Source organism: Suncus etruscus, chromosome 12 (genome assembly GCF_024139225.1).
Source record: "Suncus etruscus isolate mSunEtr1 chromosome 12, mSunEtr1.pri.cur, whole genome shotgun sequence".
Taxonomy (NCBI): Eukaryota; Metazoa; Chordata; class Mammalia; order Eulipotyphla; family Soricidae; genus Suncus; species Suncus etruscus.
In genome coordinates, this window is record NC_064859.1 from 35,824,478 (window position 1) to 35,896,566 (window position 72,089).

The following is a 72,089-nucleotide window of genomic DNA, read 5'->3' on the forward strand; positions in this document are numbered from 1 at the left end:
ACTTACTATGTGTTGTATTCATTTAGGTACAGAGAAAGTCCTAAATGAGAAACTAAAATAGCAGAATTTATTGAACATATACAGGGCTCTGCATCTCCCCAAATAATAGTACATATTATTCTTTCTTTTACTGGGTAGGTTATTAAGGAGCTAAATTATTAAATTATTTGCTCTAGAAGTATATAAAATTTTACCATATATAAGTAAATCATTATGCTCCCAAAGTAGAGAATATTAGAATAAAGTTGTTTATATATGTATGCATATGTATGCAGAGGAACAGATTTTCTATTAATTTACTTATATAAATATGAAATACAAACATACTTTGTATAAAGGAATGAAAATTTGTCTCTGGGTTATAATGCAGCAATTAAGGCACATTCATAGCAAATCCCCAACTCATTCAATTCTCCACCGTATATAAACCCTGGAGCATTTCTAAATGCAGCACTAGAAACCCTAACACTGCCCAGGGTGGGAGGGTGGGGTTCTGACATGCCCTGTACTGAAGGTATGAACATCATTGCATCCTTGGACCCTGGTATTGAAAAGACAGATGTTCAAGAATTGCAGTTGGAGTACCCACAGTCCTGACCACTGATTGGAGCTGTTTTTCCTCCAAAAGAAAGGATGGATATCTGGACTTGCAATTGTCTTGAGTTGAGTTGTAAAACAAAGTACAGAGAACATATATGGGGAATCAGAAAAATTCCTTGATCTATTTAGATAAAATAGCTCAAGAACAAAAGAGGTTGTACAATGACTCAAACATATTTAATAATGACTTGCCTCATATGGAGACTGAGTTCTCAAAGAACTTAGTACAATCACATTGGAAAAAACAAGGCAATTTTTGAACCACAATGATAAGGCATTCCCCTGCTAGATAATAGCCTAGAATCAACCATTGCCACAAAAATAAAAAAATAAAGAGTAACTGGTGTCAGAGCTAATGGTCCTCATTTATATTCAATCAATTCTGACTTCTGTTTTTCTGTGACTAATAGGAAGGGGCACCAGTAAGAGTATCTTTCTCTTAATCTTCACAATCGAGAACCTTCAATTATTTATATAGTAATCAACTCTGAATTGAGAACAACTCTACTTAATAAGTAAACAGAGACTAAAATGGGTCTTATGGCAACAAGTCACAATAACAATTAAGGAGCTGCTAATTTGGGGTTTCCACCTCTATGTCTATAAAAGGGAACATTTGCCGTGTACTTATTTGGTATGCTTTTCTCCAAGGCTTGCCTTTGTTCTTTTTTTTTTTTTTTGGTTTTGGGGGTACATCTGTGAGTTCTTGGGGTTGGGGGAGGGGGTTATCATCTGCTCATTGTTCAAGGATTGCTCCTGGCAGTTTCCAGGGACCCATCCAGAACCAGAAATGAAAACTAGTGCTCCTACATTGAAAAAATGTGCTCCACTCATTAAAAATATCTCCTTAGTTCAAATCTCCCTTCTTTAGAAGTGAGCCCATATATAGCTTCTATTACTGGAGTTTGGACAAAAAATTCTCGGCTTTTTTCTTTTGCCAAGTGTACAGTCCTCCCAGATGTCTTTGTTTTTCCTTGATTCAGGTTATGCATTCAACTCCTTTGGTGACTAATGGTCTAACATTTTTTATTTAAATGCTGAATCTTTCAATAAATGTACAGTTTGACCTTGAAACTAGATATCACGCAGAAACAAATATGTATTCCATTTTTTGGTAGCAAAAATAAGTTTTAAGAGTAATGTTGGATGAGTCCAAGGACACAACTGCTTATTGGCACCAGATGTGTAATCCCCAGTTGATTTCAACATATTTATTAAAACAGTATGGCTTGTCAATCAGAAATGGATTGACCTCATTATAAAGTAATTTCCTATTCACATTTTTTTATTTTTCACAGCTTAGTATCAGAAATTCTGACAAATGAAATTTAAAAAAATTCTGTTTTCTGTTTTATGTATTCAAGTAGACAAACAACACTTTTTAAAATAATATCTAACACCATGACTTAATCTATTTCCTGCAACACAGGTTATAAAAATATGACCTAATGTCATAGTAATAGTATAAAATAAAGTATCTCTCATCTGTTACCACTTATTTTAGTGAATCAAGAATGGCTTTAATAATCATGAATGCTTTTTAGAAGATGTTCCAGATATCCTGAGTTCACTCCAGGTAATGCTTACCTGAGGAGTATGAGCTTAATGATATAGTGCAGAGCAGGGTCATACTCAGGGACATTATGACTATACTCACTGATGCTTAGGGTCCTTGCAGTATTATAACTTAATTAGAAATTAATTAAGTATCTGAACATGTTAGAAATGTGTTCTAATTCTTGAGCTTCAAATTTTTTATTTTTTAAAAATTAATCATAAGTTAGATTTTGTCTTAAGTTGCTTCTGAAACTTCTAAGAATTATGTATGATAACTGCTTGAAGAAAGTTTCCAGAATGATTGCATTAAATCTGTACAATGCCTTGGGGAATATTGCCATTTAAATGATGTTAATCCTCCCAATCCATGTGAAGGGTATATGCCTCTATTTTTGCATATCCAGATTTAATACAATTCCTCTAAAGATACCCATAACATTCTTCAAAGAAGTGAGACAAACACTCTTAAAATTCATCTGCAATAATAAACACCCAAGAGTAGCTAGAGCAACCCTCAGGAAAGAAATATGGGAGGCATCACTTTTCCCAACTTTAAGTTGTATTATAAAGCAATAGTCATTAAAACAGCATGGCATTGAAATAAAGACAGACCCTTAGATCACTGGAATAGACTAGAGTATTCAGATATTGCTCTCCAGATATACAATCAATTAATCTTTGATAAAGGGGCAAGAAATGTAAAATGAATTAAGGAAAGCCTCTTCAAAAAAAGGTGTTGCCACAATTTGTCAGCCACTTGCAAAAAAGCAAACTCAGACTTCCAGCTAACACCATGCACAAAAGTCAAATGCAAATGGATTAAAGACCTTGATATCAAACCTGAAACCATAAGATATGTAGAACAACATGTAGGTGAAACACTCCAGGACATTGAAATTAAAGGCATCTTCAAGGAAGAAACAGCACTATCTAAACAAGTCAAAGCAGAGATACACAAATGGAACTATATTAAGCTGAGAAGCTGCTGCACCTCAAAGGAAATAATAACTAGGATACAAATTCACCCACAGAACGGGAGAAGCTATTCACCCCAATACCCATCAGATTAGGGGCTGATATCTAAGATATACAAGGTTACTGATAGAACTTAACAAGAAAACATATAATCCCATCAAAAAATGGGGAGAAGAAATGAACAGACACTTTCTCAAAGAAGAAATTGAAATGGCCAAAAGCACATAAAAAAAATGCTCCACATCCCTAATCATCAGGTAGATGCAAATCAAAACAACTATGAGGTACCATCTCACACTACAGAGACTGGTACACATCACAAAGAACAAGAACAATCAGTGCTGGTGGGGATGTGGGGAGAAATGAACTCTCATTCATTGCTGTGTAAATGCCATCTAGTCCAGACTTTATAGAAAACAATGTGGAGATTCCTCCAAAAACTGGAAATTGAGCCTCCATTTGATCCAGCAATACCACTCCTAGGGTTAAACACTAAGAACATAAAAATACAACACAAAAATCTCTTCTTCACTCCTATATTCCTTGCAACACTACTTACAATAGCCAGACTCTGGAAACAACAAAGATGCCCTTCAACAGATAAATGGCTAAAGAATGTGATACATATACACAATGAAACATTGTGCAGCCATCAGAAGAAATGAAGTCTTGAAATGTTCCTATACACGGATGTACATGGAATCTATTATGCTTAGTAAAATTAGTCAGAGGGAGAGAGACACACACACAGAATAGTCTCACTCATCTATGGATTTTAAGAAAAATTAGAGACATTAAAATAATTCCCAGAGATGAGGGCGAGGAGGACTGGCTCAAGATATGAAGCTCACCACAAAGAGTGGTGAGTGCAGTTACAGAAATAACTACACTGAGAACTATCATAACAATATCAGTGAGTGAGGGATGTAGAAAGCCTGTCTGGAATACAGGCGGGTAGTCAGGAGGAAAGAGATGGGGGCTTTGGTAATGGGAAGGTTGCATGGTGAAGGGGGGTGTTCTTCTTCTGACTGAAACCCAACTACAATTATGTTTGTAATCATGGTGCTTAAATAAATTATTAAAAAATGAAAGTTTCTAGAATGAACCCCAACCCCACTCATTTGTTCTTGTTGTTAACATACTGTACTCCTACCCACTAAAATATCTCTCCAGCTCCAACTTCACTTTTATAATGTCATTTTAATTTCTTCTAATCTCAAAATTATCAAAAGAATTCTGAAAGCTTTATATTTTTTATAAATTCACTAAAATTTATGTCCCATAAATTCACTTACACTGAATACTATAGAATTTAGATGTGCTAGTCTGGTTTTACCAAATGATAATACCACTTATAAAAATGCCACATTTCTCCTAAAAGAAGCATTACATAGGTATCTTGTTATCCATCATATCAATCTCAAATTACTTTGAAATATGAAATCTTCCTTAAATTATATTTTCTTACCTCTCTAGCAATTCCATTATTTTTAAAGTTCTTTCACAGTTCTGTTTTTATTTCTATAATTATTTTCTTGATATTTTGTCTCTTCCTATACCACACAAAATGTACTAAGCCCCCTTTTTGTCTAAATAATAATCTTTATTATTTTTTCCTCTATGAAGTTATTACTTGCTAATCATACCCTAAACTGATCCATTACTTCCACTACTGATTAGTCACCTAGTGTGTGGTTCAATAAGCTCTAATTGTTTTATCTGGAAGGTTCATTTTCTCAGTTACATAGTAAAAGTCTCAAAATATCTTTGCTTTGCCTCCTTGAATATGGGATCAAGTACATTTTGCATTTGTATAATAACTTAATTGGTGTATAAAAAATGACATAAGCCAAAAAATCTGAATATGAAACATATCAGGATTCCTAAATATTTTATAAATAACTGCATGTTGAACACACATAAATATACTTGACTGCATTGTCAATTTTTATCAGTATTTTATATCACATAGAGTTATTTTCATAACCCATGTTGTCTTTTCTTTGTCCTACAATGTGAAAACTTCTCCTGGGACTTCTAATGAACACTTAAATTCTAAAAGTCATATTACGTAGGAGTATAAGTACTATAACGTCCAATAATTGTCTCAAAAATCAATACATTCTTACAGTTTTTTGAAATGCAAACATAAAAAGGTAATAGAAATATTTTTCACTTGGGTATTCAAGACCACTGAGTATACTTAAAAATAACATATATGTGTAGTCTGGTATAGTGTGTTTGTCCAAAGAACTATTAATATAGAACAGAAATTTGGCCTCAATGAACCATGTTGATTAAAGTATGATAACTACAAACATATCTAGTCAAAATAATCCCCTCCAGGCCTCCCTGGGTGCCAGCTCAGATGGCCAGAAGTGGGTTTAGGTGGACTCTTAGGGGTCCTCAGACTTCCCTCCTCCCTCAGTACTCCAGGGGGGAGCTGCATGGGGAGGAGGTTGGGCAGAAATCTGGCTTCTGATTTCCTCTTTGATTCTAGAGGCCAGCTCTTGCCAGGTATAGGGTTTGGGGAGGCCCCATGCCAGATGCACTCTCCCTAACCTGGGAGTGCTGGCAGGCTTGGCAGGCCCCAGCCATCCTTGTCTTTTTCCCCTGACTCCAGGCCTTCCCTGGGTGCCAACTCAGATGGCTAGAAGTGGGTTTAGGTGGACTCTTAGGAATCCTCAGGCTCCCTCCCCCTCCGTACTCCAGGGATGAGGTGCATAGGGAGGAGGTTGGGCAGATATCTGGCTTCTGATTTTCTCTTTGATTCTGGAGGCCAACTCTTGCCAGGTGTGGGGTTTGGGGAGGCCCCATGCAGAAGGTCCTTTTCCTAGCCTGGGGAGAGCTGGGAGGCTTGGCAGGCCCCCAGCCATCCTTGTCTTTTTCCCCTTGGACTCCAGGCCCTCCCTGGGTGTGACTCAGATGGCCAGAGGTGGGTCCAGGTGGATTCTTAGGGGTCCTCAGGCTTCCCCCCTTCCTGTGTACTCCAGGGGTGAGGTACATGGGGAGGAGGTTGGGCAGATATCTGGCTTCCGGTTTTCTCTTTGATTCTAAAGGCTAGCTCTTGCCAGGTATAGGGTTTGGGGAGGCCCCATGCCGGAGGCCCTCTCCCTAGGCTGCGGAGTGCTGGGAGGCTTGGCAGGCCCCCAGCCATCCTTGTCTTTTCCCCCTGGACTCCAGGCCCTCCCTGGGTGCCAACTCAGATGGCCAGAAGTGAGTTCAGGTGGATTCTTAGGGGATCTCAGGCTTCCCCACTCCCTTTGTACTTCAGGGGGGAGGTGCATGGGGAGGAGGTTGGGCAGATATCTGGCTTCCGGTTTCCCTTTTGATTTTGAAGGCCAGCTTTTCCCAATATGGGGTTTGAGAATCCCCATGCCGGAGGCCTTCTCCCTAGTTTGGGGAGTGCTGGGATGCTTGGCAGGCCCCATCCATCCCTATCTTTTCCCCTGGTCTACAGGGCTTCCCTGGTCGCTGTTCCGGTGGGCTGTGTAGGGGTCATCAGGCTTTCCCCCTACCTCTCCCTACAGTAATGAGAATGCGCTTTGGAAGGAGGGCGGGTCGTTCTAGCACTGATTTATGTTGGAACAGTCACTGGAAATTTTTTCTCCTTGGTCTCCTATTGATAGTATTGTATGCATATAGTTTATATATGCATAATATCAATCTTGCATTGTTACCTTGATACTGCCCTTACAAAGTTCATTTCTAATCTTTTACTGCCTCAGTCACAATACTTATTTTCCCCTCATCTTCCCATGTAGGTGCAGCTCATGACATTAAGCTCACCACATAGAGTGATGAGTGCAGTTAGAGAAATAACTAGACTGAAAAGTATCATAACAATGTGAATGAATGAGGGAAATAAAAAGCCTGTCTTGAGTACAGGTGTGGGTGGGGTGGGGAGGAGGGAGATCTGGGAAATTGGTGGTGGGAATCTTGCACTGGTGAAGGGGGGTTTCTTTACATGACTGTTATCATACATCTATAATCATATTTGTAATCACAGTGTTTAAATAAAGATAATTAAAAATAATAATTCCAAATTATTTAAAATGTCTCACCACAGAAAGATTAGAGTAAAAGTAATAGTATTTTCCTTCTTGCACAATGCAGTTACAGGTGAGGATATGAGGTGACAGAAAAAAAAATACAGAAGGTGGCTGATAATATCATTAAGTAACTTTAGAAAGGGAACAATTATAAATAGATAATACAAATTCTAGAAAACATAAAAAAATCAGTGATAATAATCAGAAAAAGGCAGAAAAGCTCCTAGAAAATATTTAAGTCTGATTTTTCAATGTATTCAGCATCTTGGCTTCACTGACTGCCTTTAGTAAATGTAGTAGATGCCTTTAGGAACTTAAATGCATGCAATACTGATGACCTCATTTATCTGTAGTGTATAGAGGAAGAAAAGATCTGAATAGATAGTATGAAATGATGACAAGCCTTGAGTTTAGATTATAAAATTCAGATTAATAAATATGCCAGGGAATTTCTGAATGATCAGCTGGACTAGAAGTGATATTAAGTCATTGGTAAAAGCTTTAGGGGTTTCAGGTAGGAAGGTGTGATACCTGAGTACACCAAGATAGAGATAGCATCACAGTTGTAAACATGTTATCTAAGTTTGAATAATAAAAAGAAAATTGTGAATCTATGAATTAGATAAAATTGCTTAAATAAATCATGGGTGTACATTTTAATGGAGATATTTGTTTTCTGTAGTAAATTTCTAAACACTACATAGATGTAAAAAGTGTTGGTCTACTCCTTAATATTTTCATACAGCATATTGATAGTTGCTTTTTTATTATATTAGTTATTCAAGGACAAGATTAAATTTTATTTTGTGTTATAAACTGGAGAATTTAACCTTAGTTTAAATCATATTTGAAAAACCTACAATAGTTTAACACATTCAATCTTTTTCGTCTTCTAAAGTGTTTTCTTTCTTTCTGAAAATTTGCTTAATGTTTCACTGCTAAATATTATATTTAGTAGTTGAATAGAAAGAGTTATGCTGTGTTCATATTGAATCAAGTAAGATAAGGATTGCAAATAGAAAATCCCATAGCATATCCAACATTCATTCCCATGGCAAATGAGATTTTTTTAAAAAATTCAAGTCATAAAAAGGAAACAATAGAGACTAGAGAGAGACTAAAGAAATAATAAAGAGGTTAGTGTACATGGCTGACCTATTCCTTTTTTAAAAAAATTATTTAACAAAAGAACTGTAGTCTTTGGTTTACAAAGCTATCAGTAGATGAATTTTAGGTATAAAATACTCCAACACTAATTCTGTCACCAGTGTAAACTATCAACAGTGCTCCCTTACTTTCATACAACAGTTCCCAACCAACCTCTATGACCACCAGCCTTCGACACTGGTAGGCTGTTTAAAGTTTAGAGACTTCAGGTTACATATTATGTTTTCAGTGTTGCTGAGTCTGTGCTTTGGCTATTTAGCTGTACTTTTCTCCTACATCTCCAATATAACCAAAACCCAGACCCCTGTTCCCACATGACTTTCCTTTTTTATCTTCTTCTTACCTTCATTTCTTTTTTTCTCAGTCTCTTTTTCTTCCTTGATTCTGGGAGATCTGAGTATCTGTCTTTTACTATATTATATTTCCTAATACAAGTATTTTATATACCACAGGTGAGAGAGATCATTTTATCTTAGTCTTTCTTTTTCTGGCTTAACATGATAACTTTAAGTTAACTCAACATGATAACTTCAAGTTCCAAACAGATTGTAGCAAATAGTATAATTTCACCATTCCTTAAAGATGCATAGTATTTTGTTGTTTATACATACCGCCTATTTTTAATACATTGAACTATAATTGCAAACCTAGATTGATTCTAAATCTTAGTTTTGTACTCATTGCAGTAGTGAATGTGTTCTTTTCAATTATTTTTTTTTATTTTACTGAAACAATTGTGATCTACAGAGTCCTTCATAGTTGAGTTTTAGATACAGAGTGAGTCAGGGCCATTCCCACCATCTGTATCAATCTCCCTCCACCATAAACTCAGAGTGCATCCTATAACATAACCCTTTGACCCCTGGATTGTATAACATGGTTTTGAAACCTGAGATTAGATGCTCCAAAGTGGAATTACTGTCATATGACAGTTTGATTCTAAATTTACTGAGGACTCTTCTTACTTTTTTCCACAGAGAAACCATACAACATTCCCACAAGTAGTGAATAAGTTTTTATTTACCACACCTACCCCTCTACTGGCAGGGTAGATTGTTCACACTATTATTCATGTGTGTCATTCTTACTGGTGAGAGATGTATCTCATTTTTATCTTGGTATGGATTTCCCGAATGATAATGACGCTGAGCACTTTTTCGTGTGCCTATTGGCAACCTGCTTGTCTCTTGTTGAGAAGTGTTTGTTCATTTCCTCCATTTATTGATATAATTTTTGAATTTATTTAGTTCACCTTTATTAATAATATATTATTATTATAATATTAATAATAATCCTAGATATTAAGCCTTACCTGAGGTTTTGAAAGAGAATACTTTTCCCCATTCAGCTAGCTATCTTTTAGTTTTAGTCTGGGTTTCTTTTACCATGCAGAAAAATAATAATCTGAGATAGTCCCATTTGTTTATCTTTGACTTCATTGCCTTTGCCAGTGGTATCAGATCATTAAAGATGCCTTTGATGTCCAAAACTTGGAGCTATCTGGCATGAAAAAATTGTATTTTATAGTCTCAGTTACAGTCTCTAGGTATTTAATATACTTTGAGTTGACTTTTGGATAAAGTGTGAAATATTGATCGTGTTAATTTCTTACATGAAGTTATCCAGTTTCCCAGCACCATTTCTTGAAAAAGTTATCTTTACTCCATTTTCATGTTCTCAGCCTCTTTATAAAAAATAAGCTGTCTGTGGGGCCGGAACGGTGGCACTAGAGGTAAAGCGTCTGTCTTGCAAGCACTAGCCTAGAACAGACCACGATTCGATCCCTCAGCGTCCCATATGGATCCCCACGCCAGGAGCAATTTCTGAGCATATAGCCAGGAGTAACTCCTGAACGTCAAAGAGTGTGGCCCTCAAAAAAACTAACAAAAAATTAGCTGTCAGTATATATGGATTTCTCACTGAGTATTCTATTTTGAAAATTGAACAGAGAAGTTATTCTTATTTTAGTACCAGGGAGATTTAATTACTATACCTTTCTAATACAGTTCTAAGTCAGGTAATGAGATACCTCTCCATTTCCTACTTTTTATATAGCTTTGGCTATTTGTGGCCTTTTCTGATTCTATACAAACTTTAGTATTGACTTCCAAATCCTTGAAGAATGTCGTCTGAATTGTATTGAATCTATATAATAGCTTATGTAGGGAAGTCATTTGAACAATATTGATTCTTCCTATCCATAAGCATGTAATGTTTTTATATTTCCTAAGGTTTTCTTCTCTTTCTTGAGTAATTTAAAGGTTTTATAGTATAGATATCCCACATCTTTTGTTAACTTGATTTATACATAGTTTATATTTTTGTATACTGTTTTAAATGGAATAGACTTCTTGATTTCTGATTAAATTTTTTTCTATACAAAAATGCAACCAAGAATTTCTCAAAACCAGCATTGAGATGTAGCTCCTGAGCATGAGGCTTCCAGCAATGAGGCCCTGCACATAATATTTTGAGTATAACACTGGTTTAAAACTCAAGTGAGCTGAGACTGTATTTCATCAGTGATCCTGCCAGTGATCCTGCCTGTTTCAGAGGTGGGTCGAGACTTACATACACTGATTCCTGCTGATTTCTGCCATGTGTCAAAAGGGCGCAGAAGCCATCTTGGGCTACATGATTTTCAGCTGCTGGAGACTGGATTTTATCAGGGGTTCCTGCCGGTGATCCTGCCTGCTTCAGAGCTGCCTGAAACTGGATTTCATCAGCATTCCTGCTGGTAATGCTGCCTGCATCAGAGCTGCCTGAGACTGGATTTCATCTGTGTTCCTGCTGGTGATCCTGCCTGCTTCAGAGGTGTGTTAGTACGTACACACACTGATTCCTGCTGGTTTCTGATGGGTGTCAGAAGGGTGCAGAAGCCATCTTGGGCCATAGTACTTCCAGCCGCCTGAGACTGAATTTTATCAGCATTTCTACCAGTGATCATGCCTTCTTCAGAGGTGGGTCGGGACATACACACACTGATTCCTGCTGGCTTCTGCCAGGAGTCAGAAGGGTGCAGAAGCCATCTTGGGTCATGATGTTTTCAGCATGTCAATTTTCTGAGTGACCCTGGAGACAACAGTGAAGATTTTGGAGGCTTCAATCTCTTTCACCTTTATCAGTAAGATGATGGGAAGCCCCAACCATCTGAGAGGATTACCCATTTCAGATTATGATTTAAGTTATAAAGGATTTCTGGAAACTCAGATGCCAGCACACCTATCTGCCTGTCTTCTGTGCTGTGCTGCATTTTCGGCCTGATTTCATCCTGTGTGTGACTTATCTGTGGATGGCTCATCTTCTCTGGAGGTGAGTTTACACACCCAGAAAGGGGAAGCCGCTGAACTCTACTGGAACTCAGATGCCAACACCACTATCTGCCTGTCTTCTGTGCTGATTTCATTCTGTGTGTGGCTCATCTGTGGATGGCTCGCCTTCCCTGGAGGTGAGTTTACATGTCCAGAATGGGAGGAGCCAAAAGAGCATGGCTGCTCTGCTTTGCTTTGCAGCTGTGCACATCATTTAGCCAATGAATACAATCACAACACGTAGAAAAACCCACAATACAAGTGTGACAATAGGGAAACAACACAGGCCAGCCAAGACATAGAGAATGACGATGGCAACTCTGATGACTTGAACATGACCAACCAACTAGTCAGTCTCTCAGACAAGGAGTTTAGAGTCGCAATATGGAAGATGTTCAAAGAACTCAAAGAAAGTATAGAAGAGAATAGTAATAAGAATCAATAGAATATGAAGATAGACACCAGAAAACTCCAAACTGAAATTTCAGATCAAATATCAGTTCTAAAAAACTCAGTAGATGAATTAAAGAAAAACATGGTTGAGCTTTCCCATGGGTTAACAGCAGTTGAGGATAGAATTAGCACACTGGAAGATGAGATGAATAACAATTTGATACAACAGAAGAAATTGGGAAAAAGCTTTAAAGCAAATGATCAATGGAAAAATTACTCAAAGAATGGGAACAGATGAAAATAGAAGTCTATGATAAGCTCAACAGAAACAACTTAAGAGTCATTGGAGTCCCAGAGACCCAGGAAGAAAACCTCCAGGAAGAATCAATGGTCAAGAACATCATTAAAGAGAAACTTCCAGAGCTAAAAAATAAATGTGATCAAATCCTGCATGCTTGAAGAGTACCAACTAAAAGAGACCCCAGAAAAAACACCCCAAGACACATCCCAGTCACAATGATGAATCCCACAGATAGAGACAGAATTCTGAAAGCAGCAAGATCAAAAAGAGAAATTACATTCAAAGGAACATACTTGAGATTTACTGCAGACCTGTCACCGGAGACACTCAATGCCAGAAGGCAGTTGTGGGACATAGTGACAAAACTCAATGAAATAAATGCTTCATCTAGAATACTGCACCTAGCAAAACTCACTTTAAGGTTTGAAGGAACAATACATGGTTTCACAGACAAACAACAGCTCAGACACTTTACAGACTCAAAACCATTCTTAAAAGAAAAACTGAATGACCTACTTTAAGATAAGACTGACCAAAAGACACACCAAACTTCGATAGAAAGATGGCACTAACTCGCAGGACAATTCTTTCTCTCAATGTCAATGGACTAAATGCACCAGTTAAGAGACATAGAGTGGCTAAATGGTTCAAAAAACTCAATCCAACCTTCTGCTGCCTACAAGAAATGCACCTGAATAGTCAGAACAAACATAGAATCAAAATAAAAGGCTGAAGGAAAATCATTCAAGCAAACAACACCCATAAAAAAGCTGGAGTGGCCATACTAATATGAGATGATGCAAACTTTATACTTAGGAAAGTTGTAAGGGACAAAGATAGACATTTTGTATTAATCAAGGGATACGGACAGCAGGAAGAATTTACTCTTCTAAACATATATGCACAAAATGAGGGGCCAGCAAAGTATTTAATAAAATTGTTGACAAATCTGAAAAATACTATCAATAACAATACAGTAATTGTGGGAGACCTCAACACGGCATTGTCAACACTTGACAGGTCAACTAGAATGAAACCCAACAAGAATATACTAGACTTGAAAAGAAAAATGGAAGAAAGAGGCCTAGTAGATGTATACAGGACACTCCACCTCCAGAAACCTGGATATACATTCTTCCCTAATGTACATGGGACATTCTCCAGGATAGACTACATGCTAGCACATAAAACATACCTCCATAATTTCAAGAGGATAGAAATTTAACAGGATACCTTCACTGACCACAAGGCCCTGAAATTATATGTGAACTACAAAGGGACACAGAAGAAAAACTTTAATAACTGAAAGTTAAACAGCCTAATACTGAATAACCAGTGGGTCCGAGATGAAATCAAAAAGGAAATCAATATCTTCCTAGAAACAAATGACAATGAGACACAAACTATCAGAACCTATGGGACACAGCAAAAGCGGTACTGAGAGGAAAATTTATAGCTTTGCAAGCACACATCAGGAAAGAAAAAGGGGCATACCTGAGTAGCTTAATGACGCAGCTCATAGAATTAGAAAGTACTCAACAAAAGGACCCAAAAATAAGGAGACAGAAGGAAATAACAAAGCTGAGAGCAGAAATCAATGAAGTGGAAACCAGAAAAAAAATCCAAAAGATCAATGAAAGCAGAAGTAGGTTCTTTGAAAAAATAAACAAGATTGATAGAACACTAGAAAAACTAACAAAGAAAGAGAGAGAGAGAAACTTGATAACTCATATTAGGAATAAAAAAGGAGAGATCACTATTGATATGGTAGAGATTCAAATGGTAATCAGAAACTACTTTGAGAAACTCTATGCCAATAAAAATGAAAACCTGGAAGAAATGGATACATTTTTGAACTTTTATAATCTTCCACAGTTGAATGAAGAGGATGTAGCATATCTAAACACACCCTTCACTATTGAGGAAATTAAGACAGTAATCAAATGTCCGCCCCAAAACAAAAGCCCAGGCCCAGATGGATTTACTAATGAATTCTTCCAAAACTTTCAAGAGGAAATATTACCAATCCTGGCAAGACTCTTTTATGAATTCAAAAAAACAGGAACACTTCCAAATAGCTTTTATGAAGCCAACATCACCTTGATACCTAGACCAGACAGAGATGCTATCAAAAAAGAAAATTACAGACCAATATCACTGATGAATACAAATGCAAAGATCCTCAACAAAATCCTGGCAAATAGGATTCAATGCCTCATTAGGAAGATCATCCACTATGATCAAGTAGGTTTCATCCCAGGAATGCAAGGATGGTTTAACATTCGTAAATTTATCAACATAATACACAACATCAACAACAAGAAAAATAAAAATCACATGATCATATCACTAGACACATAGAAAGCATTTGATAAGGTCGAACACCCATTCTTGATCAAAACTCTCAGCAAGATGGGAATAGAAGGAACCTTTCTCAATATAGTTAAGGCCATCTACCACAGCCAGAGGCAAATATTGTCCTCAATGGAGAAAAACTAAAAGCCTTTCCTCTAAATTCTGGCACAAGACAAGGCTGTCCTCTCTCACCACTCCTATTCAACATAGCACTGGAAGTACTTGGTATAGCGATTAGGCAAGAAAAATATATCAAGGAATCCAGATAGGAAAGGAAGAAGTCAAGCTCTCACTGTTTGCAGATGACATGATACTCTACTTAGAAGATCCTGAAGTCTCTACAAAAAAGCTTCTAGAAACAATAGACTCATATAGCAAGGTGGCAGGCTACAAAATTAACACACAAATATTAATGGCCTTTCTATACACCAATAATAATAGAAAAGAAATGGACATTAAGAAAACAACCCCATTCACAATAATGCCACACAAACTCAAATATCTTGGAATCAACTTGATGAAAAATGTGAAGGACCTATACAAATAAAACTATAAAACTCTGCTCCAAGAAATAAGAGAGGACATGTGGAAATGGAAGCACATACCCTGCTCATGGATTGGCAGGATTAACATAATTAAAATGGCAATACTCCCCAAAGCATTGTACAGATTTAATGCGATCCCTCTAAAGAGACCCATGACATTCTTCAAAGAAGTGGATCAGGCACTTTTGAAATTCATTTGGAACAATAAACACCCTAGAATAGCTAGAGCAATCATTGGGAAAAAGAATATGGGAGTAATTACTTTCCCCAACTTTAAACTCTACTACAAAGCAATAGTTATCAAAACAGCATGGAATAAAGACAGGACCTCAAATCAGTGGAATAGACTTTAATACTCAGAGAATGTTCCCCAGACATATACCACCTAATTTTTGATAAAGGAGCAAGAAATCCCAAATGGAGCAAAGAAAGCCTCTTAAACAAGTGGTTTTGGCACACTGGCTAGACACTTGCAAAAATAAACTTAGACCCCCAGCTAACATCATGTACGAAGGTTAAATCCAAATGGATGAAAGACCTCGATATCAGACCCAAAACCATAAGATATATAGAAGAACACGTAGGTAAAACACTCCATGACATTGAGACTAAAGGCATCTTCAAGGAGGAAACTGCACTCTCCAAACAAGTGAAAGCAGAGATTAACAGATGGGAATATATTAAATTGAGAAGCTTCTGCACCTCAAAAGAAATAGCATCCAGGATACAAGAGCCCCCCACTGAGTGGGAGAAACTATTCACCCAATACCCATCAGATAAGGGGCTAATCTCCAAAATATACAAGGCACTGACAGAACTTTACAAGAAAAAAACATCTAATCCCATAAAAAAATGGGGAGAAGAAATGGACAGACACTTTGACAAAGAAGAAATACAAATGGTCAAAAGACACATGAAAAAATGCTCCACATCACTAATCATCAGGGAGATGCAAATCAAAACAACGATGAGATATCACCTCACACCACAGAGAATGGCACATATCACAAAGAAGGAGAATAAACAGTGTTGGTGGGGATGTGGAGAGAAAGGAACTCTTATCCACTGCTGGTGGGAATGCCGTCTAGTTCAACCTTTATGGAAAGCGAGATGGAGATTCCTCCAAAAATTGGAAATCGAGCTTCCATACGACCCAGCTTTAGCACTTCTAGGAATATACCCTAGGAACACAAAAATAAAACACAAAAATCCCTTCCTTACACGTATATACATTGCAGCACTATTTACCATAGCAAGACTCTGGAAACAGCTAAGATACCCTTTAACAGATGAATAGCTAAAGAAACTGTGTTGGGGCCGGGCGGTGGCGCTAAAGGTAAGGTGCCTGCCTTGCCTGCGCTAGCCTTGGACGGACCGTGGTTCGATCCCCCGGTGTCCCATATGGTCCCCCAAGCCAGGAGCAACTTCTGAGCACATAGCCAGGAGTAACCCCTGAGTGTTACCGGGTGTGGCCCAAAAACCAAAAAAAAAAAAAAAAGAAACTGTGGTACATATACACAATGGAATATTATGCAGTTGTCAGGAGAGATGAAGTCATGAAATTTTCCTATACAAGGATGTACATGGAATCTATTATGCTGAGTGAAATAAGTCAGAGGGAGAAAGAAAGACAGAGAATGGTCTCACTCATCTATGGGTTTTTAGAAAAATGAAAGACATTCTTGCAATAATAACTTTCAGACATAAAAGAGGAAAGAGCTGGAAGTTACAGCTCACCTCATGAAGCTCACCACAAACAGGGATGAGTTTAGTTAGAGAAATAACTGTGTTTTGAACTATCCTAGTAATGAGAATGTACGAGGTAAATAGAAAGCTTGTCTAGAGTACAGGCAGGGGTTGGGTGGGGAGGAGAGAGATTTGGGACATTGGTGATGGAAATGTTGCACTGGTGATGTGTGGTGTTCTTTACATGACTGAAACCCAAACACAATCATGTATGTAATGTAGTTGTTTAAATAAAAAAATAAAAAATTAAACTTTCTTTGGGTTTATTTTCTGTTTTTTTTTTTCTTGTGTTCACTAAGATCATAGCTGTTAAGGCTTATTCTTTGTTAATGTATTCTTTTAGTACTTTACATATTGTTATAAGCATTTACTGTAGCTAAAGTTCAAAGCATTGCAATTTTATACCTTTACACTATTATGATAGCTATATTTAAATTTTTATGATCCTTGTTTAATCCAAGAATTATTTAGATATGTATTTCTGAATTTTTAAGCACTTGAAAATTTTATATTTTCTCTTTTCCTTTCTCTTATTAATAACCTGCTTGATTTCACTATTTTGGATTTCTGATCTTGATATCTGTTAAGGAATGTGTTAATATGGGGTCAGGCCTGTGTTCAGTTTTGGTCAATATTATATATATTATTGAAAAGAATATGAATTTTGTATTAGTACATGAAAAAAATGCAACCAATTTTTGTTATTGACTTTAAAACCAACCACTTATTTGTATTTACTTTATTGTTTCTAGGAATTTTTATGGACTCTTTAGGATCTTCTACATATATTAACATATATGTAGAATGCATCCATTATCATGTCATCTGCAAAAAGTGATCATTTGAATTCTTCTTTTACAAAGTGTATTCCTATGTTGTGTTTTTCTTGCCTGATTGCTGTAGCCAGAACTTCTAATACTATTGAATAAAAGTGGAAACAGTGCACATATTTGCCTTGTGACTTATCTAAGAGGAAATGTCTCAGTTTTTCACCATTAAGAATGATACTGGCTGTAGATTTGTTATAGAGGACTCTCACTATCTTGAAAAAAGTTTTCGGCACCCCAATTTTTGTTGAGTTTCTTTTTTTACCATGGCTAGATGTTTGGTCTTGTCAAAAACGTTTTCTGGATCAATTGATATGATCATATGGTTCTTATCTTTCCCCTTTAGTAATGTGGTAATTAAATTATTTAATTTGCATATGTTGAACCATCTTTGCACCCCTGGGATTACTCCTACATTATCATGATATATGTTTTTAATATGTTGTTGACTTTGTTAACTATGTTATCGTTAAGAATTTTGCCATTGATATTCATCAGTGTAATTGATCTGAAACTTTCTTTTCTGAAATGGCTCTTTCTGCGCGGGTATTAGTGTAGTGTTAGCTTCATAGAAAGTATTAAAAATAATTCCTATGACTTCAAAGTTTTGGTAGAGGTTAAAGAGTAAAGTCAATAAATATTTCTTGAAAATTTAATAGAATTCATCAATTTAACCATTTAGGACTTTTTCTATTAAGAATATTTTTAATTATTGTTTTGATTTATTTGCTTCTGATTGGGCTATTTAGATTTTTTACATTCTCTTCATTCAGTTTTGGGAGATTACATGATTCTAAGAATCCATGGATTTCTCTCTCAAATTTAAGACCATAAAGATGCTTATATTATCTTTTCATTATATGTTTAATTACTGAAAGATGCATTGTAATTTCTTCCATTTCATCTCATTCAATTTATTTAGAGATTCTTTCTTTTTCTTTCCTTGTCAATTTAGGTAAAGGTTTATTTGTTTATTCTTTCAAACAACCAACTTGCAGTTTCATTGATTCTTTAAATTGCTTTCTTGATTCTTATATTGTTGGATCATACTATTGTTTTACAATTTCCCTTTTTCTACTACATTTTAGGTTTTTTTGCTTTCTTAGCAGTAGCTCTGTGAACTTTGCTCGGCCTTCATTCAGTAATAACAATAGTATTTCTTGATTTATTGTTCCAATCACTAATATTTAGTGTCTAGCGCTGTCTCCAGTTACTTTAAAATTTTAATTTATTGAAATCATTCTGGTTTACAAAGTACTTCATATTTGGGTTTCAGACATAAAATGAGTCAGGGCTAATGTTCCTCACCAATGTTCCTAAAGTGTATCCTGTACCATACCCCATGCCCTCCTTCAGCTTTCCAGTATAAAAGTCCAATTTTAATTTTAGATTATAAAAGTTTGGGTCTCTTGATTTTATTGTTGTTGCCTTTGACTTGGATATCTATTTCTATACTTTTTTTTTACACTACCAATGCCCCTGAGTCCACTTGTTCCCTGTCTCCCATCTTTTAATATATGTGTTTCTCCTCTTTGATTCAGTTTCTTTCCTTCTCCCTATATTCTGGGGCCAAGGTGTTTAACACAATTACTTTTTTTTAAAATATTGAATGCTATTTGTTTTGAAACATGTATGGCTATCCTAGCTTTTTTCCTCTTTTTTTGGCTTATATGATTGATTTTTATCTTATATTTATCCTTTATATTTAGTGGTATTTCCTATAAGCAACAATGAATAGATTTTTTTCCTGATATATCCAGTTACTCTTTACCATTTTATAGGGTAGGTTAGTTCATAGACATTGAAATAAATTAATGACATATATGGTGGTGTTATCATTTTTGTGTATGTGTGTGAGGAATCTAGTTGCTTATGCAAGAAACTGTTTTTATAGGCAGTATTTCAGATATTCTTTGAGGATTGGTTTAGTTGCGGCAATTGCTGCCAGTTCTTATTTGTCTGAAAAAGTTCTTATCCCTTCCTCGAAACATAAATGATAGATTTGCAGGATAGTGATGTGTAGGGTGGACATTTTTCATCAAATAATTTGGATATGTTAGTTCACACTTTTCTGGCTTGTAAAATATCATATGGAAGTTATATGATTCTTCTGATGTTTATTTCCCTTTGAGATATATTCTTCTCTTCTTGCTTTCAGAATATGTCTTTGTCTTTTGATTTTATCATTTTTATTACTATGTGTCTTGGTATTTCTTGTTTGAATTTATTTTGTTCAGTACACTTTGGGCCCTTTAATCTGTGTGGAAGTTTCTCTCAAGAGATCAGGAAAGTTGTTGGTAATTATTTCTTCTACCAGCTATTCTTCTTTCCTTTTGCTTCTCCTTCTTGTATCCTTAAAATTCAATTACATATCAAGAATCTTACATTATTTTCTATTTGGTTATCTGACTTTTTCTTTGTCACTTCACTCTTGATGATAGCCAGTATTTTATCTTCATTATGTTTGATGCTTCTTGCATTTTGCATTCTATTTTTATGACTGGCTATAGTATTTTTGTTTTGTTTATTAATATCTTTATTTAAGCACTATGGTTACAAACATGTTTGTAGTTGAAATTTTATTTATAAAAAAGTACATCCCCGAGGAAAGCCGTTCCTCTTTTTTTCTGGTATGTTAGTGTCGCTGGTCGGACAGTGGGCCACAGATATCCTGGACTGAACACTTGGTCCAGGAGACTGGGATCCCCCACGCCAGGCGGGTCTTCATGGCTGGCCCTGGCAACTCGGGCCCTGGGGACGGCAGGAGGAGGGAAACCCCTCCCCTATGTATATTGGACGCCTGTTTTATTTGCTAGTAATATTATTTTTCAAAGCCGCGCGGGCGCACAAATATACTTTTTAATCATTATCCAAAAACGTTCCTGATCCTAGACTGTTCCTAGGAATAGAATCAGGATGCCCAAGATTCTGATAAAACACTCAAATTGACCTTTATTGTCTAGTCTTTTATGTATTGCCTCTCCCTTCACCCCTTTGTCTCTCCTACCTCTCATTCCCAAACCCTGAACTATTATCTTCCCCTTATTCAACCCTCCTTATCCTCAGTCCCTAATTGGGTAGACATCAAGACTGACCTTCTGCCCCAACACCACCATCCAGCTCCTCATTGAATGATACCCTCTTGGTCCACAGCTCATGCCTACACAAACAACTACAAACAACACACCTGTTGACCGATGCTTGGTGGCCCCTCATGCCCCCATCAAACTATGGACTGTTGCATGATACCAAAAACAGCTTCAGCATAACTAATAGTTCAAGGACAATATAGGGTTCCGTAATGCCGCAAAACATGTCTCGAATTCAACTATCACCTGTTGTCTTCAAATACCCTTGTTTTCTTTCTTTTTTTTTCTTTTTAAAACATAAAAGGGTCATATGTATCTCTTTTGTATATCTCAGATGTATTCCCTTAACATCTATAACTCTTTTCAAATATCCTCATTTGTGACAATTTTGCCCACTAGATTAGTTATTTGATTGTTTGATTTCCCCCCCTGCGAGATCTGTTTTATAAGCAATACTGGTAGAAGAGTAACTCTGTATAGATTTCACGTTTATACCAAGTTACGGGAAATGTTGGACTTTATTTGCTGGCCCCCAGATGCACCAACAATATCTTGTGGCATTGCTTCTATTTTGCATAGGCACATTAAAATGGGAAAATAATACATATGCAAACAAGTTCTTATCTAATAGAGATGGGAACACAAATTTGGTAATGTAATTAGGCCTTTTATTTATTTTATTTTTTTGTAATGGTTTTTATTTATTTTTTTTTTCAAACAGAAAAAGCCATTTTAATCACACATATACATTCATAGGACTTTAAACAAAATGTAATATAAAATATAAAAAAAACCAAAACCCCACAACAAAAAAAAATTGCATTTACTTGTAAACTGCTTAACAGCTGGTGGGTTGGCTGACAGGGCTGCCCAAGAAAAGCAAAAGCAGATATAATGAGGTACATTTTCAATGAATAACCACCACAGATCATGTGAACTGCTCTAGCAGCCCAGTCACCTGTTCCCCAATCTCGCCTCCTTAGAGACAAACCAGGGCAGTCCTCCCATGAATTGAGGGCTCCAGCATATCGATAAGCACCTCAAAGAACAGACAAAACAAACAATCCAACAACAACAACAAAAACAAACAAACAAACAAAAAAAACAAAAACTAAAACAAACAAACAAAAATCACGCCATGGTCTTGAATTAAGAAACATGGTATAGCACATAACGAAAGAGAAGAAAGGAAGAAAGAAAAATAAATAAATATAATTGGGGACAACACTTTCAATAATCGCACCCAAACAGAAAAATCGACCAAAATAGATAAATAAATCAAAAATAATAATAACAATAATAAATAAAGGTAATATATATATTTATATAAAAAATAACCAAGATTTTGTGCTTTTTGTATTTGTTTTTTCCCTCCTGCCCTGGCACAGTAAATATTGGGGTCATTCGAAAAGGAATTCACTTGGCCTAAGAGATATGGGGTTTCTCTGTCCTTGGAGCATACTGTCATGGGATCAACTCTAGACTTTGCTCATGATCAGGATCCTTTACTTTCCCGATGGTGTTTTTTTTTTTTTTTTTTTTTTTTTTGGTGTGTGGAAGACTTCTGCTCTATGTTTAGAGGTCTCAGTATCTGCACAGATCCTGAGGTGTGACTTATGATGAAGTCAGTCTTTGTGGTTCTAGAGGTTCTGTTACCTCAGTGTCATTTTAATCCATCTTCTGTGGTTGGTGATCTTGGTCTTTGCACTGAACCTATGGTGGCACCTAGGATAGCGTCTTTCTTTGTGCTTCCAAAAGCCCCATTCCGTTACAATTGTCTCTGCCGGATCTTTGGGACTGGGGATTATGATTATTGTGCAGGTCATAGTTCAAGACCTAAACTAGGGCTTTTTTATTGGTCCCAAGATGTATACAGTCTGGTCGTGGTTCTTGCAGCCAGTCATCTGCAAATCCCGATCTTGGTTTTTGGACCTACCAAAGGGTGCCAAGACTTCTGGTTTTGTCTTGTCGTTAGTTGGTAAGGTAGGCTAATCTGCTCTAAGGTCAAGATGTTCGCATTTTCCTCGTTGTCAGAATAACATGTTAGAGCTGGGCCTTGTTGTTAGTCCCGTCGTATCAAGGCTGTCCCGGATAAAGTTTGTTTCTTGCAGCTGTTGTGAAGAGCTGTGCCGTTTCTATGTCGGGGATCAAGGGTTCAAGGCTGAATGAATGGTATCTAATCACCTGAGGTCTAAATTGATTCCACATGACATATTTTCAAGGCAGGAGATATCCCCATATTGTAAACAACTATGAGTTCCTATCTCTAGTAGATAGGAGCTCTTTTTTTTTTTTATATGTAAGATTTCCCCTTTACTTAGTGTGCCTTTGCAGGGGGAAGTGGTGCTACATTATAATGTCTGTATATTTGTGGGTGGATTGATGGGATAACCGAAACAGGTCACATACCCAAAAACGAGGGGACAAAAAAAAGGGAATTAAAAAAGTATGTGCTCACCAATATATATGTAGGACAATCATTTAAAAAAGATAAATAAATAAATTAAAAACAAAACAAAACAAAAACAAAAAAACAAAAGAAAAAAAAGAAAAAAAAGAAAAAAATAAAATAAAATAAGTTAGCGAAGTTTTTAAGGAACCAAAGTGGTGCAGAGGACTACCTTACATTTGGGGGAGAGCAGGTAAAGAAGTGGTGTATTACAGGTTTTATGCCTATGTTGGAAGTACAGTTTTTCCCATTGTCTTTTGGGTTTTTCTTGTGGTGTGTGGGTTCCCAGGCATCTTCCTAACACATCCCCTGACCTTCTTCAGATTATTAAAAATTTGCGGCAGGGAGGTCTTGGAAGAGTTCTTGCATTGGGGATACTTTTGGACCTAGGCCCAGTTTCAAGGAACAGTCCGCTTTAGGGAGAGTTAGTAGGGAGGGCCTCGCAGCATGAGTCCACAGGGGAGTTGGCTGTCTTTTCTTTCAGGAGACGAGGTGTGGGTTTATCTGGGTGTCCCCTCGCCTGGGTGCAGGGTACTGGTTCGTTGGGTAGGAGGTCAATCTTGATGCCTAATAGAATAAGGACTTTTACCCTGAATTTTGGCATAATGATTTGGCTCAGGCCTCAGAAGAATGGGCATCGCCCACACACTTGAACTATGGAAACAACCACAATTGTCTTTAACATTCCCAGGATCCAAGCCTCTACCAGAGAAGACCTACCACTGCTTTGGCATTGACTTATTCCAAAGAGTACTCCCAACACCCAGGCGACTCAGCAAAAGTCTGCATGCAGGGCAGATCACTCTGCATTTAATGATATGCTGAAACTAAAGGATGCTCCACATCAGCCTGACATCAACAAAAGAAATGCACAGAATCCAGAGTATTTAAATATAAAAGTCTGATACCAACTATAGCTAAAGTGTGAAAAAGTTTCACCGGGACCTTGAGAGTGACTGGAGTTGGATAGACTGGTATGCCTGGAACCCAGAGTCTCTCTTATGCCAATAAACTTCTGGGGTGAGGCCTTTTTGTAATCAGGTCAAGGATTTTTTTTTTCCATTTTCTCCATTTTTCTGGACCTATGCATTGGCGATTGCCACTATTGCACCTTTACTATATATTTTTAAATCTTATCCTTTAAGGAAAAAATACAACTTACTGAACTTAAAAACAAATTACTGTAGTAGAATGCCTGTCTCAAATACAGGCAGGGGATGGGAAGGGGGGAGGGGTAATGTTGCACTGGTGCAGGGGGGTGTTCTGGTTATGACTGTAACCCAAATATGATCATGTTACTTAAATAAAAATATATTTAATAAAAAATATAACAAAAAAGTACACCCCCTCTTCTCTAGTGCAACCTGCCCACCACCAATGCCACCCATCTTCACCTTCCCCCAGCCCTACCTGTCTTTGAGACAGGCATTGTATTTCTATCACTCGCTACCATTGTCATGGTAGTTGTTAGTGTAGTTTTTTCTCTAAATGCACTCATTAATATTTTTGGCTAGCATCCTCTACTGGGATGGTCCTTTCAAAACTTATCTCTATTGTCTCTGGGTAATATTACAATATTATCTTTTTTTAAATACCACAGATGAGTGAACTATCCTGTGTCTATCCCTTTCTCTCTGACTCATCATATTGGTTTTCATGTCCATCCACGTATAGGAAAATTTCATGACTCCATCTTTCCTGATAGCTGCATAATACGGCATTCAATTGTGTATATGTACCACAGTTTCTTTTTGGCTTTTTTTTTTTTTTTTTAGTTTTTGGGCCACACCCAGTGATGCTCATGCGTTACTCCTGGCTATGCACTTAGAAATCACTCCTGGATTGGGGGATCATATGGGACACCGGAAGATCGAACAGCAGTCTGTCCTAGGTCAGTGCATGCAACGCAAAAACCCTACTGCTTGTGTCATTGCTCCAGCCCCATGTACCACAGTTTCTTTAGCCACTCATCTGTTGTTGGGCATTTTGGTTGTTTCCAGATTCTGGCTATTGTAAATAGCGTTGACATGAATAAAGGTGTGCAGAAGGCATTTTTGCATTGTGTTTTTGTGTTCCTAGGTTATATTCCTAGGAGTGGTATAACTAGCTCATATGAGAGCTCAAATCTCAGTTTTTGTTTTTTTTTTTTTTTTTTAGGAATCTCTATATTGTTTTTCATAAAGGCTAGGCTAAATGGCATTCCCACCAGCAGTGAATGAGATTTTATTTCTCCCCACATCCTGGCCAGTACTGATTGTTCTTGTTTTTTTTTGTTTGTTTGTTTTTTCTTTTGTGATGTGTGCCAGTCTCTATGGCACAAGATGGTTCCACATTATTGTTTTGATTAGCCTCTTCCTCATGATTAGTATTGTGGAAAGTTTTTTTCATGTGCCTTTTGGCCATCTGTATTTCTTCTTTGAGGTAGTGTCTGCTCATTTATTCTGTCCACTTGTTCATGGGGTTATATTTTTTTTTATTTTCTTTTGTAAGTTCTGTCAGTACCTGTATATCTTAGATGTTAGCCCTGTATCTGAGGATATTTCTCCCATTTCATGGGTGGTCTTTGTCACTATTTCCTTTGAGGTGCAGAAGCTTTTCATTTTAATGTAGTTCCATTTGTTTATCTCTGCTTTCTGCTTCCACTTATTTGGACAGTGGTGATTTATCCTTGAAGATGCTTTTAGTTGCAATGTTATAAACTGTTTTACCTATATGTTCTACATACCATATGGTTGCAGGTATGATATCAAGGTCTTTAATCCATTTGAATTTGATGTTAGATGGAAGTCTAAGTTTGCTTTTGTTGTTTGTATCAACATCACTTGTTAAAAGGCTTTCCATGCTCCATTTTGCATTTCTTACCCCTTTATTCAAAATTATTTGATTGTATGTCTGGGAACATTCTCTGAATACTCAACTATATTATATTGATCTGAGGGTCTGTCTTTATTCCAGTACTATGGTATTGTATTTTTTAATTAATTTCAATTTTGTTTATATGGACTCTTGGACCCCTGGATCAATTCTTCCTCACTTGGTTGAATTTTTCTTCCAGTGAGTGCCTTATTTCTATGACCATTGCATGAAGCATTATTTTAAGTTTTTCAACAATGAGGGTTGAAGCTTTGAGTTCAATGATTTGGCAGAACTTGTTATCCTACCACAGCATGTAAATTCCTTTGTTTCTTCATTGTTTTAATAGAGTTGTGAGCTCTGTGATTTGAGATTCAGATTCCCAATTGTCTGATATCTTAGCTATTTATATTTTAGCATAGTGTCTCTCTCTCTAGCTATTAATTTAGCAATGCTGGTGCCCTAACACAGCATTTCAGCATTCATACAGGATAATAAGTAGTGAGCCTATTTGGCTAGAGGGTAATTGTGGGGTATTTGAAGCAAGATTTTGAAAACAAGAAACATTGAAATTTGTGAGATTGAGGGATGAATTCTAAGAGGTTTGGGGTTCTAGAGGCAGCTTATCAAGTGTGTATCCTATGGGGTGGAGTTAGGGTTTTAGATCCAAGCTCTGTATGCACCTAGATGACAAAAGAGATCTGTGTCTGCATTATCGGTCCCTCTAGATATGCCCTTGGCCCTACAACTTGTGTGTATGTTTTCTTGTAGGACAGCCAGGAAAGAGTGACTGACCCAATTTTATCCCTGTATATATGTATATTTGGTTCCTCAAATACCACCAGGAGTTATCAATGAGCACAAAGCCAGGAGTACATCCATTGTTTTTGCTTCTGGGTGCTCTGAGGCCCAGCCCTCTAAATATGTTTTTATAGGGAGACAATAGAATTAGTTAGTTGAAATAATATAGTTTTCACTAAATAGAAACTAGATACAGAAATATTTGATAGAATGACACTGAAGTCACACACATTACAAGTTAGACATAAGAAGACATATATATATATGTCTGAATGCCTTGTGTAAGAGTATACTTTCATGTTCTTAGAGTTCACTTAGAAAGTTGGAAAAGAAACTAATAATTAAATATTTATTATATGCAAACTCTCCAGTTAAATATCTGATAGCAGTGCTCATAGGTGTTTCTCTACCTCTTAAATAATTAAGTCATAGTTTATCCCATCTAACACTAATTATAATAACAAAACTATGTCTGTTTGACACCTAACCAGTTCTAAATATTTTTTCTTTATTTACAAACAATAAATCTTGATCACTGTAAGTCAAAACTATTTCATGATGCCTCACCCATATTAGAAATAAAAAAGCTAAAGAGAGGTTAATCAACTTAACCAAAGTCAAAATAACTAGGAAGAGAGCTCAAAAATTATGAGATATACTATTAATGTAAGAGGTCATAAGTTTGGTCTCTGGAACCATGTAGTGTCCCAAGCAATATCCGGTATAACTCTGGTATCATTGATAGGTTAAGAAGCACTCATAGTTAAGCTTGAATATCTAACATCAGTCATGTACTGGCAGTATTTGGTAACTCCGAGAGTAAGCACTGCCAAAGCACTGCCAAAGAACTGCCTTCCTCCAGCCCCTATAATAAGAATGATTAAAAAACAAAATTTAAAAAAAATAATGAAAAGTGGAATCAATTAGGTAATATAGGTTCTGTTGCATTCAACACACTTTCTAGTATATTATGATTATGGAAAAAAAACAAAAATGAAAGATTTAAAATAAAAGAAAAGCACCTTCAAACATGAGAAGAGAGCAAAAATAAAAAAATCAAGGAGGAAGTATGGAGATGAAAAGAATTTTATAGCAATATGTGTCAAAATCTCAAGTAATGTATACTTCTTATTAGAATATAATCAAAGCAAAGTAAATCAAATTTCAATTAAAAATCATGTCATAGCTAAAAATGCCCCAGTCACAAGCTAACCCTGAAGGCTTCACTTAGCAAAGTTCACCCTGACAGTGACGCAGTACTGAAGTAACTAGAAATTAGATAACTCTCCCACCCAGAGACTCCAGCCCCAATTTTTCTTTGATTAACGTATCTTTTTATTTATTTATTATTTATTTTACCTCTTCTCTTTTCCTCTTTTCTTTAGTTCTTTTTGTTTGTTTGTTTGTTTGCTTGTTTTGGGGCTACACCTGGGCAAACTCAAAGTCATCAACAATAAAATCAAGATACCCAATCTACATCAAGATATATACAAAAGGGATCTGCTACACCAGCAGTCTCGTGAGCGAAGGGGGAGGTATGGGATACATGCTGGAACAGAAGTGGAAGGAGGACACTAGTGATGGGAATGGCCCTAACTCACTGTCACTTTGTATCCTAAATATAAATGTGAACGACTTGGAATTCACATTAGTCACAATAAATAGAAATAATAATAATTAAAAAATTAAACAAATAGAAAATTAAAGATATGCTATTTATCTTAACCAGATTAGTCTTGAACCTGTCTTAATAATTTGATTCATTTTGCCATTATAGGCTTAGACTATATTTATAAATAAATTGAGATTTCCTCCAATGTCTATTTTTAAAAACACATTAAACATAGAAAATCCAGATATATTTCTACTTCAGAAGTATTTTACTTTTTTTTTTTTTAATTTTTGACTATCTTTGAGTAATAGTAGTCTGAAGACATGTTGCCTGTTTTTACCCATCTAGAACCCTGCAAGATAAACTTTAGTTTTAGCCCTTTAAATCCTTTAGGAGTTTCAAATTATATTTCAGAGATTTGGTTGTTATCCAGGTATAGCCATGAAAAGTGCTTTTAAATACACTCCACAAACCTCCATGATGGCTATCATATTTGAAATATAAAGCTCAAAAAATTAGTGTCTAAAATGAATTAGGCCTACCTGGATCCAGAAATCCTCCCCAGGGTTGATGTCAGAGCCTTTACTTAAGAAATGCCTAAGCCCTTTGTTGGAGTGGGGGAAATATTAGAAATTCTCTTCTCTGGATTTAATGCCCCCAGATTTAAAATGTAAGTATTAGAAGCTGAATCCTCGAACATCTCCCTTCATTTCTTGACATCTTTATGACAATGTATGGTGCAGTACCTCACTTTGCTGCAATTACTGAACAGACAGCACTGTAGGCAATGTAAGTTGCTCTTAAGTGCAGCAATCCATTCTGAAGAGATGTACAAACATAAACTCTCAATCGTGGCAGGCTACTATGAAACCTGAGCATTATCTGTGAATTTGCTCTCTCCTTTTTAATCATTCTGTAAGATCACCTCTAGAACCCAAAGGCCTAATTTACTAATTAATAACTATTATTACTTAGTGGAATTGAAAACTGAAATTACTGCCTGCCTTAAACATAATAAAAATTGGCAATCCTTTCAGAGTTCTTTGAGGGGCTGCTTTATTCATTGAACAGTCCTGGCAGCTGTGTAGAAGTCTGCTTGCTGCATAGTCCTTATTTCCAGATGGATTAGAAGAGACTGGAGAATCGCCTTTCTTAGAATTTCATAATAGAGAATAAAGAGTAAGACATATTGCAATGCAAACCTGGAGTATCTTAATGTAAGATTCTTTCTACTTATCACTTTATAATTTAGAAATATAGGCTTTGTTTATTTCATTTGTGCTTGTGCTGCCTAATTTCAACTGATCATATTTTAACAAAAAATTTATAACCTCCGGTGACTGTTTTCTTCACTTGTTAAACTAAAAGTCATTTATTTTTTATACAAACAAATCTTTGTTGTCAGAGTAAATAGAGTGGGGATTAATCAAAAGATGATTATTATTAACACTTTTTAAAAATTTTATTGGTATCCTTACAGGTTGCCAAGTCAAACATATTTAAATTTTATATTTAAATCATTTACGTTTTCTTAATACTTTTTCACATTCAAATGATATGATAATTTTTATTGACTTAATGTGGGTTCAAATTTTAATTGTTATCATAGTATATTTATACGTTAATGTACTTTTATTTCTTCTAAAGTCTAACAATTATACAGTTGACATCAAAAAACTTGACATTACAAACATACAAAATTCATAATATGTATTTACAAGTCTTTCTCTAAGAGAGAAATCAAAGTATTCTTGAGTTAAGCCACACAGAAATGATATTGAAAAGAGTGGTCTTAAGGTTTATACAATACCACATAAAATATAATCCTTAATATTTAAAGCAAATTCTGGGAAAGTTATAGCTTTAAAGAGAAAATAGTAACAGTGCCCCTCAGGACAGCTTCAAGTTAGGTCCAGTTTCATGTAAGAGTCTTCATGAGGGAATGGAGCAGCAGGTAGGGCATTTATTTGCCTTCCACGCAGCCAACTCGGGTTCAATCCCTGGCATTCCATATGGTCCCCCAAGCCTGATAGGAGTGATTTCTGAGCACAGAGCCAGGAGTAATCTCTGAGTAGCACTAGGTATGCCCCCTCCCCTCAAAAAATGTGTCTTCATGAAGGTTGCTCACCACAAAGAAGCACGAAGTCATCAATAAAAACAAATGCAATAGAAGGGAAAATATACCTAAATGGGGCACATGTTTAATGGTATTCACTACTCAGATTTTCAGATAATAGTAAAATGTGTCAGCTAATTACCAGGCTGTTTCTATTATCCTTTTCATGAAACTAGACTAAATAATCAGCCTCCCATGACTGAAAATCTGTTAGGAGTTCATGCCCCAACTTCCTAAAGGCATCTCTATCTCATTGAATTCCAATGATTAATCAATCATATATAAAGAGCCCAGAACCTCAGTATTTTAGGATGTCATGTATAGAGAATAGTTCTCTGCTTCTATTCTCATTCTTGATTAGAAGAATCAAACAATATCTACTACAAATTCATTCAGAGATGCACTTCGATCTTGACCTATTTGAGTATTGCTGAACACTTAATGAGAAAAATGCAAACTCCCATTAATAATTTACAAGTAGCCATCTCTAGTTATCTAAATATATACTTTTTAAAAGTTTTAATTAAATAAATACAGAACAAGCAGGCTAGATACTAGGAGAACAAGCTTTCAAGCTGTGCTTTTAATCACAGAATAACAGAAGATAAAGTCGAGTTGAAAAGCCAACATTTTTCTTTGAAATAATAGGCACCATTTAATTCAATCTGGTCATTAATTTCAAATGCTGACACACAAAACATAAACTATAATAGTAAATTAAATTATTGATCCACTCACATCTAGGTGCTAAGCACTTTTCCAGATCAAAATATTGTTGGTATATACCTTTGGGTTATGAAATTTAAAAAGGTAATATAATAGGTATGGCGAGAAGTAATGATTTGTTCCTATTAAATTTCTCAAAAAAGTTTCCTTGTTTTCAAAATAATAAAAAATAAAAAATTTTGTGAATGTGACAATAGAGTTGAAGCAGAGAGTATCAAATTTTATTTTTATGATGATTGTATAGGTCACAAGCCAGAAAACTATGGCTCACGTGTCAAATCTTGTCCACCAGCTATTTATATTAATACATTTTTTTACCTTTGTAGTTACAGAGATTGAAACCAAGTCTCCTGTATTTCAAGGTATCCACTTAAGCCTATCCCTATATATAGCTTTGCTACAAGAAGTTACTTATGCATATGAATTATATAGAGGCCAAAGTTTTGTACTTCAATCAGATATAATATAAAATGAAAAGTATTTATTATCTTTTCCTTTATATTAAAACTTGCTGAAATCTAATATATGGCACCAATACCATGTTTTTTATATTGAATATATATTTTTATTTGTTTTGGTGTAGGGCCATACCCAGCAGTGCTCAGGGCTTACTCCTGACTCTTTTTCAAGGATCACTTCTGTGATTTTTAGGGAACCATATATATAGTCTTCTGGATAGAAACTTTGTCGACTGTATGCAAAGCAAGCAGCCACCTGTGTACTATCACTCCAGTGCCTAGTATCTAATACTTTAAACATAATTTTTGCTTAAAAATTTTGTTGAAAACATGTAAACTAACAAAAAAACAACCTTGCCTGAATTAATATAAAGCTATTTATGGTTTGCATTTGTCTCACTTGTTATATAGTTATATGATTCACAATGGAAATATTGACATGTCTTATTACAAGAAGGTTTAACAGACTCTACCAGAAGCACTATAATGTATATATACATTTTCTAGAATTCAAATATAATTAGTTCAAAAAATATTTTGTCCTCATGAGTTTTACAATAGATTCAGTGGATCAAAAATGCCAAATATAAGGATAAAAATTTAGCTTTTCAGAAGCTATCACTATTGAACATTATCAAGCATATCAGTTCTATTGAGTGAACTTGGAGAACTGTGGAGAACTAAGTGCCACTCAGCACTATAGGAGTTTTCAAATGGAAAACACAGGTGATTTGAATTGTGTGCATTTTGTATCGAGCATATTAGACTAAGTGCCTATGACAAATAGCAATATCACAGGTATTAGAGAAACATAGGTACTAAAAGAGACTCAAAATACTGCATATATTACATAAAAAGTTGCATTTTTACTTATAAGTGTCTTGTCATGTGTGCTTCTAGTTCTTTTACGTCTAAAGTACTTAGGAGTAATAATTTTAGTAGCAATTTGCAATTAAAAAGCATCCACCTAAAATGAGCAAATAAGCAAAAACCAAACCAAACCAAACAAACAATAAAATCCCCACATGGATCCTGGGGGAAAAAAAAAATCAAAGGATAATTAAAATAAGGGATTAAGGAACAAACGTCAAATGTTATAAAACTAAAATTTAATTATTTTCTAGAGTTATTTTCTAAAGGAGAATCTAAAAAAATGTAAAGGGTTCTTCTAATTTTCAAGCCAAGAGTTAAGATCAATACCTGTGTTTGATTATATACTTCCTATCCCTACTACTTCCAAACTAAAAAAGTCTGCAGCATATTGATATTTATTGGAGGCAAAATAAGTGGATATTGAGCCCAACAGGTAGTATGGCATGTAAGGTACTTCCCCAGTATTTGTACATAGGCAACCTGAGCATGATCAGGATGGTATATGGTGTGCTGAGTCTTGCCAGGAATAATCCTGAGTGCAGAGCAAGAAGTAACCTTTGAGCATCACCAGATGTGGCCTAAAGGGAAAAAAAGTAGACATAAAATAATAATGCATCTTTTATGTATTGAAAGATGCACAAAGTAAATAGCATTTTGAGTTATTAGTAAACAAAGGAGATATTTTTTTAAGCAAAACCAGGTTTTAAGTAGAAATTCTGAGAAGGGGGTAAGAAGATAAGAAAGAGTAAAAGCTCAAGAGAGAATGGGGGCTTCACCAAGGGTGAAGATAGTCCCGGTACACAACACAGCATGAAATTAGGAAAGTCCATATCTCAACAAAGGAGATGCTAACAACAACCAGCTGCATAGCTCCGGGAACACATGTGTCAAAGAAGAGATTTTTCTACAATAATTTTTCTGGAACTTCTATTACATAACATTCACAACATGCCCTGAAGGAAAATGTTAAGAGTTTGAGAAGTTCAGAGAAAGCATGGGGGTAAGGCGTTTGCCTTTCATGCAGAAGGACGATGGTTCGAATCCCGGCATCCCATAAAGTCCGCTGTGCTTGCCAGGGGCGATTTCTGAGCATAGAGCCAGGAGTAACCCCTGAGCGCTGCCGGTGTGACCAAAACAAACAAACAAAACAAATACAAAAAAGAAAGAGTTTGAGAAGTTCAAAGGAATAATCTTACTTTCAATTCACAGTTAAGTAAAACACATATTTAGCAAGTGACTATCAATAGTTGTTCTTTGTATATATGAAGATTATCTAACTATATTATCTGTCATCCCATTGATCACCAGGTTTGATTTAGCTGATCTGGCTGACTAGTTCTTTTTCTCCCTCTCTATTCCTTGTGCTCACTCTCAGAATGACCTTCTTGAACTGAGAGAACATCTAGGGCAGGGGTCTTCAAACTTTTTAAAGTGGGGGTCGGATTACGGTCCCTTAGAGAGCTGGAGGGCCGGACTATATGAGCTACTAATTCCTATTCACACTGCACATATCTTATATAAATAAAATGAAAACCATTTATAAATAAACAGATCACGCACCAGTATTTCAATGGGAACTGTGGGCCTGCTTTTGGCTAATGAGAGGGTCAATGTCCGGTTCCATATTTGTCACTGCCAGCCGTAACAAGTGATGCAAGTGGGCATCAGTTAATCTTGATCTGGTTGGAGATTTCAGATGTTTCATTCTTGAAAAGGTCTCTTCACAGGCATAAGTGCTACCAAAGATGGTTACCATTTTGAGTGCCTGGTTCCTGATATTTGGATATACACTGAGTGTATATGCTGGCAGGTATCTTGGCAACCAAACAGTGCTCACTGCTGGTGGGCCGGATCAGACTCCTCTGTGGGCCGCATGTGGCCCGCAGGCCGTAGTTTGAAGACCCCTGATCTAGGGAGTATATGAGAGGCTGTGCTGCCCTGTTAGATCCCTCAAGAAAGCTCTCAAGAGTTGATTTTTTTCCCCACCCACCCCAAGAGTTGACTTTTAAGTGACCAAAATAAGTAAGATGAAACCATGACTAAAACCGGTTTAAGTCCAGAGATTTGATTCCTTCATCAGAAATCACATCATACCAAGTGACTTTTGGTATTCATTTATATTCTTTTCAAAGGATGCCTTATTCACTTTTTAAATCTTGCAAAGATTATTGATAATAGCAGACTTTTTGTTTTTGTTTTTGGGCCACACCCGGTGACGTTCAGGGGTTACTCCTGGCTATGAGCTCAGAAGTCGCTCCTGGCTTGGGGGACCATATGGGACGCCAGGGGATCGAACCGCGGTCTGATGGAGGCTAGTGTTGGCAACGCAGGCACCTTACCTGTAGCGCCACCACGCCGGCCCCATCAGACATATTTTTAAAAATGTTGTTCACTTCTACAAATACCATAAACTCATTAATTCATTATAAAGGTTTGATCAAAGATGCTAAATTTGTGTACCTTATTTATTGTCCAATTACCAAAGAATCAGATCATACTGGACACACTGGCAGACTAATTTGATTAACTCTCAGATATATCAATATGAGTGCATGCATGCATAAATACATGTGTGTGACAAAAAAATTATAGACCAGTGCTCAGAATAATGCTAGCAAAAATAAAATATAGACTCCTTTCAGTAAAATTTCAAGGTTGTGTACATCTAACAATAAGCTACTCTGCTCATCGTAGTGCAAAAGGCCCTTAAATAATATATAATGAAAATTTGGAGCCATTATATGACGTACTCTAATATAATTCAGAGTTCTGAATGTAGAGTTGAGACTCTCAGCTATTTCTTAGCTATCAAAGATACTGGGTAATAGAATTCCAAAAATTTGAGTTTGGAGACTATGGTATATGATATGGCTCAGATATTTACATATTTTATTTACTTTTTAAATAATTTTTATTGTGATCAAAGTGATTTATGAATCTTTCACAGTAATATTTAATATACATAGTGACAATGAACGAGGGCCATTCTCACCACCAGGGTTGTTCTCCCTCCACCTCTGTTCCCAGCATGCATCTCCTATCTCTCTCATTTGCCCCCTGGACTGCTAGTGTAATTGCTCCCCTCTGTGTATAGCTTGTTGTAGATTGGGTATTGATTCTGTTGTGGTTGACTTTGGGTTTGGTGTTTAAGTCTGATCATTTTTATTTCTACTCAATGTTCATACAACTGTTTGATCCTGGTACCATCCATATTCACCCACCCCCTCTGGATTCATGAGGCAGAACAAGATGATTCAAGTTGTGTGGTTCTGGTGGGAAAAAAAATACTGGAAGGAGTCTGTCTAGAGATTATAAACATCAATTTAAAAGAAGAAAGGTAAAAAAGAAGATAAACATAACGTAACAAAAAAAAAACAAATAAAAAAAGAGTAACTATGAAAAAAAGCACCCAACAACAACAACCAGAAAACAACCAAATAATAACTACGAGAAAGGAAGAGAAAAATAGAAAATAGAAGAAAAATAAAAAGAAGAAAAAGATAAAAAAAATGAAGGAAGGAGGGCTGGTGTGGCAAGGTTCTGTGCTTCTTCTTTTTTTTTTTTTTTTTTTTTTTTGCATAGGCACAGTAAGTATTTGGGAAATTAGAAGAGGAATTCCCTTGGCTTAAGAGATACAGCGATTTTCCACCCTTGAAGCATACTGCCATGGGAACAATTACAGGCTTCATACATATTCATTTTCACACCCCAAGGTCCCTTTATGATGCTACTTTCTGCTCAGCTGTGGATAAGTTCAGGCCTCTATAGATCTTGGTATTTGCACAGATCATAGGACAAAGTCTAAGATGGAGTCTCTCTTTACAGTTCTAGAAGTTCTGTTCCATCACTGTTGTTGCAATCAGTTTGTGTAATTAGTGGTCTTGGCTTTTGCTCAGATCCTAGGACAAGGCTAGGACAGAGTCTTTCATTATGGTTCCAGAAGTTCTGCTCAATCGCAATTATCAAAGTCAGACCTCTAGAATTATAGATCTTGGTTTTTGTACAAATCCTAGGCTGAAACCTAGACTAGGATCTTTCTTATTGGTCCCATGGTAAGTTCTGCCCAGTCAGACATTTACATATTTTAAAACTAAATTTTGCAGTTTGGCTCTTAACCTTACCCATTTCCTTTTGATTAAGTCTTTTCTATAAGGACTTAAAGCATATGACCATTGAGACCACTGAAACAGACAACTATGCACCACAGACTTATGATACAGGTCAAACTCACCAAATAAGTATTTGCAATTGCTATTATTTCTTTCCCCATTTTTTTCTTTCTCTTTCATCTCTTTTTTCTTTTTTCATCTTTTTTCATCCTTTTCATAAAGCAAGACTTTTTCTTCTAGAATTTCATACCAAGCAGAACTCAAACAAGTGAAATTATATATATTAAATTTATATATATAAATTTTAAAAATGAGAAAATAAAAATGTTTAAAAATGAATTTAAAAAATTTAAGAAAAAAGGAGGGAACAAAAAGGGGGGATGGGGGCTGGTGCCATGGTGCTAGAGGTAAGGTGTCTGTCTGTCTTGCCAGAGCCAGCCTAGGACGGACCTCGGTTCGATTCCCTGGAGTCCCATATGTTCCCCCAAGCCAGGAGCGACTTCTGAGCACATAGCCAGGAGTAACCATCACCGGGTGTGGCCCAACCCCCCCCAAAAAAGGGGGGGGAAGGAGGAGGCTACTTTTACATTTGGAAATAAACACACTAAGAGACATAATTATTGAGGTATTAAATATACAAAGAAAAATACATTAAGTCTTTTGAGATATTCTTGGGGGGGATAAGATTCATGACCTATTTACATCCCACACTGTGGTCTTGTTCAGTTTGAGAAATGGTTTGCAGCAGTAAGTGATCTGAAAGGAGGAGGGGGATAACATATAAGGGAGGCTATATACAGTATAGGCATGGTTTGTTTACAATATAGGTTGGGCAGACCAACAGGAGACCACTGTTTACAAACTCGTACCCACTTATTGACAGACATTAGAGATTTTTTCATAAGTTGTTGTTGAAGGCCTGAACCTCATAGAATGGACCTGGGTGCATAAGAAATAATTGCATTAAATAAAGATAGATAGATAGCTAAAATATAGATAAGGTGGGGAACAAGATAAAATAGTTGGCAAAAAGAAGAAAAAGGAAACAAAGGAGAAGGAAATTGGAAAGGCTATACTCTATCTGTAATTTTGACAAGTATCCATAGTTTTTTTTTTTTTTTCTTTTGAAACTTACTTTACTTTGTTTTGTTTGTTTTTGGATCACACTCCTGGCTGGTTCAGGGATCACTCCTAGTGGAGCTGGGAAGACCAGATGTGGTGCTAAGTCACAAGAGAAAAATACGCCTAATTAAATTTTAAAAATAAAGTCAATAACTGAAATGTTCTAAATATACTCTACTACACTAAGTGGTGGGCATGTTTTATCTCGGTATTTAGAAAAATATTTTAAATAGATGTTATGTTATAATTTCATCTTAAAGATATGAAAATTGAGGATTAGTGAAATTATATACATTGATGAGTGTCAAAGGTAATAAATTATTAAACTGAACTCATCTTTGCATTCTAACATCCATAATCTTGTCTACTGTGCTGTAAGAAGTTTTATCTCATTGAACATTTTATCTGTGGATATACATATTTACTTTTGCTCTTAATAAACTTGTATCTATGCAAATAGAACTTGTAAAAACTACGAATAAAAATTTTCATAAAACAAAAGGTGCAAAAGTTTTTGCATATCAAAAAATCAAGGTCTACAAACAACAAATGAGACTGATAAAATTAGATATATGAGAACTTGAATATAAGGGATAAAACTAAGATATTAAAATAATAGGAGGCTGGGATTGCAAATAACAAGCATATATGAAAATATCTTTTCAAAGTATTTTTAAATATGCTAAAAGAATTGCTGTATCTTGTTCTTTGTTGCTGTGATTATATATGTATTAAGTTACAAATGGTAAAGAAAAAAAATTAGCAGGCAATGAGCCTGTAACTAAACAAGCTTTTCATACATAGTCAGTGGGAATTAATTTTGCTCAAAATTTTTATTGAGAGTACATTATTATTAAATGATCTTCAGGTTAGAGAATATGCAGTGGATAAGGTGCTTGTCTTGCATGCTGTCAATTTGAGTTAAATCTCCTATATTCTGTATGGTCTCCTGAGTACTTACAGAAGTGATTCCTGAGTATAGAGTCAGAAATAACCCCTGAGCATCACCTGGTATGGCCCCCAAAGGAAAACAAAAACAAAAATCTAGCAAACAAAAAGATGTGCAAAAAAAGTTTTGTTGTAAATAAATAAGATATCATATATTCCTTATTATTTCTTTAGGTTTGATCAACTAATTTGAATAAGAATAGTATTTGTATTTGAGAGAAACTATATAACACAATTAAGCTTAACCTGAATTTTCCTTGACGATGTCTTCAAACTTATTATGAAGTTTTTTTTTTTTCAGATTCATATATTGTGTTGCTCTTTATGAGGAAGTTCCTGTGAGATTTTTTGATATATAAGAGAAGATTAAATGGTTTTTGGAGAATTATATCTCAATTACTTCAGAATGAGTTACATCTGTATGTATTCTACCACCTCATTCAGAATCTTGATTCACCAATTATTCCTTTTCTATTTTATCTTTTGTTTTGTTATATCTAATAGCTCTCTTTGGAGTAGTAGATAAAATATATTAAATAAAAGATTTGTTTGATTTTAGTTATTTTAATAATTATATCTTACTCTCATGCTTCATATTCAAACTTCTAATAACTTTTATTTGTTTTTACCTCACATTCTTTCCTCTAACTACAATCTTATTTAAAGTACCTATCACTTTTTTAAGGTTATTAACTAATCAAATTGACAAATGTTTCAACATGTTTTGCTTATTTCTTACATTTTAATTTTATTAGGGTCAAGTTAAATGATCTATATCTTTATTTGTTGAATGTGAAAGTTAAGGACTTTTATAAATTGAGGGCTATTAACATAAGAGAAAACTCTCACTTAAGTCTTAATTTTCTGTTTTTTCTTCCCATTCTTTTCACTCATCCATGCTTTCAGAAGTCAAATCTCACATATACACACAGGTCTGTACATGCTTCTTTAAATTCCTATCCTTGTTTGTCATTTTCAAATCTGAACTAACCTATATGGGGGAAACATTCACTTTCTTTTCTTTGAATGTTATTGTCTAATAAAAGAAGAGAAGATAAAAAGAAGAGAAGATAGGACACAAAGTTGTAAATGTGGTGTAAAAATTGAGGTGACTGACAGGGTGGAGATAGATAGGAAGAGGGATATCCTTGATATATTCCTAGATATTTGGCTTCTTTGAAGAAATATTTATTCATTCAAAATACATACCACAAGATCTTAATGAGGAAAAAAAAGCCAAAGAAAATAAGAAAAAAAGAAAAAGAAAAAAATATATATACAACAACTCATGCCCACTTGAAGTTTACATTCTGCTGGGAAATTTCTTTCCATGACATGGCATTAGACTTGCACGATGATACCTAACATTCTTCCTATAGATATTTGATTCTGCAAGTCTAAGGCTTCTATGATTAATATATAAATACTCTACAGCTAAATATAAATTAACTAGCCAAGAAATTGATGAAAAAAAGCAAGAAAGCTAATGTGATAGGTAATTCTTGTTACTCAGGAAAGGTAATTGTGTCAGATTGATCAATGCATTCCTTCTCTATAACTCCATAGTCAAGATACTTGCAAAATCCATATCAATATCAGGTTTCTCTATTGAGCTTAAATAATTCCAAAACATTTATTTACTCTAAAAATGTGAGAACTAAATTTAACTGTAGTGAGTATGAATTTAGAGAAAGCTAGTAAGGTGAACTAGATAGAGGTTGGTAAACATAGGCTTAACCATTCTTAAAAACAGATATCCTTATTCATTGGATAAGAACATTACTTAGCCATACATAAACTTGGAACACTACTTTCCGTATTTCCTCCGCAAAGCTACTTATGATGCATTTGACCTTTATCAAGAATGAGTAGATCAATTGCATCAGAATAATGCCTGATAAACCTGGAAATAACTAAGTTTTATAAAGATACTTTTAAAACTTGTCTCTGATCCTATATTTTGTTAGAATTAATGCAGGAAGCAAACACTTGCCACATGTTTTCTGTAAGAACAGCATGAACTTAGACAAAATACTTGAAATCCTTCTGAGCACTTCTCTTACCATCTCCAGAAAAGCAGATTAAATTATCTTAAAATAGCTATTACTGTTTTAGAATAAAGGTAAGCTGAAATTGACACCAGAGTGATAGCATTGTTATATCACAGTTTAGTTCATCTGAGAGAAAAATTTCTCCAAGATAGGCTGAGGCATTCCAGTAAATTGCACTTAAAATGGTGTAAGTGTTGCAAATAAACAATTAAATAGAGTCAGGTCAAAATCAGAAATAATTGGGGGCCAGAGCAATAGTACAGCGGTAAGGCATTTTCCTTACATGCAGCTGACCCTCCACAGACTTGGGTTTCTTTCTCGGCATTCCATCCAGAAGGAGCCTACCGGGAGAAATTACTGAGGGCAGAGCTAGAAGAAACCCTTGTTTGGCTGTGGCCCTCAAACAAACAAACAAATAATGTTTGTAATCATGGTGCTTAAATAAAGATATTATAAAAAATCAGAAGTAATCAATTATGAAGAAAGCCGAAGAACTCTTTTTAGAAATGAGATAGCATATGGTAAGAATAACCTAGACTATTTATATTTTTTCATCCATTATTCTCTATCTCATCAAATTCAACAATCAATCCTCTGCTAAATATCTATTTTGTTGTATGGCATAATAAATAGTTGATTGAAATTGCATATAATCAATATATATCAATTACAAGAGCAACATGAGACAATTTGATGAGTTTTTTTTTTTTACTTTTTTATTGGGGGGGTTGGTCACAACCGGTGACATTTAAGAGTTACTCCTGGCTATGCACTCAGAAATTGCTCTTGACTTGGAAAACCATATAGGATGCTGATGGATCGAACCATGGTCAGTCCTAGGCAAACTCCCTACTGCTGTGTTACTGCTCTGGCACCGAATTTAGTGAGTTAAATAGAAAATAAAGTAACACAAATTGGGCAAGACTATGTTTGTCAAAATGGTAAGCATTTTTTTGGCTATGTTTCCAGTGAAATAAAATATTATCTAACTTTTCAGTTGTGTAGGGGGACAGAGGTGTGTGCGGTTAACAATCTTGAAAGTCACTTCACAATAAGCTTATTCTAAATAAGCAAATATTGAAATAATTTTTCTCATTAAATAAATTACAGATGTTTACTTACATGCAGTTGTAGAGATTTCTAAATTTTTTAGGAGAGAATAAATTTCTTCTTTTAACAAGACATAGAATTCTTTCCAATAATTGTGATAACTAATCATGTTCTCTGATACTTCAAAATGTGCTGAAAATGCAGGACAATTATTCATCTCTTGATCCATATCTTTATTGGATACTTTAAGAATGATATTCATTGTGGAGAATGGATAAAAAATGGAAGATTGCAAGCTTTCATACATCTAAGTTCCAAATTTATTATGCTTATGATTCTTGATAATTAACTTCCTCCAGTGTCTTTAGGTCTCTAGTTGTTCTATTGTCTACCAGACCACTGGAGGGTCTGACTATAGTAAAAACAAAACTTATGAAAGAATTCTTATGCACACTGCATATATCTTATTTTGCAATGAAGAAACAAAACAGATACAAATATAATATGTGGCCTGCGGGCCATAGTTTGAGGACCACTGGAACTGTTTTAGGGGAAGGTTATGGTGGTTGCTCAAGAATATACTTGAGTTTTAGTTAAACAAGCAAATAAAATGTTTGATTTTTCCAGTAGGTTTTTACTAGCTTTCTGAATTATTGCAAGTCATTTGGTAAATATACCCAAATAATCATTCAACTCAGTTAAAATTTTGTTTGTTTTGGAAGGCCAAACCTGGCTATGATCAAGAGTTACTCCTGACTCTGCAGTCAGAGATCACTCCTGGTCATCTTCAGGATATCATGTATGGTGCCAGATTGGCTACATGCAAGGCAAATGCCCTAACTACTCATCTCAGCTCAATATTTAGCCATCAGTTTTATCATAATTTCTTCCCTCCAGTTGGCAGTCCATGTTCTTCTAAAAATAGGAAATTTAAAGTTCACAAAGAAAAATTTGAGTATCAGGAAATTATATAAAATGCTTATTTTAGGGGCCGGAGAGATAGCATGGAGATAGGGTGTTTGCCTTGCATGCAGAAGAACAGTGATTCAAATCCTGATATTCCATATGGTTCCCGGAGCCTGCTAGGAGCAATTTCTGAGCATAGAACCAGGAGTAACCCCTGAGTGCTGCTGGGTGTGACCCCCCCAAAAAAACCCACAAAAATACATGCTTATTTTATTGCATTGTCTGGTTTCTTTAAGAGCCTACCATATGAAACAATGTTTATTTTCATAGAATTCCATCTTTCAAATGACAAATGCATAGGTGTTTGTATATGTACATATCTGTGTGCTATTCTATATAATAACTTATGAGCTATAAGAACAATTTATACTATGCCCATCAATATAGGAAAATATTTTTCACTTTTGAAAACTTTGGTAACAGCAAATTTCCTGATACTTCCACATTCTGTAAAAGAATATGTTTTAAATACTAGCTAAAGATCAACAGAGAAGGTATTCTTTCAGTATATCTTGATTTTTAGCAGAAATAAATATTAAAATGAAGTGGTAATTTGAATATTTGATGCACATAGGCATCTGTCTACGAGTATATATCTACAAGAGCTATAGTTTGCCCAATAGAAATTATTCAATAGAAAAAACAATTTTAATAATTTCAGCATATAGATTTGCATATCAAAATTATAGTTATTGGTTACATGGTATTGAGGACTAGATCATGCATATGTGCATGTGCCATATCTGTTGACTCTCAGGGATTACTCCTGGTTCTGCACTCAAATATTATTCCTGACTGGCTTTGGGGACCTTATGGGATGCCACGGATCAAACCTAAGTTGACCATGTGCAAGGCAAACACCATATCTGCTGTGCTATCACTCCAGCCCTGGACTAGATCTTTTTAATCTTAAGAACTATCATGTGACATCCTTCAGTACTGGAGAATAAGGGATCTTATTCTGAGTATTTGAAGATGCAGTGATAGAAGTCATACCATAGTCACAGATTTATTTTTAAGACTTTAGTAGTTTAACATCATATCAGATATCAGACTTCAGTCTTCATTATCTGGAATCCTGATTCTGAATTATTTTTATATTGTGCTTCTATGTGGCCATTACTTTGGGGGAAGTTCTGTGTGCAGTAGATACCTAATTAATATTTCACATTTACTCATTGTTCATTCCTACATGAAGGGAAGAAAGCAAATGACCTCCACTAAACCACACTATAGGGGCTGGAAAACTCTCTAGACTTAAGAGTTTAAACATCCATTTTTAATGCACTTGCTAAAAATAAAACAAATTGGTCGTCCAAATTCAGAGAAACTACCATTTCTTAAGGTTTTCTTAGAGACCCTTTCAGAGTTTTACATCACACTAACAAAACCTGTTAAAATATTCACTCATTCAAAAACACAAAAACCTCACCTAAAAATTTATTCCGTTATTCTACTTTAGCTAGTAAAATTTCTGTCTCATTAGTGAGTGAGGATTTTATTTCTCTATTTAATCACAAAATTATATTCTAGTAACTAGAATCTTTTAATTATTAAGAAAAAATTATTCTCCTGGGGGGGGGAATGCATGGCTTATTTCAGCCCCAGATAACCATTCTCGTTTCTCAAAAATTCATTGAGCAGACATTGATGTCACTATTTATATATAGAACAATTTTTTCAAAGAAATATAAAGGATTTCTGTGTATTTAGAGTCAACCTGGCAAGTCCTCAAATAGTTAAGTTGAGCAGTTTACTTAGAAGTGCTGACAAATTTACTTCACTTCAAAATATCATTAACACCAATAACACATTTGCCCAAGCCTATTTCTAAGTTGTAAAAAAAGATTGCTACAGATTAAGACCCTTGATATAATGCTATAAGCTCCTAACAATGGTATCTTTTATAGTGAAGAGCAACTGCAGACACAAATTGCCCTCTTTCCTGCACCTTTTTCACAAAAATCAATATTAAAGTAGTATCTGCCTTAACTCTCCCATACACTATATGAGAAAAAAACCACAGTCATGCTTAGGACAGTTTAGGTCAATAAAGAATCAATACTGTGGTTGAATCTGTACAAAGATAAAAGACTTAGAACTCTCTTCACAGGGACCCCATTGTTTTCTCTCTATTCACTAACGCAGAAGGGCATCACTGGACTGACTGCATGGGGGTGAGGGGTGAGTAATTTTTTTCTTCTCCTTTTTAAGGTTGATGTGCATTAAGTATTGGTGAAAAGTAAAGGTAACACAGTCCAGAAAGGGTGAAAGAAAAGTACTGCAAGCTCTATTCCTTCTATTTATTTTTTTTTCTGGTCTCTTATTTGAGCAATTTCTTCACAGGATTTGGGGATGAGTAGAGAGCAGATTGTCATATAAATCTACAAGTGACAAATATGTAACCAGGTGATGCTGGTGGAAAAAGAGTATGGATCAAAATCCTGGCTGAATTGCATCATCAGAAAAAAGTTTCTTCAAATTTTAATTATCATATTGCAATTAAATAAAAGATGTTTGCTGACTTAAACCATTTGTAAAGGACCTTTAAAAGAGTCTACCAATGACCTAGTATAGGGATGATTGAGATTCTCAGTCCTTTTGTGATTGAGCATATGTAAAAATGCTAAAAGTAAGTCATATGTATGTGCCAGTTCAAGGCAGAGGTAGTGAATATCTTACAGCTTATTTGCTTTTTTCCCCACAGCTTATTTTCCTTTTGAAAAAAACTTGAAGTGGCCTCTTGCAACCCCAAGAAAATTCAAAAGTTTAGTCACCTAAGTCTCTGAATAATATGTTGCTCTAATAAAAAACTTAATTCTGAAGTTTTTTTTAATAAAAAATCACGTTATTATATTTTGACACTGAGATTTTTATGTCATTATCTTGTTTTACTACATATTAGTTTAACCTATTATGCTTTTATTAAGACATAATTTAGTAAGATCCATGTAAATTTCTTAACACAAGATGATATAGTCCTAAATGTTCTCCCTAAAAACAAAAATTTTTCAGCCAGAGAAGAACAGTTTCAAAGAGGTAAGATGAAACAGCATGATTCATCCATGAATTTAATAAATAAAATAATTATTAGAACAATCATTGTACATCTGAGGTAGAAAGCATTTAAAAAATATCCAAGGCAAGATTATGAAAGTCTGAAAGTGTGATGTGTAGAAAATGAACTCTATGATGCTTTTAGAAATGATGTTTTGGGTCCAAGAAGTTTATGAATACAGCACCTTTAGACTCTCACTTGAAGATTCATTTTGTATTTTGTTTTGTTTTTGAGCCACATTGTTTGTGCTTAAGAGCTGCAACCAAGTATATATGCTCAGGGGTTTCTCTGAGTGGTGCCTGGGGGAAGACTATGGTGCTAGAGATTAAATACAAGCCTTCTTTATGCAAAATATGTCCTCTCATTCAACTGAACTATCTTACCAGTCTTTACTTGAAATACACTAAATTACTAAAGGAATGAAAAGTATTGAATAGAAAAATCCAATATGTTGTTCATTCTAGAGCTTTCAAATTTACTTACCGTAGAATGTTTTCTTCATTTGCTGTGAATTAACTACTTCCTAAAGATTGGTGATATTTTGATGAAGGGATGGATGCTGGAACATTATAGAACTAAAACTCAACCTTCAACAACTTTATTAACTCTATCTCTTGGTGATTCAATTAAAAAGACAAAAAAATGTTGGCAATACTTACCAATTACTTATCTGTGTATCATCATAATTTTGGTCAATTAAGCACCAATATAATGCAAGATTAAGGTCCAGCTGTTCATAATGAGAAACCCATATAACAGGGGCTTATATTGACACATATAGCTTGATATATGACATATTGGCATAAACTATGTATATATATTTACTTAGCCCTCAAAAGCATCCTCTTAATAATAGGTTTGAGAAAAAAGTACAGGATTGATGCAGCACCTCAAACTTTTGTGCCTTTAAAAATTCTACCATTCCTTCCTCCATATTCAAGTTGAAGAAAATACTTCAATATCTCAAACTATCAGAAACATGCATAAAAACATAAAACATGCATAAAATAGAAAAAATCTACTCAGAGAAATTTTATCCCTTTTATCCTCTAGTTTTGTTTTGCATCAAGAACCAAATTAAAATGTCTATTTATACATCCTGCTGATATTTGATATCTCACAATAATATTTAAAAGGTGATCATAATTTAGAATTTTTGGTTGTCATTAAGATGTTCTTTTGTTCTGCCTGAATACTTGGTCATACCAAGCAAATACAAATGAGTATTATTTAAGAAATAGATTCTTCTAGGCTAAGTGCATAGATTATTAGCTTTTAATTTAGACAATGTAAGAACTGTACCTCTGACATATATGTGTAAATAGAAATTTAGATCCTGTGTAAATCTGAAAATAGTATGCTATGGGCCAGAGATAGCATGGAGGTAAGACATTTGCCTTGCATGCAGAAGGATGGTGGTTCGAATCCCGGCATCCCATATGGGTCCCCCGAGCCTGCCAGGAGCGGTTTCTGAGCATAGAGCCAGAAGTAACCCCTGAACACTGCCGGGTGTGACCCAAAATCGAACAAACAAACAAACAAACAAAAATAGTATGCTAGTAATATATATTTATAATTTAACATAGGAAAGAAATAATTTTTATTATTGAATCTAAGGAATAGTATAGTATTCCTCATCCAGGGCCATGTAATAGGACACAGGTAGTCACTCTAACTGGCCCAAATATTTTTATAACAATGATAATGTTCTAGCTACAATATTACTTTCCTCAGCTTTACAATGAGGATAACAGCGCCAGTGGCTCAAGGATAGAATCATTGTTTTACATCTTTTAGATATTAGGTTTAAGCTCTGATACCACATGCTCTCCTGAAAACCATTAGGAATGAGCTGTAAACACCAAAACAGGAGTAGACCCTAAGCTCCACTATATATCACCCAATTAAAAACAGCATAATGATATTTCTAGGTCTATTTTGTTACTTTTAGCAGTAATTTATATTTTCTTTTTGTTATATTGATTCCCAGGTGCTTGATATTATAGTTATAACAGTTAATGTGAATATTATTGTTTATCAATCTATTTCAGTTTTCTTAGTTCTATTTAACATTAGTATATAAAGCCATGGATTATTTCATGTTGATTTTGAGCCTACTACATTATTGCAAAAGTTTATTTCTAGGAGTTTTTAAGAGTTTTTAGGTCATTCTCTGCATGACATCATGTCATCTAAAAATAGTGATAGTTTGACTTCTTTTATAGTAATGTGCCCTCACTATATCTTTCTTGCCTAGTAGTTGTGGAAAGGAAGTCCAATACTGTATTGAATTATATTTGTCTTGTGTCTAATCTTAGAAGGAAGACTTTCAGTTTTCACCTTTGAGTATGATGTTAGCTTAGTTATGGTTTTGTGATAAATAGCTTTAACTATATTGAGAAAAGTTACTTTTATATTTATTTTATTGAATTTTATCTTGTAAACACACAAAATAAAGGAAACATATCTCCTGTTCATAAATTGGAAGACAATAAATAGCATTGTCAAAATGGTAATCCTATCCAAAGCATTATACAGATTCAATACAATCACTATAAAAATATACATGAAAAAACAGAAGAGAGGAAAAAAAAAGGGAAAAAAAAAGAAAAAAAATACACATGAAAACTTTTAACTACACAGACCAAATGCTGTTGAAATTTATAAGGAGTCACAAAATCTTCTGAAGAGTCAAAGCAATTCTAGGACAAAAGAATGTATGAGGCTTCTCTTTACCAGCTTTCAATTACACAATAAAGCCACAGTAAGCAAAATGGTGTGTTACTGTAACAAAGACAGACTTTTAAACCAATGGAACAGAACAGAGACTCCAGAATATCCTTAGGAATATTGACAGCTAAAAGTGGAAAGCCTCGTCAACAAATAGTGTTGGAAAAACTGGTCAGCCATTCTAAAAAGATAAAATAAAAATAAACTATCTTACACCATGCACAAACGTTAATTGAAATGGATTAAATTATTTGTAATAAAAACCCAAATACACAAATTATTTTGAAAAAACATAGGCAGAAACTGTCATGACAACGAATCTAGAAGTATCTTCAATGAATCAAAGCTCTGGCCAAGAATAAAGAAGCAAAAATAAACATGTGTGTCTACATCATTTTTAGAGGCTTCTGCAGTGCAAATAAAGAAATAAAACTTTAAAAATTACCAAAATAAAAAGTAGCCCCACAGAATGAAAGAAAATATTAACCAGTCACTAATCTGACAAACATTCTTATCAAAAGAAGGCAAGTGTTCTATTTAACAACCAAAACCAATCAGCCCTATCAAAAATGGTAAGAAGAGATTAATAGAAACTCATTTAAGAAAGACAGGAATATGAAAAAAAAATGCCCTACATCTCTTATTATCAATGAAATACAACTCAAAGAAATATAGCCTCACAACAGTGATTATGGGTATATTCTTAAAAAAAAACAGGGGCCGGGCGGTGGCGCTGGAGGTAAGGTGCCTGCCTTGCCTGCCTGCGCTAGCCTAGGATGGACCACGGTTCGATCCCCCGGCGTCCCATATGGTCCCCCAAGAAGCCAGGAGCAAATTCTGAGCGCATAGCCAGGAGTAACCCCTGAGCGTCACAGGGTGTGGCCCAAAAACCAAAAAAAAAAAAAAAAAAAAAAAAAAAAAAAACCAGCAAATTTTGGAATAAATGTGGGAATAAAAGAACATCTGCTTTTAATGAGAATTAATTTGTTCAACGTTTTTGGAATACAATATGTATATTTCTAAAATAAAATTAAAAATAAAACACCAAGAATTGAGCTTCCATGTGATTAAGCAATGCTACTTCTTGGCATCAAACCCCAAAGGGCCCAGAAACTCTAATCATATAAGACATTTGTGTTTCAATGTTTTTGAAGAAATATTAAAGATGATCAAAAACCTGGATATATCACAAGTGTCTAGGAACTAAGATTGAGTAAAGAAACTATTTAATACATACACAGTGGAATACTATTCAGCTCTAAGGAAGATTAGAAATAATGAAATATACTGCTATATAAATGGATCTTGAGATGATAATTCTGACTGATAAAAATCGGGATATAAAATGATCAATGAAATAGAACCTGAGAACTATACGGAGCTAAACTTACCACAATGGGAAAAACAGCATGTGAGGGGAGTGTCTCCAAAAGAGTGTCCCCCCTCTTTTGGATAAGCATAGTGATGAAATATTATATACATGAAACCCTATCATTAACAATATTTTAAATCATAGTGCCACTATTTTAATTAAAAAATCCATCTGCAAAAAAAATATCCATCTTCAAACATTAAAAATGAGAATAACAAAAGTCCCTTCTATTTTGGACAGAGCAAATAGTGACGTTATTAAATAAAATTTATCCAAGTAAACTCTTTAAAATATCATATGATCTAGAAAAATACTTTTAAAAAGTTAGCTGTTTTTACTCTTTTTTCACTTTTTTATTTTATTTTATTTATTTTATTGATTGATTGATTGATTGATTGATTGATGCTCAGGGGTTATTCCTGACTAGGTGCTCAGAAATCCCTCTTGGCTTGGGGAACCATATGGACGCTGGGGATCAAACCGATGTCCGTCCTGGGTCAGTTGCATGAAAGGCAAACATCCTACTGCTGCACTATCGCTTAGACCCTTCTTCACTTCTTTTATTTTTTTTTGTATTTTTGGGCCACACCCGTTTGATGCTCAGGGGTTACTCCTGGCTAAGTGCTCAGAAATTGCCCCTGGCTTGGGGGGACCATATGGAATGCCAGAGGATGCAACTAAAGTCCTTCCTTGGCTAGCGCTTGCAAGGAAGACACCTTACCTCTAGCGCCACCTCACTGGCCCCCCTTCTTCACTTATTTTTAAGCATGTACAAATTCCTACAAAAAATTAGCATAAGATATAATGTGGACTTCACATATAGAAAATACCATTAACTACTGGGTAGAGATAGCATCAGTGACTACAAAACCTAGGCCCATTACCTTGCTAAGATATTAACTAGATAGTCAGGATGCTGGGGCAGATATTAGATTGGTAAACGAAAAATAGACAAAGATAATCTTCTTTCTTCACTTATAAGCATAGAAAATCCCAATGTATTTCTACTCTCATGAGATACCAATGACATATATCTGTATGGTATGACCGAAAGCTACAGAATTATTGTTCAGTATTATTTATTTTGCTTCCTTCTCTGCATGTACTGACAGCATTAGTTACATTCCAAGTATGTCACTTACTTAATTTTAATGCCAAAACTTTACAATAAATCATCCGTAGGTGTTTATGCAACTTCTCGCCTAAGAATGGGTTGCAAATATGTTCTTTGAAAGACTCTCACTCTATAAACTATAAACACTGAGGAATATTTTTCCCCAGGATGCTAATGTTTCAGCATGACTAATCAGGGAAAATCACAACATATTGTTTAATCTAATTAGGCAGAATTATTGATTAATTATCATCTGAGGGTTTACTCTAAAGTCACTGCTCACCTCACCACTCATTTCACCTTCACTTTCTTATGAAGTTGAGCTTATTGCATTTGGAAAAGAAGGTGCTACATTTTTCTCTCCTTTTGTTGTCTTGTGAGCACTGCACATTTAGTTTAGTGCACACAATCACCTTGTCAACTGTCACTGCCACTTCCCTGGATTCTTGGACTCTAGGTTAAAGTTGTGTACTACTGTTAGTACTGGAGTGAGCCATGGATGCATAATGTCTTTATCATCCATTCTGGGAAAATACTTCTTTACGAATGTCAAGCAGGTGGAAAATTGGAACAAATACAGAAATAGTTGTGGCTGGGATAAGGCAAAAATTAAGGTTAGTCTTGCTATAGCCTATAGCAGCCAGAGACATACTGAAATCAGTTCAACTGTAACCTTAGTTCTGATGATTTGTCATTGTATTCTTATTGACCTGCTTTTTAATTGGTTGCCTTTGACAAATTAGTTCTCTTATTTCCCTCTCCAAATGTTGGTTTTATAATTTCTAAAGCTATGTGGTGTAATTAACCTCACATATATTTTGCATATATTAAATGTCTTGTATACATTAAAAAGTTGATATAGGAACAGGAAAATACTAGTTGTTAGCAATATGTTTTCCACAAGACTAAAGGTGATACCCTGAATCTAGACCTCAGGTAGAAAAAAAAAACAAACTTAAAAAATATATTTGTATTTATTAATTATAAATTGCCTAGGTAACCTCATATTGAGATAGAAAGAAAGAAAACATAACAATGCATGTATCAGATCAGGTATGAAACGTTTCTGTCTAATGAAGACTTAATGTTTGGGAATGGTAGGTCAGCAGTTTACTCTTGACATTCCTCTTGTAAAAGTGAACTCAAATCCTAAGAAATTCAAAGAGAATTTTTCCTCCTTTGAAGATATATGCAAAAGGAAGTTTTCTCTTCTCTGGCTCACTGCGTGGCATCATTCTTGGTCTTTATCAACTCCATCCTACCCTTCCTCCTGCTCACATGCATGTTCTGACAACAGGTTTGGCACAAGCTTAGCATCAACATTTTATTTGTGTTTTTCTTCATCAACAACTGACTTCATCCATAACTCAACTATTTTTCTTTTTTCAATTATATTTAATTTATATTTACTTTTCCAGAGTTGAGACAAATATTACAGATATACATATGTCATTATTTATCTGGTGATATATAGGCTATAATATATATATAGGCATTTATATATGAGTATAGCCTGTTGAACTTAGATCACTTCAGGCATATTTGAAAGAAAGAAATAACATAATTGTCTTTATATCAGCCACCCAAGAAGACATTTAGAATTTCCAATCTATTCATGATATGTTATTCCCAGCACCCAAAGTTTCCAGGTTATAGAAGAATATCTAGGGACTCCATATGTTATGGGAACACAGAAGAAGCAAAATAAGTTGAAATAAGAATGCATTAGATTCTAACAGGATGGAACAGTACCTAACGAGGCCTTGGTTTATTGTCTCTATCTGGGATCTTGGGACAACATAGCCATCTCAGACCCATTCAAGTGTGACATTTCTTTTGAATATGACAGTGGTTGTGACCTTGCCATTATCTGATACTACGATCAACATTTTAGCTTTCATAATTCAGTTAATTTTCAAGCCACTGTTTTCTGAACCCTCAGTAATATTTTTATATGATTTATCACGTGCACACATATTCTCACCCACAAAAATATCAACAAAATGACAAATAGAGAAAAACAAAACTGAAAGAACTGAGAAGTTAAAATAAGATTAAAAATAAATAAGATTAAATCTTTTTTTCAGATTTAACTTGATTATAAGCAAATAAGAAGATGTATAGATATATACATATATATGAGATATACAATAATAGGTTGAGGTTGAAGATTCCATTTTATGTTACTTTGCAAAGGCAAAGTACTACTCAGCATTATTTCTTGAAATACCAATTATATATTACACATGAGAAAAAATACATTTTCTTTGTATATGTTTATTCCAAAGTCTTATGAAGAAGTTCTATGAAGGACCTTTAGGTTAGGCCTTCAAAATTGGGGAAAATAATGAGCACATAAAAATCTGAAAAAATATACAAGTATTTGATAAAACTAAAATTCATATGAAGACTCCTAAAAAATAACTGGTTATTTGATTTGTAATAGCAGAGGTTTGAACTTACACTAAAATTATTATTTTAGGGGCCAGTGAGGTGGTGCTAGAGGTAAGGTCTCTGCCTTGCAAGTGCTAGCCAAGGAAGGACCGCGGTTCGATCCCCCAGCGTCCCATATGATCCCCCAAACCAGGGGCAATTTCTGAGCGCTTAGCCAGGAGTAACCCCTGAGCATCAAACAGGTGTGGCCCCCCCAAAATTATTATTTTAGAAAATTCATGTTTTCTTTTATGTGTAAGTTATGCTAGTTATTTTGTCTTTGGCATATGCTCTCTGAAATATTTAATAATATGTGTATGAAGTATAATTCAGAATTCATAAAATTCTATTTCTTTTTAACAGGATATGATCTTTTCTCACCACACATAATCATATATTCTTAAAGTGACTTGACATATCAACATATATACTACTCTCTCTTGATCTTACTTAAAGAATATCACAATTTTGTAATATTCTATCTGTTGATAAGAGAAATTCACATTAATATTAGCCTTATACTGATAGTATGTTTTCCAGGGAAACTACATACAAAATATGGGTCTTTAAAGTAAGGAAATATTAACCAGGTTTTACATCCCTTAAAAAATTCTTCTCTAAAAAAAAAAAAATTCTTCTCTTTCTTTCTTTGTCCCATTTCACAGCACTCTTACCCTTTTTGTCCTCTTGCTCTTTTTATTTTTCAGTTTATTTGGTGAGTCAGAAAAAAAGAAGTAGTAAATATTCAAAGAAATATTCTGAGAATGGAGAATAATTTAAACATGATTATGTAAATAATTTATACACAATTTCCACCATGCATCACCATGAGTCAGTTAAAATTCCAAAGAGATCAAGGAGGAAGAAAAAAAAGGAAGAAAACGAAAAAGGGAAGTAATAGGGAACAGGAGTCAGTTATACTGAATCCCACTTATACTAATGATGTGGGAGAATATTATAGCTATGTATTATTATTATAATATATAACTATAGATTATGTAACTATATATTAATAAAGCACAGAGCAACAGCACTGAAAACATGAAATTTAAATTAAATACATAACTTTGAAATTTGCCTGTCAAGGTTGCAGAGTGAATGGGGTGAAGGGAATAGGTCCTGAGCATGAGAGAACAGGAGAACACTGGTGGAAAGTGACACTGGTGTTAAGATAAGTGTCTAAATACGTATGCTTAAAACCCAGCTATCAATAACATTGTAAATCATGGTCTTTTGATTATTTTTAATTCTATGACTTACCTAGTATCATCTTTAGGGGATAAAGATGATTGCACAGGCTTTCATTTATTCTCTGCTTTTATTTGAAATATGGTGTAGAAAAGTTTAAGCCTAACAAATATAAAATCATTTAAAACAAGTATGATGAAATTATCGATGCAAAATGTATAAACTGTCTTACGTCCATTGTCAATCTTTGTAGATATAATCTCATGTGAATTATTTCTTTGGGTGTTGGGACCATCCCTAGATGACAGCATGCAGACAAGTGACTTAACCATTGTACTATCTTCAGAACCTGATTTTCTTTTCTTTTTTTTGTAAAGTTCAAAGCATTTTTATCTTTCTAGTTCTGTATGAAAAGTGGGCACTCTATTATTCAATTTACCTTTTCTTTTCCCAGTTCACCTATTTTCTTTTTATTCTATTTTTTTAACTTAAAGAATGCTTTTTTTTAAATCTCTTCTAAATTTTGGCATATTGAGAAACATTAACATTCTTTTAGGAATAAATCAATAGAAATTGGTCCCAACACCACCCACCACTCAACTTTTTCGCTGTTTTTTAATGTGTTTATTAGTTAATATTCTGTGATTTAAAATATTGTTAAGGATGGTTTCTCATGAAAATATTTCAAATAGTTCCCATCCTTTCACTCAATGCTCTCCTTTTCACCCTTCTAGTCCCCACCCAACTCAACTGTGTCAGTCAATTTTCACACTGTTTTCTCTGTTTTTTGTTGATGCTCTTGCTCTGCACTATTTTGCAAAACTTGAAACCTCTAACCAACAAACTTAAAAATTTAAGTAAATAACTGAATGAGAGGTTCTCCAGTACTCATAGTAACTTAAGAGTTCCGAGAGTTCCTAAATATGGCTTGCTTCCCTGCATGTGTTCATGTCTCAAAAGATAGAAACTATTTCTATTCTCCTGAGAGGTGAACTCACCATCTACTGCATTTAAATGTGAGAAAGTCTTTCAAGATTTCCATCTACATATTCATCCCCTGAATTTCTTCACTCACTTACATAGTGGGGAGGGCATTTGCACATGTCCTACTCGGGTTCCATCCTCATCATCCTATTTGGTCCTCAGAGCCCGCTAGGAGTGACTTCTGAGCACAGAGCAAAGAGTAATCCCTGGTGAAGGGGGGTGTTCTTTACATGACTGAAACCCAAACACAATCATATTTGTAATCAAGGTGTTTAAATAAAGATATTAATTTAAAAAAAGTAATCCCTGAGCACTGTAGGATGAGCACTGCCGGGTATAGCCACAAAACAAATATAAAAAGAAAGAGAAATTATTTTAGTTCAAACAAGATTTTGCTACCACTCTTTTTCATTAGGTAAAGCTATTAGCACTTTTCTTGTTCACTCTGGGTTCATTTTAACCAACAATTTTAACCACAAAATAACAAATAAATATTTATTTTCTTCATGATATTATCTGGCTGACTTCCCAAAGACAAGGCATATACCTTTTGTTTCTAATGTAGCAACGAAGCAAGTGTAGATTCAGGGGATGAGGAAAAAGAAATCTGGAAATTTGAGGTTTCAAAAGGCAAATTTCTATACCATCTTATGAGATGCAATGAGCCAGAATTTGGGATTGGATCCTTTCAGATTCAAGGATTTTTCTCATTGAGGATTTTTTATTCTTGAGCAGAACTGTATATGCCAACCAATCTATTGAATTTTTTAGATTTTACTCCTGTTTCATTTATCAATCTATCATGGGCCTTATACTTATAACAAGTATTCAGAATCATCACCCATCCATAGTCAACATCTAAACTTATCTACTCTATCTTTAGGAACTGGAAGACTCTGTTTATATTCTCTTTTTCTTTTCTTTTCTTTCTTTCTTTTTTTTTTTTTTAGGGGATGGCATACCCATCCCCCAATGCTCAGGCATTACTCCTAACTCCTGCATAGAAATCACTCCTGGCAAGTTCAGGGGACCACACTGCATACCCGGTATTGAACTCCAGAGGCTGCATGGAAGGCGCTCTACCCAGTGTGCTATCACTCTGACTTCTGCTTGTATTATTGCATATTGTGAAGATGGCAGCTTATTATAAGTCATTTTTAACTGGGGTCGGGGAGATAGCATGGAGGTGGGGCATTTACTTTGCATGCAGAAGGACGATGGTTCGAATCCTGGCATCCCATATGGTCCCCGAGCCTGCCAGGAGCGATTTCTGAGTGTAGAGCCAGGAATAACCCCTGAGCACTGCCGGGTGTAACCCAAAATCTCCCCCCCCCAAAATAAAAATTTTAACTTTTTAACAATATATTTTTATTTCTGTATTTACTGTGTTTTCGGTTATTCCTATATACATAATTTTAAGCAATAGAGCTGGCAAAGTAGACCTGTCTTCAGTCTTAGTAAATAAAAGTTTTGTTCATAGTTTAAGATTATCTATGGATGCTTCCACCATTCCACTGTAAAGGTAAATGTTTGCAACCAAGTGTGTGGCCAAGAACCTAAGATATCCACTGTCTCTTTAAGAAATTGTTTATAGACCACTATTAAATGAGTACACTATAAAGAACAAAAAGATGGGGTAATGACAGCTAAGTCTAAACCACCTGTATTGTGTAACCAACTCTTTATCACAAAGACAAGGTTTAATATTATTTCCCCACCGACAACTTGAACTAATCTAGACTATCTCACAGAAAGGAAGTTACTAAGGTGTTTGCTTTGTAGTTGAGCAGACAGAGAAAGTGGATACATCAATTATCAAACAGAAAGGCTTTCAGTACACTGGCTCTGGTGTCTGTGTGTGCGCACATGTGTTCAATAATATTAAACCACTGCAAGTTTACTGTGCGAATAAAAAGCAAGTACTCACTAACCTCGTTCATAATGAAGTCCTTTTGTTAAAGAAAGACACTAGGGCAGAGGGAGGGAAGAGGTGGGAAAGAGGCACAACCCTGCCTTAAAGGGGGGGGGGTCCTCTTCAATCAGAAACAGTTGTGACCATTTTCATGCTATCACAGGGCTTATATAGATGTGACATCACACAGAACTAAAGCAACACTAAAACATAGCCAAGGAGCTTTACTGGCAAATACTTTCAACTCTAGAGATTTGGTTACAAACTTGTATGTGGCATATGTTTTTTGAATGAATTCACAACTAGGAGCCAACACTATATCACATCCCCTTCTAATAACTCTGAGGGCTGTAAACATGGTGGTGTGTTGGTTAGCTGGGATTTTTGTGGATTTGTTTCTAAATCGGAATTAAAACCTTTTTTAATTTTAAACTAAGAGGGATGTAAATGAATTTACTTACCATCATGCCAGTTTATTACATGTCTAACTGGAAAGATTTTCACAATCAGACAAGTATCCTGGCCAAGTAGGAGGAACTCGGAGACACTTTATATTCTAATTTTAAACTGCAGGGTATCCCAGGTGTACTGTATAGGATTTCCTGTAATTTGCCAGAAAAATAAGCAGCCTACAGGAATATGTTTGCCATACTGTACATTTGTATTAATTACACAGCAGGATAAAGTGATTTCTTTGTGATAGAAAAGGATGCAGATCTACAGGAAAATCATTAAACCAAATGGGGGGAAACAGACACTTTTCTGTTGTTAAGCAGTTTGACTGGATTCTGTTTTAGAATCTAGAAACATATAATTGGAAGCTTATATATATATATATATATATATATATATATATATATATATATTCAATCATTTTTTCAAGGAAAGATAGAAAGTCTCTCCAACTGAAATGAGCAACCACAGCTGAATGTATAATTTTGGCAAGCTAAGAGTCACCAAAAAGTATGAGATATAGTTCCTTCTCTCAAACAGAATGAATTATAAAATAATTTCAGCTTATCAACATTTTGATAAAGATACAAAGGAAGCAATACAAATTGGGGATGGGCAATAGAGACTGCCAGAAAATCTCAGAGAATTGAGGAACTCTGAAAGCTTGTCTTAAGAGGCAATTTTAGAAACAGACCCAAGTTTGGACAGATCTTCCATAAGAAGTAAAATTCTTACAAGCCTGGTGGACTTGTAGGACTAAGTAGTAAGCCACAACAAGGAAAAAACCAACACTGGATCAGGTGTCAGGTATGTGCGACATGGATTCAGTTCTGTGTGATCTGATTTGGGATACTGAAAAGAAGTGAAAGGAGAGGCAACCAAAAGCTTCATAGCTGTTGAGCACATGCTCTACACCAAGTATTCTATAAACTAATTTAATTATTTCAATTTTTAGAGTAAGTTTATCATTACTCTCATTTTGAGATGAGGAAACTGGTTAGAAGAAATGTTTTTTTAGGTTGTAAGGTTAATTAAAGTCCCATCATTACCACAACTCTTTCCAAAGTAGAAAATTTTATATCATTTACTAAGTTTTTGGTTGCATTAGTCTGGGAAAGTTAACTCTTTTCTGTATAAATTAGTTGTAATAGTGTTTCAACCAAAAGTATATAACTGAATAATACCAAGTAGAAATGTTCCTTTTGTGAAGAGGCTACTACACCTGAAAATTCTCAGGGTTAACTTCTGACTCTGCACTTGGAATAACTCCTGGCAAACTCACAAGATCATATGCTAGGGATCAAACCCAGGCCATCCAAGTACAAGGCAAGCACCCTGCCCATTATGCTATCTCTCCAGACCCTAGATATATTCTACTTTTAGAAAGTGAGAGAAACTTGTTAATAAAATACAAAAGTATTCTAAAATGTATCTGTTCACCCAATACATGTTTAATCTTAGTGGTTTCCACTACTATTGTTTATTAAAATTCATTAAAAATATAACTATATGATAAAAAACATTAAATGCCCTGCTCAGGGAGATTCTTCTGATGTAGTAATTTATTCCTTCAAGATTCTCTTTTTTTTTTTTTTTTTTTTTTTTTGGTTTTTGGGCCACACTCGTTTGACACTCAGGGCTTACTCCTGGTTATGTGCTCAGAAATCGCTCCTGGCTTGGGGGGACCATATGGGACAACGGGGGATTGAACCGCAGTCTGTCCTACGCTAGCACTTGCAAGGCAGGCACCTTACCTCTAGCGCCACCTTCCCGGCTCCTCTTCAAGATTCTAATATAGTACATCTTGGTGGATCTTTGACAATTTTTTGCAGATATACCAAAGCTCAATCATTGGTATGGATTGCTCTATGTTAAAACCACTAAGAATAAACATATATCAGGTGAACAGATACATTCTGAGGACAGAGTCAGGAGTAATCTCTGATCACCACCAGCCATGACTCAAAAACAAAAAATAATCTGTACTGTGCCAAGTATATATCTGTACTTTGCATATCAAAAGAAATTCAGACTAAAATAAGAAAATATCTACAGAATGGAAGAAAATATTTTCACAGAGGATACCAGATAAAAGACTAATATGCATGATATTTAAGATCCTCACAAATCTCAAAAATAACAAAAAAAAACAAAACCCAATAAAACATTGGTAGAGGTGAATAGACATTTCCTCAAAGAAGAAAGATGACCATTAGGCATCTGAAGAAAATGTTATTTGTTGTTATGGCTGTGAAAATTAATACACGTTGAGGTATCTCCTCACACTAGTTAGAATGTTATATATCACAAAAGACTGGAAGCAGCAAAGGGAGATTAAAGACAAAAGAACACTGTGGAAATATCATATAATTCACCTGAAAAATTGAATAAAAGTAAGAGTAGAACTTCTATATGACCCAGTTATTCCAGTTTTCAATATCTACCCCCAATCATATAAGAACATTAATTCAAATAGATTTCTGTATACCTATGTTCACTGCAAAGCTTAATATAACAACACAATTAATATAGTGAATATAACATATAAAGACAACCCAAATATCCAATAATAGGTGAATGGATAGAGAAAATATGGTATGTATACACAAAGGAATACTATTCAGCTGTTAGAAAAGATGGAATTATGCAGTACAATGTAAAGTGGACAAAATGAAGGGGTAATATTAAGAGAAATTAGTTAGATGGAGAAGGACAAATGCTTAATGATCTCTCGCCTATGTGGAAGAGAGAGTGAGTGAGTGAGAGAGAGAGAACGAAGGAACCAATTATATGTAAGTCTGGTAAACCATTGGCAGCTTTGAATTATGAAGAACTGGGTTTGGGTGGTGTGTGTGTGTGTGTGTGTGTGTTTGTGTGTGTGTGTGTGTGTGTGTGTGTGTGTGTGAGAGAGAGAGAGAGAGAGAGAGAGAGAGAGAGAGAGAGAGATTATCTCCAGGTAATAGGTGACATAGAAAAAGTGGTGGAGAGGATACAATAAACTTTTAAATCAATATCATATATTTAAACACTATTACCCATATCACTTAAACTGTAAACGTGTTTAATGTTTAGCTTCAATTTTTGTTTTTTCTTAATAAACTACAACTTATTTTCCTTTGTTCTGTATAGTATGATATCTGAGTATGGGTTTCAAAGAAAGCAGAGCCTAGGGCAATGATATATGTTAGGATATTAGGAATACAAAATCCAATAAAGTCAGAGAAAAGGAGATTGAAACAGGAAAAAGTGTTCACTTTTCTACTGGGTACTGCTAGCAGTGCTTGCTCCAAAAGCGGACTCTAGGAAGCAGCTGACTCTCACAGCACTCGGTTAGTGGAAGTCAAGGAGAAGATTTATCTCCTGGCTTCTGCCTACTGTTAGTCAAGGTTCACTCTATGGGGCATTAGCTTCTCACACTCTGAGATAGTGCACGCATGAGTTCTCAGAAAACTTGCAGAATTAAACACCTGGCATAAATAAGTGAAAAACCAGGTTGTGGTAGGATGTAATTTTATCTGTTCATCCCTGAAATCTTAGTTGTGTAACACAAAACTTCCACAAATAAACTATCATCATAGTGGCAAGTGAAGATGATGACTCACATGGGAATACTTTTATCCTGATTCTTCAAGAAGTCTGCTTTTTTTTAAATTCTCAATTAGTTGTCAAAACAAACAAAAACAAAGACCACAATTTGACTCAAAAACGAGCACGAAATTCTCAAGGTCAGAAAGCACCATTTTCTGCTTCCCAGTTGTTTTCCTAGAATATACCAAGGCCAGGTTTTATCTTAGAGAAATGGGCTAAATGGTATAAATTTACTAATTCATAAAAACACAATGCTTTTTTTTTACTCTAAATAAGCATCTCTCTCTGTATTCACACACACACACACACACACACACACACACACACAAATACACATCCTCTCTCTCTCGTCTCTCTCTCCTTTTCTCTTCTCTTCATGTTTCCCTAAGTTTATTTCAGTAAAAACTACCTTGCATCAAAACTAATAAAATAAGAACTTTTGCTATGGAAATACCAATAGTACTGGCATAGAATTGTATGACCTACTAAAGGTAAGAAATACATGAAATAAAATCAGAGTTGTCTAATACAAGAGTTTAATGTTAATTTTAGATTTCCCATATTTAGATAAAAAAGCATTCTAATTTTTAAAGGTTTTGAATAAATAACTTTAGTTAATTCATTTTCTACACACAATGTTTATTTTCTTGCCTTCCTACTGTTTCTTTTTTCAATTCTTCCAGGGGTCTCAAACTCAATTTACCTGCGGGCCGCAGGAGGCAAAGTCGGGATGATCCTTGAGTGCAAAGTCAGTAGTAAGCCTTGAACATTGGGGTGTGTGATCCAAACAACTAAAACAAAACAGGGCAGGGCCACAAAATGTTGTACTGAGGGCCATTTGCGGCCCGCGGGCCGCGAGTTTGAGACCCCTGAATCCTTCCTACCGCCCTCCCTTTATTCAATCCTTTTTTCCCTCCTACCTTCCCACTACCCCTCCTCCTTGCTTTCCTTCCTTCTTTCTTTTCTTGCTACCTTCCTTTTATCTCCCTTCCCTCTCCCTCCGTTTTTATTTCTTTTTCTCTTTTTTTCATTCTTTTATTCCATTCTTTCTTCATTTCTTTCTTTCTTTATTTTGTTCTTTTTTCCTTCCTTCCTTTTTTCTTTCTTTTCCTTCCTTCCTTCCCTCCTTCCTTCCTTCCTTCCTTCCTTCCTTCCTTCCTTCCTTCCTTCCTTCCTTCCTTCCTTCCTTCCTTCCTTCCTTCCTTCCTCCTTTCTTCCTTCCTTCCTTCCTTCCTTCCTTCCTTCCTTCCTTCCTTCCTTCCTTCCTTCCTTCCTTCCTTCCTTCCTTCCTTCCTTCCTTCCTTCCTTCCTTCCTTCTTTCCTTCTTTCCTCTTTCCTTTGGTGTTTGGGTAACAGTAGTTCTTAGCACTTCTGTCCTGAGCTCAAGACTCACTCCAGATAGGACTTGGGGATGATTATGGGGTGCTTGGCATCAAACAAGGGTTGATAAGATACAAGGCAAGCACCCTGACAACTGTGTTATCTCTTAGGTCTCTCTCTCTTTCTATTTCTCTCCTCTCTATTTCCCTTCCCATTTCTCTCCTTTTTTCCAAGTTGTAGTAAAAGATAAATTTGGTTAAAGAAAGAAAAAGAGGTGTGAAAAAATGCCACATTTTATTGCATTTTTTATGATTTCTACATCTTTAGACTGCCCAATCTAAAATGATCACCAAACTCTTTTGGTTATCAAGTTAAGAAAAATATCCCTGAGGCCACATAATGTCAAATGATTACATATATACAATAGTTCAGACATAAGCTAGTATACTAAAGTCTGGTTAGACTGATGGAAACATAGTGGCTGGAGGTGAAATAAGAGCATTAAAACCTTTCTTCTGATGAAGAAAACCTCTGAGATTATATGTTTATAGGGCAATTTGAATTTTCAGCCTGACACTAGGGGAATTTGAAATATCCAATTAATTTAAAATATTCTAAGAAGGGGCCGGCGCGGTGGCGCTAGAGGTAAGGTGTCTGCCTTGCCAGCGCTAGCCTAGGATGGACCGCGGTTCAATCCCTTGGCGTCCCATATGGTACCCCAAGCCAGGAGCGACTTCTGAGCGCATAGCCAGGAGTAACCCCTGAGCATTACTGGGTGTGCCCCCCCCAAAAAAAACCAAAAAAATATTCTAAGAAATCATAAGCATGTCATAATGCAAAGGATTGTTTGACATCTTTTATCAGTTTACCACTCCCCATGAAGACAGGCAGGATTAACCCAGTAAAGTTTTACAGATATGACCTGAGATTTGCCCTTCAAGACTAATTTAGGGTTTTCTATGAAAACATCTGTCCTTTATGTTTTATCATATCCATATTTAACCAAGCAATAACTATCCTACTCCCCCGACACTTCTGCCAGAACACCCCTTTTTCTGGAGGAGACCTTTTTTAGCTGTTTTTCAAGGTCATAAAGAACTTAATCCAAAGGCCCCTTCCTTTTCATGAACAGTTCTAGACACATTTTCTAGAGAAAATAGAGCTTAATTTCTTGGAGGTGTTTTGTTGACAAGAAAATGGAAAGCATGTGTCCCTGCTTCGCTTATTGTACTTCCAAGTAATGAAAGTATTTAAGAAGGTACAATTATGATCTTGGCAAGCACCTGGGGCTCTTGGAACTGTTTTTTCACACTGAATAAATACTGCAGATAATCTGTTTACGTTACACTGTTCTGAAAAGCTATCTACAACAAAAGGGCACAACCATTCTTTAGTTTCCTTTTCTTGAAAGGAAAAAAAATATATATTGTACTAATAATGTGCTGAAAATGACTTCATTGTCTCCATTTTCACTCTACTCAGACAGAAGCAGGTTTTAGTAAAGGAGTTTATGGGTTTCTTTCCCCATCCCTAGCCCCTACCAGCCACTTTTTACTGAACTGTTAGTCTTTTTATTTTTTTTCCCTACTTACCTGGAAGCTTCTTATTAACAATTCTTGGTGACCAAGGACCACTTGCCTTCTCAGAAAAATCAGTTATCATCCTCATTTGAATAATGTACCTCAAATTTATTTCATCCTTTCAATATGCTTGATTTTAAAAATCATCCTTAAGTTGCTTTCAGACCTGATGCAGTATCACAAAATGGTTTTTTCTTTTGGTTAAAAAAATAAATAAAAAGAGGAAATAGTAACAACTATCCTATAAGGAGATCTGCCAGGAAAAAAATGCATGTTTGAAGCTTGATCTAATCAAATCCTTTCTATAGTACTTATGTTATAGGGGGATGGTTTTCTTAATGCAATAAAATATGTCAGAAAAATATAGAAAGATCACATAGGGAAATCAGCAGCATATTCATGATTTACAACATTATGAAATTTAGTGTTCAGGTCTTATAAATTAGAAAAAATAGTAAATATCACATTTGAGATATCACATTTTCTAACAGAGTAGTAAGTAGATGGTCAGTATCCCAGAAATTCTCCATCAAACAATTTTTTTATTTCTAAGTTCATAGATTTTATAAATAAATGGTTCAGCATTGCCCTGTGTTACAGCAGTTGGGGTGCTTATAATACTTTCTGTATAACAGTGAGTTATTTTTTTTGTATAATTCTTGAAACACATGCTATGAGAATATTAAAGCCAACAAGGAAGTTGGGGTAAAATCTTCAAGTTTATGTGAAAATGGTGTTATCTGTACGTCATTCAAATAAGTGCTTTGACACAGATTGTCTCTTCTGCTCTTTGTACTTACTCTCAGGCATTCAGAGAGGGCACAAAGGATGATCACAAGGGATAGAAGCTTTTGTTCTCAGGGCTAGCACTGTTTCATTCTCCTGTGCTGCATGCATTTCACACTCTTTTCTGGTGAGGAATAAGCTGTCCCTCTTTGCTCTCCTTTAGATGCTACTTACTGGCTCCTAACAGTGTATGTTTGGGAAGAGGGATGTGTGGGGGCTGGAAAAGTGAGAAGGTTTTGTAAATATTTTAAAAGTCAGCTTTCAGCATATTAAAAAAAATGTATGTTCTCTTTATATTTCTGAAATAATGGAATAAAAACAGAAAGAAATTATTTGTGATCTTGTCCACTCTTTCAATTTACAGATGTGGGAACAAGAGTTTTGAGAGGTGAGTACTGAACCCATGGGAGGTCTTTGCCTTCACCTACTTTCTTCTTTAAAGTGAATATTCCTCCAGTGCTCAAGTTTTTTTTTTTTTTTTTTTTCAGTTCATGGGGGAGGGGTTCCTTAAGACTCTAACCACTAGGGGGCAAAACCAACCTAACACTCCCAAATAATTCATCCCAGCTGAGCAGGTATATTTCCTCCAGTCCCATTCAGGGAAGTTTCTTTCCAGTGATGTTTTGATTTACGAAGTTGTAATAACATTCTCACAGTCCCTTTCAGCTCTGTGGGTTGGCCTGGCTAAAGGCAAAAAGAATTCAGCCTGGGGCCTGTCTCTCTAACACTTACAAAGAGAGAAAACAATTGTAAAAAATGATACTCAGCTTCTACCCCTAGGCCCAAATCCACTGCATCCAAGACCATTATCAAAGCAGAAAGAGGAAAGACCGTCTGTAACTACTTTCTCTATTTACAGGGGGAACTGGGATGATGCAAGAAACAATCTGTGATTATGCCTTTCAGAGAAAGAAAATTAATGCAAGTGAAAGTGCTACTGAACAAGACTTTGCTTTCGAAGGGCCTGTATTGTAAGCCTGGAGGTACTTTTACACATGCATGATTCCTTGATATACTTTATACATTGAGAAATAAATGCTCCAGAACTGATTATATTATCATTGTGCTCAGAACATGGGTGGAGTTTAAAGAAAATTTATAAGTTCATCATACATTTAAAATGGGTCATCAAGAAAACGCTTTACCCAAGACCACCACATCTGTTAACTCAGTTTTTTAATTGGGTTAAAACACGCTGCTTGGTTATTGTCCTCTAAACTTAAATTGGGAACACTAATTTTTTTCTCATGCTCAAAATATGGAAGTTTTAGAATTGAGCAGAAAAATAACATGTTTTTAGAATCAATAGCCTCCTATTATTACTAGATTGACTATGAGAATAAATATTAAGCTTTGTAAAATAGGTTGTACATGTAAATCTTATAACTTTAGTTTCATATGATTATATGTATCATAAATACATTTGAAGTCTGAATCCTAAACTGGACACTTTTTTTGGACAATGTGAAAATAGTAGAACTACTTTTGGAAAATATTAGTTTGAACTGGATTTGACAGTTTTTGCTTGGCATGGATATTTTTGAAATAAAGAGTCCAGATTGCATTGTAAATTATATTTATTTACTTCTATTAAGACTAATGGGGAGTGTTCATTGGTAAGACTGGAAAACATTTCAGACCAGAGGGAATTGTATTCAAAATATTACTTTGCTCCTCACTCTCTTCACTGCTTGAAGGCAAGATTAAGAATTCAATTGCTTTTTTCCTTCTTTGAAGACTGTTTATGGAAACAGATATCCACTGTTAGGTGGCCCTCTACCACAGAGAACAGAAGACACAGTAAAGAGTGTAGAGGTAGATTTATTAAAGCTCAATGCTGAAAGCCCACTAGTCAGAGAGACTTGGAGCCCTGAATAAGGAGAGAGCAGTCAATTTATATACAATTTGTACAGCCTTTTCCAGACCCACATCTTCAATTACAGTAATTATCTAAAACAAAGAAAATGTACAGAAGCAGACATAGTGATTAGAACATTCTGGCCAAATTGTGGCATACATTGCTTTTCCTGTTGGTTATGATACCCTGCAGCTTCATTTTAAAACTCTGACAGTCAGGTCAGGTCAGCCCTTCTCTTGTTATTCAAAAACTGTGGCTTGTGCTGGGTCTGGTTACACAACTACAGGCATAAAATTTTCCCAAATCTTTCTCTTCTCTTTAATAGCACCCAAACCTGGAAAGACCACAGAAGCAAATGTCACTCAAAAAAATCATGCACCTGTAGCATTCTACTGAGAGAAGTTACCCAATTTACATGAAATGGGCTTTACTCTCATGTCAATTTTTTTCTGTCTCTCTACTAAGAGAAAAACTATCTAAGACATCTCAGATATAATATTGAAAATAGAAAATAAATGCCAATGTAAATGGTGGCCATTGAGATTATGTTGTATGGAAGAAAAATGGCAAGAAAAAAATGACACTGATAAGTGTATAACATGATGAGCTTGACTGATTCTGTGTCCTCAATTACTACATCTCAGTACTTCTTTTAACAACTCTGCATATTTTTTCTTGGTCTCAATCATTGGCAATTCAGACCTTACTAGGCATAGCAAGGCCCATCCCAGGAGCAAACAGATGGCACAGAGTATGCGGAAACTTTAAAACATTAAAAAAAAAAAAAAAGACCAAAAGACCTCATCTCCTTTTCTAGGATCATCATTTCTTTTTTAATTTAATTTACTTTACTTAAAGTGCATATGGGGCCGGGCGGTGGCACTAGAGGTAAGGTGCCTGCCTTGCCTGCGCTAGCCTTGGATCGACCGCGGTTCGATCCCCCAGTGTCCCATATGGTCCCCCAAGCCAGGAGTGACTTCTGAGCGCATAGCCAGGAGTAACCACTGAGCGTCACGGGTGTGGCCCAAAAACCAAAAATAAATAAATAAATAAATAAATAAAGTGCATATATCACATAATTGATATGATATACATTTGTTTTCAGATAAGTGGGAGCAAAATTATTTTATAAAGAAAAGGAAAAAGGGAGCAGGGTGACAAGAAAATTTGTGAAAATTATTGTATCTCCAAAGAGGCCATTAAGTCATTAATGGAAGGTCTAGAAAACTTTCATTGCTAGTTGTTCAATTCCATTACTTCTTTGTTTTTGGTCATTGGGTGGCTTCCATTAGGCATCTAAATTGGTGTGTTCCAATGTGGATGATAGTGATTTAAAAAGATGAAGTTGTTCAGGAATTCCAAGAACGATTGCTGATACTGTGGCTTTTGTGGAGAATGGTTGCAGTAGCCAGGTCTTCCAGATTTGTGAGAAGACAAGGGAAGGTGGCTGCACTCACTCCAAAATAATGTCCTGGTAATATCAGCTCCCAAACTGGCATACCTGGAGTTTGTGTCAGATTTTTGCTTCTGCCGAAAGATGTATAGAAGTGATAAAGTAGAGGCTATTGGCAAAACAGTATTTGTGGGTGATGTATGCAGTAGGCCTGGCTTTGACAGGTTGGGAATTGGCCTGCTTTCTCCTCCTAAGATTGCTAGCTTTCATCTGTGTTTCTGGTGTATCCCTAATTTTTCATGGTTTAGTTTTTATCTCTTTTGAGAACAAAGTGAGTTTATGGAGCTGCCTTGATGCAGACATGGTGATTATTGCATTTGTGGTACAAGGTTCTGGCTGCCAGGGGTTCAGGAAGTATGAGAAGGTGGAGGCAGGGAGGATGATAGTACTTCCTTCCAAAATTTGTTATAAAGACAGAAATTGATATTGCCCAAAGCAGAGGCTTGTAAATCCACTTCTCTCACATTTCATTCCAATATCAGCAATAGTACTTGTGGACAGAGAGGGCCCTAATGTGAAATGATGCTGCCATGTTATTTTGTGTTGGCCGAATGTTTTTATAAAGTCAGTCTTGGAGCTGATCCCAGTTCTGCTTTCTTTTAAGTTCTTGCTTCCAATGTCTTTTTTTTTCTCAGTGCTGGCACAAGATCCTTTACTTTCCTTCTGTAGACAGACCAGTCCTGGCCTCTCCTCTGTTGTCCTGACTGGCCTATGGCACCAGTGGCTGTTCTGTTTAATGAAGAGCATATGCATCTCTGGAACAGTTCCCCACCCTTTGGACTAAATGTTTTATATATTTAGCCCTTAGCAGTCTTTCATATTTTTTAAAGAGGAGCTACTAAAAACTAGGCAGCAGCAACTAACTCACATATCATAGGCTGTTTTGTATATTATTGCCATTGCTATTACTAATCATCATTTTCTAAGAGTGATTTGTGCTGAATTGAACCTTAATTAGAATGGCTCTGCTTTGCAGAATGTTTTCCTGCAGAGACCTCCATGGTCATTAGTAGTTACGCAAACTGCACAGTTACCTGCTGAGATGTTCTAGTCATGCAATGAGACACAACTAAAAGTAATGTCCTCTCTCAACTTGGTTTGCAAAGAGGTACTCCACTGTCATTTACTTACTCTATTCTTCAGATACAGAAACTGAGGTTAAAGTAGTTCTAGTGTCCATCTTGTTTCAAACATTTTTGCAGGCTAACCAAATAATTGATAATAATTTTTCCATAAACACATAAAATAACTGTCTGATTGTTTGGTTTTCAAGTGTTATTTCAACAGTCATAGTACCCCATTTATATCATATAAACATACTATATCGCCTTCAATGATGTATTCCATGACAAGTGGATATAAAATTTTTGAGAGGATTAAAAAGAACTATGGAAGACAGAGATAAAACATACTAAAAAAGTAAAATATGAGTGTAAAGCCATATTGTATTGTAAGTGTACCAGAACATTATATTATATCAGTTTACAAATCTTTAGACACAGTCCTTTACACCTGTCAAAATCAAAATTTTAATTTATATAAAAAAGCTAATGATTCAGAGCAAACTTAAGAGCATAAATTATAAGCTTTTGATCTAATTTATCTAGGTATGAGAGTTTGTTCTCTTATACAATCTGCATAAAACTGATTGTTCAATTTAGAAGTTGCAGGTAAAAAGTAATGATACTCTTCCTTTCCCCTTCAAAAGAATTTCCCAGGATTCCTGATGAATACAAATTTCTTAAGAGTGGTGAAATATTTTTTATTTGATAATAAACTTCAAATATTTTTAGAGAGAAATGTTTATAGATTATGTATGAGAAGAAGTGGGGATGCTGTGGCGAAGATCTTGAGTCAACCTTCTGAACTAGGAGAATTGTCTTTATTGGTAATAGTTATTCATAAGTTTTTAATATTTTAGATATTTGGTAAACAATCATAGAGCTTAGAATAAAATTGTGCAATCATTTATATTTAAGGATAATTTAATACTAAGTGGTATCTTAAAACATGTTTTACATTATTTTTCATTTTTAAAATTTTTTTTTAAATTTTAACACTGATTACAAAGTTGTTGAAAATTAAGCTTCAGTCTTGGAATTGTTTTCTAGTTATTCAGGAGTGCTTAGATGTGACAGAGTTCACCTAAAATTAAGTTTGAAGGGAGTACTTAATATTAAATATTAATATTACTCCTCCTCTATTATTGGTACAGGACTTGGGTAAAGTTTGTCTTTTGCAGTATTAGGTACCTTTTGGGAAGTGTTATGCCAAACCCTCTTCTATTCATCTCTTCTCCATTTTTTATTTTGGTTAGAGGAGTTAAACCAATAGCACTTAGGGAACAAGCATTACTCAGTCCAACTGTTTAGACCTAAGGATTCAATAGTCACATCCAAGCCAAAACATACTGTGGGCCACAAGGCTACCAATCAGTAATCTGGAACACCAGGATCACACCAAGCAGTGCTTAGTTCTCTAGATCCTAATGCTTACCACCAGTTCTCGATGTGGGTTTGGCAATGCAGAACTAAGCCAAGTTTCATCCTTGAGCTGTGATAGGATATCTTATATGCCCTGACAAGTTAGCTTCTATGCCTGTATTGATAGGACACTTTCCTTTGAAACTCACTTTATACATGACTATTTCTTCTTTGATTAGTACATCTAGTCACAAACACTGGGTTAATATTTCAAATTCATCCAGTCAGAATACAATGTCCTAAAAAGAGAGAGAGAGAGCTTCTCAAGCAAGAAATTTGCCATGAAGTATGAGCAATGAATAAATTGTAATGAGTCCTATTATTGCCAAAATATAACTGTCTAACCTGAAATGAATGTAATAAAGTAAGCAAATAATTTTTAAAAGAAAGAAATAGAAGTGTGTGTTCTTCTAAAAATTGAGACTTCTATGAGAATCGCTTTCAGGATCATAGCTAAAAGGTTATAAGGTAAAGATAATTTGTCAAATGCAGATAGGTCTATGGCTTAAAATTCCAGTCCTAAGTCATACAGCACATTTGTCCCTTTTCTATTTTTAATCCATCAATGTTACAGATATATATGATATAGATCTAGATATCAACTAAAATTTCACTTTTGGAAATGAGGTAGAACTTTGATTTTTTTTTAGTCTGCATGAAGAATGACAGAGTTAACCCTGTAAAGGGTTGAAAGAAAGAGAAGATAGATATTGACACATAGTAAA